The 60,948-nt window shown below is 35.6% G+C and overlaps 2 protein-coding genes across 4 annotated transcripts; both read right to left on the minus strand.

Moving 5' to 3' along the window:
* Nucleotides 1-11,448: 11,448 nt before the first annotated feature.
* On the minus strand, nucleotides 11,449-22,677 carry LOC149796818 (uncharacterized). The gene is made up of 2 exons (XM_089961458.1): nucleotides 22,568-22,677; nucleotides 11,449-14,796 (listed from the first exon to the last, which is right to left on the minus strand). The coding sequence occupies exon 2, from the start codon at nucleotides 14,733-14,735 to the stop codon at nucleotides 12,762-12,764; it is 1,974 nt and encodes a 657-aa protein (XP_089817584.1). The 5' UTR covers nucleotides 14,736-14,796; nucleotides 22,568-22,677; the 3' UTR covers nucleotides 11,449-12,761.
* Nucleotides 22,678-27,573: 4,896 nt separating this feature from the next.
* LOC149796819 (tubulin polymerization-promoting protein family member 3-like) lies at nucleotides 27,574-53,788 on the minus strand. Of its 3 annotated transcripts, none has more exons than XM_089961460.1 (4): nucleotides 53,579-53,788; nucleotides 45,928-46,181; nucleotides 44,040-44,220; nucleotides 27,574-35,240 (listed from the first exon to the last, which is right to left on the minus strand). In XM_089961460.1, exons 2-4 carry the CDS (start codon nucleotides 46,170-46,172, stop codon nucleotides 35,055-35,057), a joined length of 612 nt encoding a protein of 203 aa, XP_089817586.1. In that variant the 5' UTR covers nucleotides 46,173-46,181; nucleotides 53,579-53,788; the 3' UTR covers nucleotides 27,574-35,054. The 3 variants fall into 3 exon arrangements, with proteins under 3 accessions (XP_089817586.1, XP_089817585.1, XP_089817587.1); XM_089961459.1 differs by lacking the exon at nucleotides 53,579-53,788 and adding an exon at nucleotides 52,412-52,549; XM_089961461.1 differs by lacking the exon at nucleotides 53,579-53,788 and adding an exon at nucleotides 46,885-46,995.
* Between the last annotated feature and the right edge of the window lie 7,160 nt (nucleotides 53,789-60,948).

Here is a 60,948-nt window from a genome sequence, read left to right on the forward strand (position 1 = left end):
GAGCCATTTGTTTCTCCCCTGGAGACAATTTCTTCAGATTGGTTTATTATACCCAATTGCCCGATATGGCCTAATGCTCTGGTCAACTAAGACAATGAATGACAGCATTCACTTTTTAGAAAATTCTATTTTTAACTAACTTGTCACTGACCCACGCAAAACAATATATTTCTGTACAACACCTGTCCAGCACTGTTGACCTTTATGGTCATTTCCTAACGAAAGAGCCACTTGTTATGCGTGTGTGTGATCCGATGTGGTAGAAAATGAAGGAAATGTATAAAGAACTAAAGAAGAGTAGCGATACCTCAAAAGGTTTTCTAGTATCTGGTTGATGAAAATTGATAGAATATTTCAATTATTATCGACAGAGAGATATTAGGATGAAACAAGGCTTGAAATAATAAGAGAAGTACACTTAGGAGATTTAATACTGGAAAAGGAATTGTGAAATTCCTAGCCTTTGAATAAACGTTCGAAATTTCCTCAGAGATTAAACAATATTTTTCATAATCATCATCATCATCATCATCATTTTGCGAGGATAACACATTTGTTCATTAAACCATCCCCATTATGGTCCTCAGTTTTTGTAACAGGTTATGTTATATCGGATATTTAATAAATGTAACTGACACACACTCAGGTATGCTTACAAACGTATTCGCACATATTTCAAATGAGTTAATGTGTGCAACTATATATATATATATATATATATATATATATATATATATATATATATATATATATATACATATATATATACATATATATGTACATATATATATATATATATATATATATATATATATATATATATATATATATATATATATATATATATGAACAGCAATACACATTTCAGCATGTCCGAAGTCATATTAACATCTTCGGAAGAACATGCACATATTATTTTTGTATACAATGATATAATTTTCTATTTGGAGACTTTAATATACATTCATGCTGGTCAAATAAAAAAATTCTCTAGTGAGGTTTTAAACAAAGCAAGGACATTTGAATAACGTATCCGCTGGGTTAAGGAGTTCCAAGAGGTAGGTGCTGACAAAATAAACGAACGTTTGAAAAAGTTTGGTTTTCGACCACAGAATCTGGAGTTCGTTGTTAGTTGTTGATCAGGGATTGCGCTCAGTTTTTTATGGGATTAGTTCAGTTAGGTTAGAGATATAATCTGGGAAAGATTGTCTAAAGACCTTTTTTACATGATTCCTTTAAAATAAAGAATACCTTTTGTATAGGTGGCCACTGTAGACATGAAAATAAAACATTCGTGGGAGTCCTAATAGGTAATTTCAGAGTTATTCCGGTGGCCTCTTTTTTCTGGAGTTTGTCAATTCTGGATAGATTATAATTGGATGTGTTTCCCCACCTGGTACATCAGTAGTCTATTAACGGCAGTATATATCTCGAAAACAAAAGTTCACGTGACCACGGAGTTACAAATTTCGACAGTAATTTTAAGAGTTATTCTTTTGACGACCGTTGCACATATATGATCGATATGTATATTCCAGCTGAGATGCTGATCAATGCAGATACCAAGGAGGTTTTTTTTTACATTCGACACCTGTAAGTTTATTTGAGTTAGAAGCAAATCCATGTAAGTGGATATGCGCTGCCTTGCTCCGATTTGGTATACATTGTTTTGTTGACACCAAACTGATATATTGTTGAGGTCAATTTGAAGTTTATTTTCAATGGAGTCAAATGAATGTACTGTAAAATTATAAGAAAGAAAGGTCTGTGTTAGACTACACTGGATACCAGGCAAAGTCATTGATAAACAGTAGAAAAAAGAAGAGGTCCTAATACAGCCCCTTGAGGAACACCAGATTTTATTTACCCGTACAACCAGCCATGAACGAAGTAATTAAGTTTGCAGAAAACTTGTAGGCCGATAGTTTTTAATGAGTACGGAATGGTCAACCAAATCGAATACTATTTTAAATCAATGAAGATTGCGCCGGCAACTGGTCTATAGGTTTCGTAAATGCAGTTTGAAATGTCGGAAACCTGATTATGATTCATGGAGGAGTTGGTACTTATTAAGATACCCATCAAAATGTTTTCTAACATGTTTCAATATTTGTTTAAAAAGTACATAGAGAACAGATACTGATGGGTCATTCTTTTCATATCCCTTATGAATTATGAATACTTTTGCTAATTTCAATGATTTACAGGATTCGATATTACAATTATTTACTTCCCTCCGTAATTCAGATATAGATATTGTTAGAGTTTTTGGGGTGAACTGCACTAAGAATAGTTGATTTGTTTGTGTCTATTTTACTGAAAATATCGATAGCATCAGTTATTGTAATTAGGGGGATATTGAAACTAATATGATTGGACATCCTTTCATTTACGAAGACGGAAGTTTCTCTATGTCAGTTTCCGTAAAATTAGACCTGTCAAGCGTTTGGAATATATTAGTAAAAAGGTGGTTCATTTGCTTTGCATTATCGTGATCATCTTTAGTGTAACTATTGTCATTACCTATAATTTCACATGGACTTAGACGTATTGGTTTCGTAGCAGTTAGTTCTCGCAAATGATTGATCTATTTATCTGAGTCTGAGGCGACGATTACATATCCATCTGAGAGAACTAACTCAAGAATTCAAGATAATATTACTTATTTTTAGTTCCTTCCTTTATATACAAAAATCTCAATCGGAAGAAGTTTTAGATATTAGGTGAATATTGGGTCTAGTAACGCGTCCCAATGGAAATAATTACATGCATTTTATAAATGTAATAATAACGATATTATTATTATTATTATTATTCGATGCAACCCAGCGATATTTTCCGGGGTCATGAATCTTTTTGGATGGCTTCATCGGTCAAAAGGTCTGGAGGAAATGACCTTGAATGAGATTTTTAGCCTGCGTCAATGGCATTATTTGAAAAGGAAATAAAGTTACAGCTGTTGTTGACGTTATCATAGTTGTATATATCCGGTACAATAGAATTTTCAGATTCTCTCTCTCTCTCTCTCACACACACACACACACACACACACATATATCATTGAACAACTTTTCAGAACTCATCCACATTTGCACAGTAATATTTCTGCTTTCTATGCTTTAATTTTTTTTAATTAGTGATATTTTATCGTGTTGCACGTAACTGACATTGCATCCATTATCATTACTTTTTGTCGAATATGGTTGCTAATTTTGGCCTGAGACTAAATTCACGTGTTATGTACAGTCGCTCTTTATATTCACGAAATTTTAATACATCAGACAGTGATTTGCCAAGGAAAAGATACTTAAAAGCATCTTCTTCCAACCAGTCATATATTTATTTACCAGAAAATTCCATAAATATTTCTTGATAGCACTCAAAATTCTAATAAATATACATCTGCTTAGTATTTGTTCTACTGAAATGTTATTACATGCTATTTTTAGTTGGTGCCAATAAACTGAATATTTCATTCATAGTACACTTTGTTTAATTGGCTGCATTTTGTATCATCATCATCATCTTTATTTCCTTCCATGGAAGATTAAATGATATAAGAATAAATCATCTGAATACAATCAATAAATATTATTTTTAAAAAATTCAATATTAGAATATAAATTCTTACACAATATCAATCAACAAAGTGTTCGTCAACTCATAAGTTGCAAGTTTCAGTACCTTATTTACAGAAGATAGCTGCACACTGCATGACAAAGTATGCTGCATACAGGACGAATAGCTTGGAGTTTTCTTTGTCGATTACTCCTGATGGTAACCTTTTACCTAAAAGATATTGTAGTTGCAGCTCATCTTCTGCATTAAATAACGTAATGTGCAGGCTCAGGGGAAATTTATCAGTAAGGAAATCCCAGAAAGAATTTCGAAAGTTCGACATATAAGGACAACTAACACAACAATGAAGTATCAAGTCTGTATAAACATTCCCACATCTAATACACATATCAAGCTGTGTTTGTGGAACTGCAGCCCATAGTTTAGCTACATATGTAAATACCTTAGTGTGTTGTCTGGTTTTAGCCGACTGCCACACTGAGGCAGGTCGTAAGTATTCGTGTATCGAAGAGAATCTATCAAAATCTGCTTGATTAGACATACGAACTCTCCAGAGGCTATTTTCAAGACCAACAATTTTTAACCTTACAATTTCTTTCCAATTATGTTTATCTGGAATGTCAGAATGATGTAAATAATCAGTTAGATACCCGAGCAAGTCAAACTTCTTTGAGGTATAATATAAATTTGAAATTAACCCGCAGCTTGACATGCATCCGCTCAAAATGAAGTGAAATAACGCAACGTTAAACACACGTTTAGTATGTACATTGTTAGGCATCAAACACAATCTGTGTAAAAACATCAATTTTCTTCTATCAATTTCGGACTGCGCTGATGTCCATCCTAGCATTCCCAGGGCAATGTCTGATCTTGTATGTATTGGAAAACCTTGTAAATGTTTGGCAAAATACCTCAGAGTTTTATCCAATAAAGCGAGGTCACTTTTTGAAATGTTACACCATAATTCACTTCCATAAAACATTGAAGGGAAAATTACATTTTTAATCACATTTGCAGCAACCAAAGGATTTAAACCATTCGGTTTAATGCCAATACCAAACAGACCGTGAAAAGATTTTTTCCCTTTCTTGCATGCATCGAGTATTGCGTCATGCGACGTCAGCTTTGAGTTAATCCGGTGACCCAGGTGTGTTGCCGAATCGGTAACCGGCAAACATGACGGGCCAAGATACCATTTCATATTGACATAATTCTTGTATTGGGGTCCGAAAATGATAATGTATGACTTTGTGACACTAAGCTCGAATCGCCACTTATTACTGTAGTCGTATGCTATATCTAACAGCTTTTGTAGATTGCTAGGATATATAGCCAAAAGTGAAATATCATCAGCTAGGGTTGGATTTCCCACAGCTAAGGATCCAATCTTTGCTCCAAATCCACTATTTTCTAACTGTAGCAGCAAGTCATTTATAAATATTGTGTACATCAAGGTTGACAAAACACCCCCTTGTCTCACTCCTTGGCCAGTTGAGAACCAATCTGAAAATTGCCCATTTACAAGAACTTTACTCTGTAAATTTGTATACACGTTAAAAAATATCAAAAGGGATTTACCCGTAATTCCCAACGTGAATAATTTAAAAAGCAGTCCTTCGTGCCACACGGTATCAAATGCCTTTTTTGTATCAAGAAAAGCAGCAAAAACACGTGAACCCATGTTTACATTATATTGTACTGATTGCAACAGCACAAAACTCGCTGTTGTGCAGCCTAAACCTTTTTGGTAACCATGTTGTTGTGAACTGGGTATACTAGAATTAGTATCTTTGAGCCAAGTTACCAAACCGTAAACGTTCATGAATAATTTTCTCAAAGGTTTTGTAGATAACAGGCAGTAAAGTAACAGGCCTGTAACTTTCGAGGGAGTTCTTTGATTTTCTGTTACCTTTGTACAGTGGTATTACTAACCCTTTTTTGCAATCTACAGGTATGTAAGATTGATCAATCATCCGAGTATATAAAATTGTCATACACTCGATGAGGTAGTCGCTGCCATAGATCATTGCAAATTTGATCATGGCCCGATGCTTTTGATTTCTTTAGACCTTTAATGATTTCTCTTACTTCGTTTAAACTGATACTGGTCTGTAAGGCCTCGATATGGCTTACTTCGTCCTGTAGACCCCGATTTAATTCTCTCTCTATAAATTCATAAAAGTTTCCGTCAAAACTATGGTTTAAATTCGGCGTGTGAATGTCCTCATAGTATCTGGCAAAGCCATTTGCGATGGAATCATCATCACGGACACAAACTCCATCAGTTGATAGTTCCTGACAAAAATTTGTATTGTTCCCTCTCTTAATGTTGATCATTTTCCAAACGTGTCTTACATCGCATTCATGTGCTTTTTCAATTTCTTCATACACCTCCCCCATATATTTTTCCACAGCCAGTTTTTGAACGTTTCTAAAGTCTCTCTTCTTATCTTTATATTCTCTGTAAGAATTAAATTGACTACCCCTCGGTCTTCCCTCATTTATCCAAGTATACCTAGCTTGTCTTTGAAGTTTATGTGCTTCTTTGAGTTCATTTGACCAGTATGGTTTGGCATGATAATTGAATTTAGACTTTGGAAGCGCGATGTCGCTTGACTGCTGTATTGCATTAACAATGTGCCGGTAAAAGCTATCAACATTGTCCGAAATAGTATCTATATCTAAAGTTTTCAGGCGAAGGTCCAGCTCAGATTGATAGTTTTTCAAGATATCAGCGTTTAATTTATTCCAGGCTATGTTGTTTCTCTTCATAGACTGTCTGAAGTCTCTCCCACAGGTCACTGTACGAAGGGAAGTAATGATAGGAAGGTGGTCAGATATCACGTGCTCTTCGTGATCTGAAACAATGTGCACACTTCGTAATCTACCTATGCATTGATCCGACAGTACAAAATGATCAATCATCGTTCTTGCTGGGGTGAACGTATAACGGGAACCAGTGCATATTATTAAATGTCCAGCACTCACTAGATTATTATATCGCAAGAACTCATGAAATACTCTATCTTTGTAATCTCTGAAAGTGGCTGGTTCAGCTACTGCATTGAAATCACCAGTAAAATACACGTCCCCCAGCTGTGAGTACTGATCATAGAGATTTTGAATCAACTCAATTTGCGCTTTGTAACAATCTATGCCATATAATAGGGTCGGCATATATACACAAAAAATATATACATTTTGCATATCGGGAAATTTGAATTCTATGCCAACAACTCTGTCACTATTAACTTCATCTATAAAGTTAGCATATCTCATGAGAGAAGTTTTGCAGAAGATTGCAACTCTTCCTTTACCACATTTTATTAACGTGCTATTAGAGGAAATATCCTCTGCCTTAGCAGTGCATTTACAATCAGAACGAATAGTATCGCAAAATGGAAGTATGTGCTGTAATAGTTTATGTTCAGTTACGCAAGCTACGTCAACATTATATTTATCCAGCATTGCACTAAAGCTAAGAGCAGAGGACATAATTCCTCTAACATTCCAGGTCAGTATATTAAGATTATATTAACTTGCAATATAGGCATATTAATACTTATACATCGTGAAAGCAGGACTAAAATGACAAAGATGACAAAACACATTAACTTACGACAGAACATAATGGCAAATTTATGAACAATTAAGTCACGGAATATCGCATCCTGCACCTTCATTTGCCTCCTGATCGCGATTGCTAAACCTGTCTCGCCAAGATTGATTCCCATACCACCTTCTTACATAAACACCTTTTGGCCATGTTACATCATTTTCAACAGTGCTGCAGTCTGAATTATATACAGTCAGCTTGGCCGATAGACAATTACGTCTACTGTGGATAAACTTTATGGATAACGGATCTATATCGTATTCTTTCAAGATTTATGGAGACAGGCGCGTATCATATCGCCATACTACCGTGTACGGTAATGTCCTTTAGAGGGAGAATTCTGTTCCTAATTAAACATTTGCGTATACAGCAGCCAGGCGGACAATTTAGGACAAGGAAAACTTCATTTTCATGGTAAAGTTGTCACAATTGAGAGAACGCAGAAACTCTGTTACTCAAACTACCAGGGTCAAGTTGACCCTGACTTTGGCGCCTCTGGAAAAAGGCGGCAGAGATATTTGATTCTGATTGGTACGTTAAATGAGAGGGCGTGTTCCAACACAAAATTTCATAGGTTTTAATATCGCCCGCATCGAATTTTAATCAGTCTAAGCTTTTCCTACAAGTGGAAACCCCAAAAAGGTTACGACTCCGGGAATTTGCAAGAAATTATCGTTAAAAAGGAACTGTTGTCCAAAAGAGGACGATTGTCGAAAGGAACCGACGAACTAATTTACCGATTAGAGGGAGGAACGTTGAAATCAAAGGTAGTGTGACAATTCCATGTAATTTGTTGATGCCATATATAATGCTTTGCTGAAGTTATTTATTTGTATCTGCATGAATCTTTTTTCTACATTCGTGTAATAATTTGCTTTATGAAGTATAATTATGTTGAGTTTATGCATAGAAGTTGTACATTAATCTGCTTTAGATAAGTTTGACGAATTGTTTGAATTTGTCGTCTTGTTTGCGTAAGAATTATGTACTAAGAATTTAATACATTATATTAGTTAATATGATTACAAGAATCCGTGTGAATTCGCCGAATTTAGAAGATTTCACGTATGATTAAGAATAAGTGTGTATTGACGGAAATGATCTAGTAATTGATTGATGTGATGTATCCTATTTATTCGCTGTGTAAATTGAGGCTCGTTCAGAACCCCAGGCCTCGCGTATGTGTTAATGTGTAAGGTCAAGGCGTAACGAATTAGCCATTTGACTAACTAGGGTCATTATAGGACATGTGGAGTCGATTGATAGCCTTAACGTCTGTTTAGCACTGATAGTGAAATCTGATAACGAGGGAGAATAATGAAGAATTAACTGTTTCATAAATAACGCGAAATTTAGGTTGTCTCTATTTATATTTATTTAAAAGGGAGAAAATAGCTCCTGAGACGTATTATTCTGGGACGTATGAGGTGATGTTATTCTGAGACCTATACGGAGAAGTATAGAGAAGAGTGCAGTTAGACGTATAATCCTGTGATGCAATCCTGCGACGTATTAAGTTCTGAAGACGTATTCTGAGAATATCCTGAGACGGATGTTAGAAAGTATCATCCTGAGATCCAAGGGTCTGAACAGCGACAGAGGAAGCAAAAACAAACTGAGGATGAGCAGGTTATGAAATCGTACAAGACGTTGACTTCGATTGTCCACTCGATCCTATGATGAACTAAATCTATCAGTAAACAGATCGGCTATTTTATTTCAGTCTATTTGCGTTTTCTTTGTATTTCGGTGAAAGTTGAATTTCTAAAAGCAGAGTACATTCCTGATGTAATGAATGTTCACAGTGTTTGTATGTAATTGATTAAATTGTTTGTTTACATGTACGGGGGCTCGTGTTGGTTTGTTCTATATACCTGCTCAGATCTCTATCTATTCCACCTATAAGTTTCACCACTTATATTTATATTTACTCGAACCGGGCAATAACATCGAGGGCGGTCAACCCCTAGATAACGAAAACCAAATACGGAGGGACAATCACTCCCCCCGTGTAACAATTACCATAGGCCATTTAGAAAGGTTAAGCAAAATATATAATGACATTTAATGTATATGTATATTGCATGTTTAACTTTTGTCCATGATTTTAGATGTTACGGGTCATTTGAAAACAACATAATGCATAGCTAACTTTTGTCCACGATTGTAGATTATACTTTAATATAATGATCGTTTGCAAACATGTTTACATGGATTTGAGTTCAGCATCTTGGTTTTTCCTTGGAAATGCTATTGTCCAGCCTCATTTACAAAATTCAGAATCTTCCAGAAAGTGAACTTGCTTATGAATTTGATGGTAAAATGACCCCCATCCTGGTCATCTTATTGTGTCTTGGTTTTCAAAATAAGTTTGTTTACATCAACATTACTCATTCCTTTCTGAACATCAGTCTTTGTGGAATCAATTTTAGTTGTGTTCATATATCATTTGAAAAGAAGTATGTTTTTATAGTAATCACCGCCATTACAAACTGCTCATTGACAATTTTGGCTAATTATTGTGAATTCATTCAAAGACATTCTGGATTATACCATCATGTTACATCAAGACTGTTGGTACATCAAATATTGAAGGCTACTGATACATCAGCACATTCAAGATTGCAATTAATTCAGAAAACTATACTTTTGTACTTGTGTTAGAACATTTATGATTATCTGGGGGTGAATTCAAAATACTAAGTTCTTCTTAAATTTTCATTTTATAACTTATAGAATTAAATTCTTTGTTGAATTTTACAAAACTTTTTGTTTTTTCTTTTTCTGTTACTTAATTTAAGACCATAGAGCTACAACAATGCTTTTAATAATACAAACAGGTAAAAATGTTCAAAACATCCTTATAGTCCTCTCACTACAAGTGAAATCTTGAATCTCACAATATACGTCAAGAATAAACATTCTAAACAAATGTAAACAAGTTTAATTCACTGAGAGCTGACAATCCTTTTACTGTATCTACACAAACAGAAGAAACAACTTAGACAAAAATCAATAATTAGAGTTGAAAATGCAGTTGATTAAAGTCTAGCCAATGTGGATTAAAAAAAAAAACTTTGAAGAAGTATACATTTTGTTATCTTCCATGATAAATACTTTGAACACAAAAATAGCTTGTACCAAAAAAAAAAGTTATACAATATTGAAGAAAGTTTGAATTGATTAGTTACACTGTACAAAAATCCTGATCTCAAGTTAGCAAAAGATAATGACGAGTTGGGAGATGACTTAATTTGATATGAAATAAGCATCATGAGACATATTTATTTACATTTCTTTCCATCATTGTCATTAATCCTGTAAAACTGTAATATCAGCCAATTAAAAAAGAACTGAAATATTGATGAAGCTGAACTGAAGTAGTTTTATCACCAGCATCTTAACCAAAATAATTACACTCGAGGAATTATACAATGGCATACCGCTAATTTGACATCCTACTAATTTTGCATACAACATGTATATTGCAATATTAGTAGCATTACTGAAATGTTTCTTTGCAGGTTGGAAGGAACTTAATCCATCATTTTGGGAAAAGAAATTTAGTTCCATACATCTTTTATAAGCTCCATCTACTTATTAGCCTCTCAGACACACTTTGACAATATAGTTCGTTAGGATGTGAGATCAACACCATTTTCACTTGCCACCAAAAATACATTGTCAAAAGTCTTGTTGTGAAAACCACACATAGATGACTCTCTGTTCTGAAAGAATCACAATAAAAAGATTTTCATGGTCACTTTGGTGGCCATATTGGATGGCAGCACAGCACCATTTGCATTCAGGACCAACTAGACTTTGGGATGAATATGTGTATACAGTATCATGGCAATTTTCCGTGTAGTTTAGGCAAAGAGATAATAAATTTGTGCTGATGGATTGACAGATGAACATCAGGTCATCCTATAAACTGTTCTGTCTATGTAGAGAAGAGATGGAAATAGGCAAGAATTTATTTCAATCCCTAAGCCAAGAATTGATATTTCTGGGCTGGATTTCCTTAGTTTAAGGTCTCATTTCTTCAAAATAACCTCTCATGTGAACTGATAAACCACTGATTCTCAATTGTAAGACACTCAAATTAATTATTGTCATTACTTATTACTCATTTACATACAATTATATATGGGTCTTCTGACAAAAGTACAGATAATATGTCACATTTGGCCATCAGTGACATCTAACGTCTTTGGTATGTGAACATTTTAACTATTTTTCATATATAGGAACTACACAATTTTTCTGCTGATTAAAATCTTTATTCTCCACTTAAACATTTGTACAAACAGGCACACAACTTATTATATATTAACACTGATTAAAAATGTACAAAAATGTCTAATTTATTTACATCATAAAATTTGGGGTAACATTTTCTTCACAAGAAACATTTAACAGATAAATCCTGAAATAGGATAAAACTCTGTTGTACTACACTGTCACTCTTAAAAAAGGTAACTGTGACTTTCATTTGATACTTTGCAGACTGGTATTACAGTACTAATAATTCATTCCCTAATTATATCATGATTAAATTTTACACCCATTCTTCACATATCACTGTGATCTATATTATATGCATCAAAAAACTTGGTTAACTTTTTGATTTAATGGTTTCTTTAGTTCTGCTAAGTCAAGTTACAAAACTTATTGAAGGATGACTAATGAACACAAAGAATATTTCACTGTGACCTGTATTTCATGCTCTTGGCTGTTTTAAATTTGTAACTCTGGCATTCATATTAATGAATGGAAACTTGTTCATAGAGAATAAAAAAGTACACCTTTATTTCAAACTTTACTGTGTAAATGAAGCTACAGAAAACAAAACCATTACACAAATGTACAGTACTGTACATTTTATCTTTCACTCATCTGACACATGTAAATGACATGGACCTCATGATCTGTATGAGAACACACAATATAACCTACAATATAAATATTTTTACTTCACAAATTTATAATATAGAGCCTTATGATGTTGTTATTGTTTGGGTTTAACACCATTTTTCAGCATTATATAAACTGGTGAGGGAAGAACCCTGGAAACTACTGTAGGAACCACTGACCCATGGGAAGCTACTGACAAGCTTTCTCACATATCCACATTGACTGAGCACAAGAATTGAACCCACGAGGACAGGGGTGAGATGGCAGTGATCTGTAAAGTTTAGTGCTTGAGAGCACTCGGCCACCCAGTGCCCCCGAACAGCCTCAACTCTTAGAATTGTTTATAACCATTATATTTTACAAAATGATGACCTGGATAATCAACTGAATGTTTCCAAAAATTGGGGCTAAACAGTCAATCTATGTATAGCAAGCAATAAATTCCTCTGCATTTCTTTCAAAATAAACTGTTCTGAAATTTGAATTATATTATCAAGAAAATTGTAATTTCAGTAAAGATTCTAGTGCTTTACTGTATGTAATCTATTCAATATGAGACTGAACATAAATACTGACAACAATAAAAACTGTCACAAACACAAATTTACATAGTAAATTCCTCAAGTAAAATTACAGTTGAGATTTCTCAGAATGATGATGAAATCTTCATACCTGATATGTCATTATCTGTTCTTTTAGATACTGGATGAAATTTCTCACGATGTGTTTTCAGATAATCTTTCCTTTTAAATAGTTTGCCACATATTTCACATGGGTAAGGACTGATGAGAGGTACGCCACAAGATGACTTTTCATGTCGATCTCTACTCTGTCTAAAAGTGAAGCGTGCCCCACATTTGGAGCAGAAAAATACTCCTTTACCCCTTGACTGAGAAGTACCAGGTGAAACAAATTTACCAACTTTCTGATATGCTTTAGGACTAGTAAAGCTTTGCTGCTCCTGAGCAGAACTCCTATAGCTTCCTTTGGACACTTTATTTGACAACCTTTGGCTCTCATCACTTTTGGGGCTTAGTTTTGACAGTAGCTGCCTCTCAAAAGAACCATGGACTTGATTCCCGTCATCAAGTTCTCTGTCAGAAACCAATACAACTGGCTGAGAAAGTTTGTCTGCTGTAGTACCGTGTGAATGTTCTGAAACATCTGTCTCTGGCCTAGAATATCTTCTTAAAGGATCTGACCGATACCGGATTTCACTAGCAAGCCAACCTGGTTTAATCATAAACAACCCATGGCTATCTTCTGTAAGATCATCACTGGATGATATCAAAGTGGAATTTTGTTTCTTAGGATCTGTTTCTTTGAAGAGAAGTTCACCTGAAAACTCTTGCTGACTAAGAACTGTTGATGAGTGGTCAGAAAATTTCCCTTTCAGGTGAGATATACTGTTATTTAAGAAAGAGCGCCCATTATGGACAAAACTAAGATTTCCAGTCACAGGTGAAACCGTGGCAGAGTTCACACTATTTACAAAGTCAGGGGAGGCATCAGGTTTGGATTTAGATGTGTCATAGTTTCTGTTATCATCTGACTCATAGTGCCTTGAATATTCATCAAGTATATTATTGTCTGATTCACAGTTTTCAAATGGGAGACGAGAGATATCTTGTTCATGGAACAAGTCTGATTGAAAAGCATCCTGTTTTTCAAGAGTCTGAAGATGTTCATCCTGACCGAAGGGCAACTTGTCTTCCTGCAGACTTAATGTCTCTGGTTCATCTGGTGGTTCTACTTTGATTGAAACACCCTTGAAGAATTCATTGCAAGTGCCTTGAATGCTGGATTGATGTGAATTTCCTGCCAGAGCTTTTTTCATCTCATTCATGCATTTTATCATGTCAGTTTGACTAAAAGTGGATGCATGACTGGTTGACTCACCATGTGATGGTGAGAAACTATTTTTATCTTCAAATATATTTTCTGAATTGGTGCTTCCATCAGTAATATCTTCATCACCTGTGTTGCTTTTTGGCTCTGCCTTGACAACTACTGTTTCAAAACTGCCTGAAAATTTATTTCCTCTGTTTTTACTCATAGGATCATTCAAACTATCCATACGGGCCTTCTTTATCCTACGTTCATTCAAACCTTTCTCACTGCCATTCTGACTTTCAATCGAGTCTTTACTTAGGCTGGTGTCTACTCGTGACAGTATATAATTCTTTTCTGCATCATAAATGTTATATCCTGCAGTTGTGTAACCATAACTACCACCATCATCAGTACTTTTCCTATTGGACTGTGACAAATCAACATATGACACACCACTGTGTACAGAATTTTGTGATGAAAGATGCACAAGACTGGATGGACTGTAGCGTTCTTCCACTCCCTCTTGCGTGTGTATCTGCTGATGCATAGTGTTGCCACTGCCAAGATCTAAAGGTTCATGCATACCATATTCCGCCTCATGACTTTTCTCACCAGATTTGAAAATCTCATGCAGTTTGACTATGTTATATTCCTGTTTCTTACAATCGTGGAGGCAAATCAATCCATCGATTTCAACTTCTGCTTCCAGATCATATGTCTCTCTGCACATTGATAAGATGGCATGCTGTATGAGTGCAGAGATGTCTGTTTTGTGGATCATGGCCATTACTGATTTTTAAATTTGTTACACTGATATTAATACTGGGCCACACAATCACACTTTATACCTGTAAAAACAAAGAAAATGTGTTAAGTGAATTGACAAATTTCAAATCAAGTAACATGTCAGCCATCTCTCTCTCTCTCTCTCTCTCTCTCTCTCTCTCTCTCACACACACACACAAACACACACACACACACACTTTGGCACAAATGATCAAAAGTAAGCAAAGTCTTCTTCAAAAAGACATTTGTTTACTTTGGTTCTGCGCAAGGAATGAAACTCAACATACCTGCATGAGCATCTGTTGGAGAACAATCCTCTCCTTTCCTTCATTGAACTACAAATCATATAAGAACAAGCAAGGGCAGGGAAGGTGGGGGTGTATGTTCATTATCTAAATGGTTGTATAGATGTTCCAACAAAACAAACTAGGAGGTACAAGATATGCCAAAAAATGCTCATATTTACAATAAAAATTCTAGATATGACTTTCTTCTTTGCCTATGGTACAAACAAAAATACAATTCTGAATATGGATTTCTTAGTCTTCTGTGGCAAGGTAAAAATGAACTGCAAGACTCTTTCATGAGACAATAGAAAATCTAAACACTTAGTAAAGCCAAAAATCAAAAGAGATAACATAATGCCATTTATCTTATTTCTTGTGATTTTTAAATGGAGATAAGACACTGACATGTGAAAGACAAAGCTTGCTATAACAATGCTTATTTTCATTAACGGAGGCCCCGAGTGGCCGAGTGGTCTAAAGCGCTCTCCGTTACAGATCACTGCTATCTCACCTCTGTCTGTGTGGGTTCGAGTCTCGGATTCGGCCAATGTGGGTATGTGAGAAAGCTTGCCAGTAGCTTCTCGTGGGTCAGTGGTTCTTTCCAGGGTTTTCCAGGGTTCTTCCTAGTCCATTAATACTGGCCGCCATGTATAGCCTATCGTGTGCTGAAAAATGGTGTTAAACCCTACAACAACAACAACAATCTTCATTATATTCTATTCTACTCCAATGATTTTCAAAGTTATCACCAGTCACAAAATCTATACAGAGGATGAAATTGTATGTTATTGCAGGGCAACACTGACTCTAATCTGATGTTACAAGCTGAACTGAATTAGGTCCAGTGATGTTGCACCAACACATCTAGCTAGTGATAAAGAGTGAGATACACACATCTGAAGAAACACTTTAATTCAAGTTTATATTTGTCATAACTGTTCATCACTCCAGTGATCTAAGTGGTCAGAGCATCCATCTCAGATGCAGGAGGTCATGAGTTCAAACCCCAGCTGAGTCATACCAAAGACATAAAAATGGTACTACCAGCTGCCTTACTTGGTGTTCTGCATTAAGCAGTTAATGTTAGGTCAGGTCGACCTGGTGTTAAGATAATTTGGCTGGATGGGACATGATTTTATATGTCTGCAGCATGATACCCCAATGCTAGACACCACTATAAACTGTCACACTGCAGACATCATAGTGATATGACTGGAAAATTGTTAACATCTACTTTAAAAATTCAAATCACATATAAACACACTCTCACAATTGTTCAGTATTTCTTTTGTATTTAAAATTGGTTTTTGCACATTACTATTTCTAACATCAATTTTGTTTAAAATGTATACAGCTTTATTAAGAACATCAGATTTTCTTAAAACATCATGTAGACATATTCCATACACTTTTCTCAGCTGAAATCTTTTAAATGTCAGCAACTGATTAAAAGAAACCTATGACTGATATCTTCATTGATGCATGAAATATATACAAATGCCTTTAAGGGACTGAAAATTAAATTGGCAGTGGGGTTAATGCCTGGGATTTTGTCCTTTGAGATTTGCAGATAAAAAAGAACTAAATTCTATTATACTAGTTACAAAAAATTAATTGCCTGAAGAGACAAAAATATATCCTGGATCAAACCCTGACCCTAAACCCTCAAAATGGTCAGACCCTAGACCTAATCATCATGCATCTTGAGTTGTTCTGTTAGTTAATGTCAGTTAGATAGTAGGGCATAACCGACTTTTGATCCGGAAATCGGATTCCACCGGATAGTATGAACTTCCGATTAATCGGAGTCGGACAAGGCAGGAACGACCGATTCGGATAATAAAAATAATAAAGTTGAATTTCTATAGCACCGTGTCTAACACTGCGTGTCATTCGATAGTGCGTTAATAAAGTTAAATAAGAAGTCAGAAAAGTCCAATATGGTCAACACAACGGGGTGAAACGATAATACTTGAGTTAGACTGAAAGATTTAAATTTATTAAAATATATAATACAGTCCTACCCGTTTATGTCAACATCCTCAATAATGAAGGCATAATATTGAATACATTGACACATGCTAATGAGGTATTAAAAGAAAATGATTCCGCAAGAGGCCAACTTTATAGGACCAAACAAAAGCCTGTTTTATTTTTATTTGACCGCGACATTAAAGCATGGCGGCAAGATCAACTAATTGTTGAATAAAGTACAGGATGGAACTGGCCGCTTGCCGACATAAATGATTAAGGCGGGAAAATAAAAGCCTGGCGGCAAGATCAACTAATTGTTGAACAAAGAATGGGTCGGAACTGGCAAAAGAATAAAAAATTTCATGGATTCTTTGTGGCTTTGAACTTCGTTGCATTTTGCTATAGTCCTGCCATATCCTTCCCCTTGTGACATCGGTGTGATATGCAAAACGTGTGTAACACGGTTTAAAAAGTTAATTTGAAAAACCTTTTAATTTAGCATTTCCGATTAATTGAATCGTATCCGGAATCGGAAAAATTTCATGCCCAAAATCCGGAATCGGAAATCAGTAGAAAAATGCTAATCGGTTATGCCCTATTAGATAGCTTCCAAATAAACTGCATTTCATAAAACTGTTAGAACATATCAATTTACATTGTTAACTTGACCCTTATAGTATGTAATAGACACACTTTTATAATGATTGAAGCATTTATGTTTAACAAGAAATTTGTAATTAACAGCTGTTGACATCATGTTTGCAATGTTATAATACCACATATCTGACTTAAAATTCAGCAAGCTCTATTTGTTTGCATTTGCAATAATTGTATACAGGTGCACACATGTAGGCTGTCAAACATGCAATAATTAACAAATGTTAATTTTAACACTGCCGTGTACATTGTCTGAATCTTTTTATAATATATAATGCAGCAATTTGCAAACTGCACTGTGCAATCTTTCAATACCAACCTTGTACAATCTGCCAATACTACAAAGCTACACAGCAAGATCTTCACATGTTAACCCTGTAATATATGCAAGATCTTCACATGTTAACCCTGTAATATATCAAAGATCTTCATATGTTAACCCTGTAATATATGCAAAATCTTCACATCTTAACCCTGTAATATATCAAAGATCTTCATATGTTAACCCTGTAATATATGCAAGATCTTCACATGTTAACCCTGTAATATATCAAAGATCTTCATATGTCAACCCTTTAATATATCCAAGATCTTCACATGTTAACCCTGTAATATATGCAAGATCTTCACACGTTAACCCTGTGACTTGAAGATCATGCAGAGCAAAATTCCAATATAAACCCTAAACTAGATAACTATTATATCAATCTTATTCTCTACTATCCTTGTCAATAAACACAAATTTTCCTGAACACTGCCTTTCAAATTTGTTAATTAATTTTGAAACTGTACCCATATTTTAATGAGGTGTTTAATAAATATTAAATCTGAATATAGTTTTCTTAATTACCAGTAAGCGATTTTTCTCATACAGCAAGCAACCACATGGCAATTCATAATGAAATTTTTTTTTTAAATTCAATTTTTTTTCTTGTAGATATAAACAATATTTATTGAATTAACTAGCAGCATTTTTGGCCCTTAAAAATGAATTCAATAAAACAAACCTTTATTTTTGAAAACTGCAGTGAATGATCTTCCAGATCACTCCATTCCTCAACAGAAATTAACAGAAATCAAAATTAACTTAATTTATATTTATTTTACATGGCTATAATATTGTTTATAATTCTGTATTTTCCTCCATATAAAGAAATTTTGGAAGACCAATTTAATGTGTTGGAAAATTACACTGAATGATGTTCCTTTTTCTCTTTGTTCAAAATGAAATTTAATATAATAAATAATATGTAAATTAAACATCAAATAAATTTGAACTACTGTTCTCTTCAAAATTAATTAATGGGGCAACCTTGTAAGATGAACACTGTAGTACACCGGTATCATGCACTACACGATTGGACATAGCACTGCAACAGCATACAATTCTGCATACTGTTGCTATTTGAAATGCATTTAAGATGTGATAACATAAATAAATTAAAATAAGATTACTTATTATTTCCATGCAATACACTGCACCAATTGTGTCTAACTAAAATAATAAAACTGCAAGATCATTCATTTGCAATTTACAACTCAGACACAGTGCCATCTTCCAGTAATAACAAAGACTAAGACCATGAGAAGTAAAATGGTATTATCTTACATGAAAAATAGTAACTACCATGATGCATTACAGACAAATTAAACAATCTACAAATCATCCAATTTGATGAATTGTCCCATACAAAAAGAAAAGTCAGCAGTTGTCTTGCTCTAACTAGCCATTTATACATTGTTTTAGTAAATGTGTGTGTGTGTGTGTGTGTGTGTGTGTGTGTGTGTGTGTGTATGCTTTGGATTTTTAACATAGCTTTTCAAAAAAATCAGTCATATCTCTACAATGTTTGTAGTGTGACAGTTTATAGTGATGTCTAGCACTGGGGCATCATGCCGCAGACATGTAGCATCATGTCCCACCCAGTCACATTATCCTGACACCAGGCTGACCAGTCCTAACACTAACCTCTTAATGCTGAGCACCAAGTGAGGCAGCTGCAAGTACCAAGCTTTTGGTATGACTCTGATGGGTTTCAAACCCATGACCTCCTGCATCTGAGGCAGATACTCTAACCACTAGACCACTGGAGCGGTCTTTTAGCAAGAGTGAGATTTTCACTAAATGGTCAAATTTCTTTATCAATTTCTCTCCTAGTTGCTAGATGAAAATAAATACTTAAAATTTTTTTTATAGTGAACAGAAAGTTTAAAAAATTCATGCAAGCATCCTTTTATAGCTAGTAAAAAGGAAAGTTGATAGTAAAGATTTATCACTGGATATTGTTCCATCTTTTGACTTGTTCAAACTTTTGGGCCAATTTTACTACAGCTTTTATAATAATAATAATAATAATAATAATAAACAACTACTTCACTTTGAGTAGTTAACTAGTTTAAGTACAGGAACTAATCTGACATGAGGCCTTCTATAATGCATAACATATGTATGCAGCACAATGTGATAAATTTAGCTTAACACTAAGTTATTCTGAAAATCAAAGTCTCGCAGCCAGAACATATGCACAAGCATCAGTGAGCATAGAGTGTGCGTGTGTGTGTTATTTGGATTTTTAATATAGTTTTAACAATTTTTCAGTCATATCACTATGATGTCTACAGTGTGGCAGTTTATAGTGAAATCTAGCACTGGGGCATCCTGCCGCAGACATGCAGCATGATTTCCCACCCAGTAAAATTATCCTCACATCAGACCGACCAGTCCTAACACTAACTTCTTTATGCTAAGCATGTTAGTACCTCTTTTATAAGTCTTATGTATGACTCGGCAAGGGTACAAACCTGCAACCTCCCACATCTGAGGTGGACACACTAACCCTGAGGCCATCTAAGCGGTCAGTGACCATATTGTACTGAAAAATTCATTTGTGAATATATACCTACATAAAAGCAGGAGGCATTTATATTGCATAGAACCATCTGACTGTCTTAAGATTTCATCCATTTGAAGGACTGGTTATGAAACAAATAAATGCCAGGAGCCTGTCTTATGTCACTAGGGATGTTGTTCCATAACTGTGCACCTGTACATTGAAAGCTCTTTTTAAACAATTCCTTTTTTGGCTTTGATAAAATATATAAGAACCTCCTGGATGAAAGGGATTTTCCTCCCAAGATGAGAGGTGTCTCCCATCATTCATTGGAATCTCCTGTGTACACAAACTTATTACTTAAATGTTCTTTTCTCAAATGTTTTTCACATATTGCTTACAATGTAAAATATTTACAGTAATACTGCCAGTGACCATATAATTGTAAATGGCTTATGTAGGGCAAGACAATTTAGTTGTTAATTTCTTGCAGCACAAAGCAATTAAAATCCCTCTGATTTTGTTGTCATGGTTGGTTGGCTTTCGCATTTGAGTGTGTGCATGTATGATTTGGATTTTCAACATAGCTTTTTTAAAAATCAGTTATTGGCTACAATGTCTGTAATGTGGCAGATTATAGTGATGTCTTGCACTGGGGCATCATGCCGCAAAAATGCAGCATCATATCCCATCCAGTCACATTATCCTAACACCAGGCCAACTAATCCTAACACTGACCTCCTAATGTTGAGTGCTAAGCGTGGGAGTTGCAAATACCATTTTATAAGTCTTTTGTATGACTCAGCTGTGGTTTGAATCTGCAAACTCCTGCACACTCTAACCACTTATGCCACCAGAGTAGTTTTCTGCATTTGAAGCTTATTAACATGGATTAGACTGTGTGATATGAAGTAATTCTGAAATGTTTACAAAGTGACAACAAATTTGACAGTACTGAAAGCCATGTCTGCAGAATGTGCATCAAATATGGATAAAGATATACTTGCTGAGACAGTTTGACATCTTTATGGCTGAACATCATAGATGAACATAATCTCGTTGAATATAGTTGACCACTTTTCAGAACTAGTCAAAATGCTGTTCCCCGAAATGACATAAAAGTTCTCAATAAAATGGATTAAGCTAGTCACATAGCGACTGAGGTCGAAGAAATGCATCATAACGGTCACATGCATTAGCCAGTTCCCAGTGATATAGACTTTGCTATACCATTACAACATGTTGCTCTTTCCTCTGAGGAATGCTTTTCCATGCATGCATCAACTATTAAAATGTAAGGTCAACAGTCACTGGATATACAGGTTTTGTTCTGACAGGGATTAATACCAAAAAAAAGTTAAAGTTCTAAAGGATTTAGCACAATGGATCAATGAAAGTGGGATTATACTTACCAAATATATAAACAAAGGATAGTAAAAATAAATTTATTAATTTTTATCAGGTGGCCCAAAAAATACGACTCAGTTACAAAGTAGATGCTCCAGGATGAACTAAGTTGTTAAACCCCAATAGTCATGTCAGACTAAAACGGAAAGGTGGAGACTTGTTGGTTTACCCTTAAATAATTATTGACATATCAGTGAAAGACTGAGTCAAAAATCCCCATGGTGTCAGAATTGGGGGTCAGGCTGAGTAAATAAATAAAAATACGGACGTCATCAATTTGATGACATCGTGTACATGACTTTTAATGTCGTTAATCCAATAAAGAACTATACTGGTCTTGATCTGCTTTCATGCTCACAAATTTCATTTTGGTTTACCTTGAATATATAAATTTACCTGCATTGTTTTTATTATTAAATTTAATTTTCCAGCGTTAACGTTCATCCGGCCGTCTACAGCCCTCAAATTTGGGGTGCCTCACTTTTTACTTCACTTCGATTGTTTTTCTTCCCCCAAGGCCCAGATTTTGCTTTGGAATACATGATGAAAACCGAGGTGGGCCTATTTATACAAGCTATAAAACACTCATGTCACTGTGAGCTCACAAAGCTAACAACATGAACTAATATTTCTGTGATTTTAAAATAAATAACATATTATTTATTTCTTAACTATACCTTATAGTTAGAAAGTGTCAAACAACCGCATATGAAACGTGTATCATTAAACACAGCAGTACATTTTCTGTTTCCGAAGCCCCTGATATTTAGCCAATTTGGGTCAGTAAGGTGCTTACATTCCTTTCATCCAAAATAAAAGCATCTAAATAATCAGTACCGCTATTCGAACACTCAGCAAATTACATCCTGGATGTTTCGGTGCATACTTTCTCTAACTTGAGTTAATATAGTGCAGTTAGAGGACAGTGAAGGGACAACATAAGTACATTTGTCTAAGCTCATTTCGGAAACTCGTTAATTCAAAGTCGTCAGGTAGTGTCACTAATGTTATTACTGACTGACTCGATCAACTCTGAAAAGGACTTGGTTCTCTTGATTGCTGACTGATTCTCACAGTGGTGTCATTCGGCCGAAATTTCGGACTGGTTGGGACAAAATGGCAGGCAGATATGGACCATGTGCAATATTGTAAGAATTAGGAGCATTTAATCGGGGCCTGCTACTCACATCTATTGATTAAATCATACTTGCGAGAATAATTTTAATTGGTTCGTGTGAGAAGATTAGTTATAAAAGTTTTGTCTTCGGCCATTGTATTCGTTTTTAAAATCTACAAACAAACGGGAGAGCGTAACCGAGTACTTTATTGTACTCACGAAAGTGTGAGATATACTTGTAAGTAAACTATTTTCTTTCTTGTTTAAAAAAAAAAATCAAAATGATGTTAATTTGTTCAGTCGGCAACTTGTTAGAAATATAGTGCAAAACTCGCGTAGAGAATTTAAAGAGGGTGAAAGAGATGTTGTTCTACTGTATAGACTTACTGTAAAGAGAAATCTATCGAAAAGAATGAATTATATATATACTAAACTGAAGCGCACTGACTACACGATTATTAAATACAGTGGAGTAAAACTTATAGCAAAGGACTCGTGACGCCGGGTGGCCAAGTGGTCTAAGGCGATTGACTTTACTGACACCTCACCTCTGTCGGCGTGGGTTTGAGTTTCGGACATGATGCCCCAGTGCAAGACATCACTATAATCTGCCACATTACAGACATCGAACCCACGCAGACAGAGGTGAGATGGCAGTGATCGGTAACGGAGAGCGCTTTAGACCACTCGGCCACTCGGGGCCCCCGTTAACTATATGATCTAGTCAAAACTCAGTTCACTCGTCTGTATGTTGTTTTATGTGGGGGTTGGAAGGCTGTTAGTTTACCTCAATGACTGTCATTTTATCTGCGTATTGGGGTTACCATATTTGAACTTTAAAAAAATACGACACTCAGGAGAGTGGGTCAATATCTGTATAGAGATTTAAAAATCGAAAAGGAGGATATGTCTTTAAAAAATGGACATGTCATTTTATCTGTTCACCCCTCTCTGTACGTCCTTCCATCCTTTTAATCGTTTGTAGATTGTCTTTCCAACAGTTCCTTTATCCATCCGTTCGCCAGTTACCCATCTGTCCTTTAGCTCATTGCCTATTTGTCCGTTTGTGTTAATCTCTGTCTCTTCGTCCGTTTTTCTTGCCACCTTTTCGATATATTTCAATGTTCGCCTGCCCGTTCATCCAATATTGATCCATCTGTTGTTATTTTTTCTGCCAGTATATATAACTGCGTGTGACTCGCCAAAAAGTTGCCTGTTCATGTCGTCTTCAAACTATTGTTGTTTCAGACATATGATATATTAAAAATGTAAAATGTAATGCACCACGAATGTTTCCTCTCTGTCGATATTTGCCCCTCCCCAGTCCCCACCTCGCTCCTGTTTTTGCACTTTAAAGAAGAATTGTTAAACTTTTCTTCAGGAAATTTAAAGAGGAAGCTATATATTTTAACAGAAGAAATGTTAATTTTCATCTTGTGTGTTTACATACATAACTACGTACATGTAAACACTTTAAATAAATATAATAATTGCATATTTTTCTAATAAATATTGGATGCTTTTTGAATGCATGTCATTAAAAAATCAAACTACAACCATACTTGCTTAATGAGAAGAAACAAAATATTTTTGGGGACATTAATATTATCTTCATAAAACAGCACAAGGGTGCACTTGTGTATGTGTTTTGTAGGTGTTGCACAGCGTATGTGTGTGTGTTCAGGATAATGTTTTATTGCTCTGACGAAAACGAATGTTATTGGATTGACGTTGCCTTTCTACAATTTACTTCTTCGAAATACGTACCCAATGTAATCATCAAAGCCGCAGTAAGGGGCGGTAACCCCCAATTCCTAGGGGAATTAATTAAAGACGGATGCATAGGGAAGTTTATATAAACAATGTAATGCAGCATACACCTGCCTAAATTGAAAATATATATATTTTTTTTAAAAATAAACGTGTGGTCAAAAAGGTCCATACTTTGATAGCCGTAGTAAAACAAAGCATGAGAACTGTATTCCCTGGACCTGACCTGCCAATGGTAGTTAATAGTAAAAGAAGTTGATACACCCCAAACCCCAAATGTATACCTGCATTTTTCACGTCCGATGGCCATTTTTGACACCGAGTGGCGCGCACAGTGCAAATGCAAGTCATTTCCCTTCGTGATAATTCTGAAAAGATTGTGTACCAAACAATTTAAAATAGTTGTCATTGATCCAGTATTTTAGATATTCTGCTTGCCTTGAACCCACGTGTACGTTGCTATGGGTGGTTAACTCTTCTTCCTAGCCTACTGCTTATATATCACAGGCTGCAAACTTCGAAGTAACTGTGGGAGGTGCACATGCCTCACATAGATTTGAAGAACAACACGAGTCCGAAACATCTAATTCAAAAATATACCCATGTATCTAAATACTAAACAATAATCTCTGAAAAGGTCATAGCATTGCCTTAAGATAAGAAATTTGACTGGGGCCAATTTACAAAACCATCTCCTGCCATCAAAAAAAAACACATTCTAACCATACCTCTACACACACGCACACAGAGAGTGTGAGAGAGAGAGAGAGAGAGAGAGAGAGGGAGAGCTACATTTAGTTGCAGATACATATTAGCATTCACCCTTATTTTCCAGCATTGTCTGATAATGAGGTTTGTAGACAGGGACTGTCGATCTGGGTCCACGCCTTCTCTTCCCCTTGAGTTTTTGTTTTTGGTGGGGAGGGGCTGAGGGATAATCTTTGCATTGGCACTTTCGCGGGAATCTAGTAGTTACTGATCGTTGTTCTGTCTGCAGTGCGGATAATATTGTATGGCTCATTGAGGTCAGCTGCTGGGAAATAATAGTCTAATATGAAGTATTTGGTTTTGTGTGCTTTAATTCTCAAGGACAAATCAAAGATGCTAACGATTGAAATCCCTATTGACAGAACTAAATCAACGCTGATGTAAAAATTAATCGAATTGTTGTTAGTTGACGTGCTAATTAATAGTTTTGAGAGAATTGAATTGTCATGCCGAGCCATGATTGCGAGATGACTGGTATGCACGCGCTATCTTCATAATTATTAAGATGAGTTGTTGTGTAAAAAAAATAATTACACTTTGTATTTGACACACAAAAAAAAAAATTTTGAACTAGAAAAATGGGGTAGGGGTGCATTACATGTTAGCTTGCCAGCGCTTTTAGATTTAAATACGAATTCGTTTCACTTGCATGCTAATAGTTCTCTGTGGCCTCATCGGTTTTTGTGTTTTGCTCTTCATCGAGACTTTTCTGTTCAAATCTTGTTGTTTTTTTTGTTTTGTTTTTTTTGTTTTTTTTTTTATAATTGAGGAAACATCAAGTTCAGGTTGCGTTGCACACGAAAGTAAACGTTTAAACTGACGATGGTGTTGATTACCTACCACTGCTACCAGACGCGCATTATTCTGGGAGCTATAATCAGTGCTGATCAGAAGACATCTATTGGTGTCGAGCAACTTAAGACAAAAGTTTGCCTATAACTTTCAAAGAAATACTGACCGTAAGACCCAAATAAAGCGGCGACAAATTTTTGCGTCAGAATTTTATAATAAATAATCCCAGCGAGTGTCAAAATCATCATCTTTTGACACGGACAGTATAATCAATGAAATTAAATTGTCTGACAAATGGTGTGCTTGTGCCATCACGGAAAAATACAAAATCGCTGTCAGCCTGAATGCGTCATATCAGCTCATCAAATGGGCCCCAGAAATGATGTATGATTTTTTTAACATATATTCGAAGCACATTGAAAAATGAACCGCGTTAGGGATCGCGTTGGAGCAATCACGGCGAAAACCTGGTAATTAATACAAATAGAGAAAGTGAAATTTCATTGTATGATATCGTGCAAGAACGAAACCTTTAAGTCGCTGGCATTGCCTGAATTGCCGATGCTCGCCTTTAACGGCATTGAAGACATTGACACGCCCAGAGAATCCAGTGAAATAATTTATGAAGACGACGTAGACAGTTGAATTTTAGTCCCCTCTTTTGGGGTCTCTAGGAGGAGGTCAGAAGTCAAATGTACAAAAATGAAACTTACACTGACACTTGTATTACCTTTTTTAACCAAATCTTTGTACCAATATTCATAGTAAGAAGACACATTACATATTAATTTTGATTTACATCCCTCTGTGTCATCGTCATACGAAGGTTGTGGTAATGGTAGGGGAAAGAACGTGCATAGAAATGTGTTCTTGGCTTGTATATACAAATTTAACATTAGCTTTTATTCATATACTTCGAAGAAAGGTTCATTAAATAATAGTAGCTGCTAGTCTTGACAAATGAGCGTGGTCTTTTTGTCACAACATGTCGTTACACAGACAAAAAAGAACTCAACTTTGGCCTCACTTACTCAACTTTGTTACTGATGACTAATGTAATGCAATTTTAATTTATATTAAATGATTCATTAACTGACTACAATAGAGAAGTGTCTGAAACTCGATATGGAATGATGGAGAAGAATCTAATGCAACACGTAATCTTTCTAATGCTTTTCTTCCACCAAGTGATAAATAAAGGTGTTCTCTGCATGCAAGGAAATAGATGGAGAAGAATTATAATGGGCACAAAACTTTAATTTCATAAAGGTTAAGAATAACTATATGGACAACAATGTCGTATGATACTTGAGGTCTTTTACATGAATAACTTGGGAAAAGTAAGTGTACAGTTCTCTCTCATTTTAAATAAGAGCTCTGTCCACAATGACAAAGAATACAATTCTGTTTTTTACTATATAAAAAAAAATTATTTACTTTATTCAGTGAATGCACTGTGGCTAATGCAATGATTCTGTATAAGTACGAAAATTTACTTTTCAACTGGATTGAAGGAAAATCTTTTTTTTTCTTCATCTGATTTTGCATGCACATAAATTAAAATTAGAAATAAATAGGAAAGATGTGTGCCTCAAAACAGTAAATCTAAACTTATCTTCAATGCATGATAAGACTAAAATGTCGGAATTATAACCTTTCTTGCACGCACGTACCAACACCCAAAACTCTCTCTCTCTCTCTCTCTCTCTCTCTCTCTCTCTCTCTCTCTCTCTCACACACACACACACACACACACACACACACACAAAGGTTTTCGTCATTTACATATTAAAAGCTACGATTCTGTGAATTCAAAATCCGTAAATATATAGTCCCTTCCACGACGTTGTTGCTGCAGCCCTAGTAACTCATGACTAAACGACACATGCGGCCTTGACCTCTGACCTTTAGACCACTCCATTCCTTTGCTAAGGTGTGACACACCTAATAACATTACATGCATGGACAAATATGATATAGTCCCTTCTCACAGCCCTTAACAATTTACTCTAAAACACTAAACAACAATTCGACTTGTGACCTTAACATTTGAAGCACAGTTCCATCAATCCCTAGCCTGGCAGCCGGTTGGGGAGGGATTGCCGACTTGTTTGGTTGTGCTTTGTGTCAGAGATGTTTGATTTAATTGAAGGGTTTATCGTCAGTGTTTTCCTGTTATTTTACATTAAGTTTCAACATTTTTGAAAATGACGACTTTCCTATCTTGAAGCATGCTTGTATTTTAAGATGCCTTATGGAACAGATAATGGGATCGAGATGGATGGGATTAGGTTGATAATGTATTCGATAGATATTTATGCAATTTTTGTAGCTTTACATTTTTCCATTTCTTTCTATCTTGTTTAGAAAAAAAATAAAATGTTTCTAGTTACAACGTGAAAATCATGGCTGGAAATTGGCTATGTTACGAACTAATTACCGTATTAAATACACGCTTATAGAATATATCTATATCCCCGATTACTGATTCGTTTTAACACAGAAATTATTAGATTTATGTAACTGATTAAACTTAACATAAAAAGGAGCTTTCTGTAAAGTGGATGCTAGGTTTACCTGACCGCTGTGAACACTTACGATCATAAGAGATTTTTTTAAACATAATTCATCTTGGAACTTAATAATTAATAATATTTTCCTTTAATTTAGTCAGGATTGATGGTATTTTGAATTTCAATATAGATATTATTTGATTCAAAGCATATTTAACAGTTTATGCAATTTTGTAAGCAAAAGATTTCAATTGTTGCAGACAGGCCATTATATATATATATATATATATATATATATATATATATATATATATATATATATATATATATATATATATATATGCACCTCCTAGTGTTATAAGCTGCTACCAAAATACGTTACAACATAAATATGTCATGCGCAGACTTGAGGTGCAGTTTTTAAATAAATGTCCAGGTTTTAACATTCTGTTTACGTAAAACTTGAAATAAATAACTTGTCTGATATGCGAGAATCTTGTCTACGAACTACTATTGCTTAAAGTGCGAAAATATTATGTCATATCATAATACTTCTCATGCAGCTCTGAGAATTTTGAAAGAAATGCAACTAGTGTCTAACTCTCATTTGACTGGCTTGGATAGTGCTTGCTGTTACAATATTTAGTTTGTCTTCAATGAACTACTGCTGAGTATAGGTATAAAATGGCTGATGCCTATGAAGGAAACGTTTGTGCCAAATGGAGTATTTTGTCACCGAGTGGCCGAGTAGTCTAAAGCGCTTTGCGTCACGGATCACTGCCATCTCACCATTGTCTGCGTGGGTTCGAGTCTCGGGCTCGGCCAATGTGGATATGTGAGAAAGCTTGCCCGTAGCTTCTCGTGGGTCGGTGGTTCTTTCCGGGGTTTTCTCGGGTTCTTCCTCCACCATTAATACTGGCCGCCATGTATCGCCTATCTTATGCTGAAAAATGGCGTTAAACTCTATAACAACAACAACAACAGTCACCATAGTGGTACGGAATTTTCTAGTTAAAAGTTATAAAAACCTGATTACATGAATCAGTTGCACAGTTTTGCAGGTGTGAATCTTTACCTATATAAATAAAGATGTCATGCAATACGTATAAACAAATATACTAATATATTATCAAAATATAACTCAAACATTCTTACGACCAAGCGTATCTGTAAGGTTTCTGAATTCTTTTGATGATATTTAGTCTTTGGGGAATGTTATATACGAAATAAGAATTTTTAAACTAAACAAGTATTGGATGTTTTAAAGCGTTATTATATTCCTTTTTTCATTGCATATATAAATGTTAATTAGCATCAGCACAGATTATGATTAAGCGCTCTTCTCCGAAAACTGCATAGCATAAATGGGTAAATATTGTATTAGCAGCATAACTCCACCCACCAGCCCCATGTAGCTGTTCCATTATTGCATTTCAAAATGAAAGTATGCCCAGTTAAATTAAAATTATTATGAAATGTTGAAACTTAAAGTAAACTAACTATAAAAATACAATCGATCAAATTTGCGTTCAAATGAAGTACCTCTGACATACACACGCAAAGAGCACAACCATTCGATTTCGCAATCTCTCAATGTATACCTTCCCCTCACCCCAACTCATGGATAATGCCTGAAAATGACAATACTGCGTAGTGATATTTTTAACAAACCCTAAGTATTTCTTTAGTTGATACTGTTGTGACTAATACAACGAAAAAGCCGGTGGCGAAACAGCTGGAAATAACTGATTTATTGCAATTTCTTTATTGCCAACGCATTTTCGTATCACTTCAGCCACCTTGAATTTCTCCACAGGTGTTGATCATTCAGGACTCACGATACTAATTCAGTCCCCATAGTAAATCTATGTAAACATGATGGTATTAAAAATTCCATAACTTTAAAATTTTGAATGCTCATAATTAAATCTATATTTATCACTAAAGAAGTATCCTTGATGCAAGCTTCCCTCTAGAGAAAATCGAAAGAGCCACTGTATTTTCTAGATCTACATGTGCTACAGGTGGTTTCAAGCCTGCACCAAAGGTTCAGGTGCTAATGTCAGTAATCAGTTTTCCAAACTTGGGTTTGTAAAACGAATAAAATTTCGTTCATAAAACTTTGTCTCTATGTTCTTCATTTACAACTAGAATAAACTCTCAGAAAAGTTTATTCACAAAAATTTACTTTCATTATCAACCCAGTGCTAGCCAGCCAAACCCATATATAATCAATTTGAACTTCATCGATTTCTAGACTGGTTCCTTTTCTCCGCGTATGCAAAACGTCATAGGAGGCCATGGAATCAGGCAGTATCATCCTCAAGGCACCAAAGCACTGGTCCCACCAACGAGAAAATAAAAATGATATTTTAGGATCCGCCCCTGCATTCTGCACCTTTCAAGGTTTTCATCCTTGAAAACTTTTGCCATCGTTTTGCTGGCAGAAGTCCAACATCAATTATGTTGATTAGGGAGCTTTCTCCTGGGATAGGACAGTAATAACTAAGTAGCTACAAATATTATCCAAGGGAACAAACTCAGTCTACGAGAAGAATTGTAGGATAAAGGGAAATAACTGCTAATAGGTAACTTTCAAGTCGCATATGTTGTAATATTGAAAAGATAACAAATATACAGTTAATCTGTTTCAATAAAATATAGGACATTAAATACTAAATATTACGATACAATTACATGACAAGGTTAATATATAACAATTGAAATACGCAATTTATAAAGATACAAGAATCATCATCCATTACAAATACAGCTTAATATAGAACAATTACATAACGTAAGTTACAACTGTCATTGCTAGCCGTTCAATTTTAAAACTGCTTTGCAAAACTTAATACAGTACGTGTCATCTGAGATACCTTTAATAACCCATAAAAGTTATATACATTATCCATATGGCCAGGTGTCGTGCCGTGTAAGGAAGGAAGGGTGTCCCAATTGTGATGAACCAGTATAACTACATGAAACAAACCAAACGTTCTTCATCGAGCAAATACGCTCAGCATAGATTTGGTGTACAAAAAGCCTTTAAGACAAAATAGCAATAGAGGAATCTGCCCAAATAAACTAGGTATCGATTTTTTTTAAGGTACATACCATTATCCTCTTGTTATAAATATGTATCACTCAAAATGCCATGAGTATAAACGTGTTGGTCAAAAAGCTTTTAAGGCAAATACGTTAAAGCTGGATCGATCTGTATTAAATATAGGTATTGATCGTTTGTTTACAATACACAACATTAGACTATTGTAATGAATATGTATCAACAGAAACAACAATAGCACACATTACATGTGCATACAGTCTTTAAGGCAAATAGTAATAACTTGCTTATTTTGGCTTTTCCTGGTGTCTATGTTTTTGCTTTCAATTACATTTCTATTTGATGAACTTGTTTGTAAACCGGAAAAAAACATTAGTACATGGAAAGTGCGATATGATCATCATTGCATTTAAGCCAAAATTCATGTTCGGCGCTAATGACGTATAGAGTAACAAGCGTTTTTAATAATGTTTTATTTTTTTCGTTCAGTTTCGTACTTATTTTGGCTATTTTAACGTACTTTTTAAAGGTCTAGCGTGGAATGAGATGTATTCTAACTTAAATACCAAGTTAAATTACTTTCCTCATTGTTGTTGACAGTGCCGGATTTAAACCCTGTGGAGGCCCTTTGGCAGTCGAAATCTCGCCCCCTCCCCCCCCCCCCCCCCCGCCAATTATTTTCTGATACTTTTTATCAATATTATTTTCATCCGTTGTCGCGGGGCTCCTATGCCGATGCCTACTCTGTCTATTTGGTAACTGAATGGAAAACTCCACGTTAGATTCTTGCGCAGAATGATATACTTTATGTGGCCTTACTTTCCGGTACATGAGCAGACTCGTATTGTTTTCCAAAACTGAAGAGTAGCTATCTACAAAGACGTGAATTACTGATCAGTCGCGGAACCAAATGGTCAAATCACTCGATAAAGCAAGTGGTTAAACGATTAGAAGAAGCAAATGGTAAAGACACTAGTGGAAGCGAATGGGTATTACTAATTTCTTGTCATTTATCTTCTAAAAAAATTTGCTACCTATTTCACCGTTCTAGTTGTTTCAATTTTTGTGAAGTTATATAGTAAAGATATTTGAAATCTGAAAGTATTGCCAATGCTGAAAAATTATGTAAATTTCTGCTTTAAATAAAATTCCTCAACAAAACATTACTCCAAATATGCATTATTTCTTAGTGTTCCATGAAAGTTGTTAAAAGTTGTACATTAGGTAGACCATATCGCTCGACTTAACATAAATACAAGCAAATTTGTCAGACAATTAATATTGCTATTTTAACCTGACACTGTGTATCTACATTACAAGCAAACCCAGACCTACAATGTTGTTTGTGTTCTGGTGCTATATCTTACTACCCAAATAACGGCCTTGTATAGCATGTTCCGATGTCAGTTGACATCGGAATGAGTAGTCAAAGTTTCAGTAATATCTCACACACTTTACCTCTTATATCGGCAACTCTTCTACTAATTTATGTGTAATTAATATGCTTACTGTGCTGTCTTCGTCCTGGCGGAATAAAAATATGACACTAGCAAATGTACGCATTTTCATGTTCTGTTGACATACATTTGAATTTGTTGCAATGCAACGGTAGTCGAGGTATGCCGAAGTATGTTTAAGTAGGTTCATGTGGGGGATTTGTATCTTGAAAGAAACGAAACGTTGCTTACAGTTCCAATAGGCATAATATATATTTTATTCGTTTCGTTAAAGAATAATAGACCGCTCCGGTGGCCTAGTGGTTAGAGCGTCCGCCTCGGTTGCGGGAGGTCGTGGGTTCGATCCCCGGCCGAGTCATACCAAAGACTTCTAAAAATGGTACTAACAGCTGCCTAGCGATAAGACTGAATTTTTTTAAACCTACGTAAAAAAATAATATAAAAATCCAAATCCAAATCCTAAAGAATAATATTTCACCTTATCCCGATTTCGGCATTCCCGGCTTTCATCCCATTCCAGCCAATTGAAATGTAGGCCAACGAAACATGAAAACGGGTCCATTTCTTCTGTGATAATTTGAATTTATTAGAGAAAAGACATCAGGGTAAGTAAAGTCTGGCAAAAACATTATAACTTTACTTTGTAGAAAAGCGTCGGTATTGGTTGCCAGTTGTGTGTGATATCACCCCACCTCCACCCCCACCCCCGAACAAAAATATCGGGTGATGTGTCTTACGTTGTAGGACTAAAGCAAACCCAGTCAAAAAGGAAGTGACTTACATGATAGAAGTATAAGGAAAATGAGTGACGAGCTAAGTCGGCGGGAAACGTAATGTTGATAACACAGATGACGTTTGATATGTTTCCACTTTGAAGTGGACATCAGGAGAAATCAACAGCACACATTCAATGTATTTAATTTGACACCCAGAATAAAACTACCAATTTCGTGTTTAATCCACGAGGCAAAACTCAGTAAAGTAATTCGATACATCAATCAAAACAAAAATTCGAGTTTGAATTAAAATCTATCCGAAATGTTCGATTTCGATCTATCATCTGATATTTCTTCAAATAAGCACCAGGTTCAGCCTCGATATCTTCTTTTACCAATCTAGCGACGGCATAAATCAAGGCTTCAAAAATCACAATAAATAGTCCAATTGTAATTAAAACCTACACATTTTAAACTAAAATCCAGGGCTGAATAATTTATCGAATGAAGTAGAGGAACTCCTGTCCAAAGTGGTCTTACAAGTTGACGATAATTGCTATATAAGAATACGAGGGAAACCTCGCAAACTGAATGTTTTGTCCGTTTGCATCAATGTAATTGTAAAATGTAACGTCTGAAATCAGACCACTGAGCTCGGCTGTTCCTAATGCTGATATTTATAAGAACTAATATTGTCAAAGTCACGTGTTCTACACTATACTCACAGTTCCCAAAAAAATTAAACGTGGTAGGGTTTATATAGGTATGCAAAGCATGTAAATGCAAACTTTGCAATTGTCACCAGTCAAAATGATAATAGTTACTGGATACACGCAAGATGAACTTTTGCTTCGGAACACCTCTGCATCCATCATGTAAGAAAACTAGGAAGATTATACCATTTTTGGTGAAAATTTAGATGCTTTATATATAACTGCGTCCTTGGAGCTATGATCCGTTTTGATCATTGTTGCTTGCTATCATACGTTTCTTTTCCCTTGTAAGCTAAAACATAGCCACTATCATCCTTTTTATCGACTCGTCCCTCCTTTCCCTTTCCCTTGCCAGAGGCATCGAATCTCTCTTTGGACGTCCCTGTGTACTTGGAAGAGTCCGTCAAGCCTTTTACGTTTCCTGTCTTGGACTCTTTCTGAAATAGTGGGGAAAGCAGAAATAGTTTGTTTACACTAATACAGTGTGTTTGAATGTTTATAACAACGCATGAATATGACGTATTCTACTTTACTTGTTACGGTGGACACGATTCTCTCACATGCATCCAACAAAGACACAGTCCGTTCCGAAGTAAGAATGAATACCACTGTTTTTGTTTCGCTCGAGAGGAAGAGAAAACACTGGTGTTTGAACGTTTAATTAGCTATAAATCCTTTCTGGTGAATTTCACATGTTTGTAACACGACATACAAAATTTATAGGCACTACCAATGGATAACATTAAAAATATGTACTATATCTTAAGCTTAAATTTAAAACAAAAATATGTATTAATCCTGCATAAATGTTTTCTTTGCCCATTTTGTGCATGTCTGCATTTATTGCCGCACCAAACAGGTATAATTTCTACCAAAACGAAGAAGAAAACTAGATGATGTAGGCAAGGATACCCGCTGTATCCATATTTATTCATTCACTGTGCAGACATACTGAAATTACTAGCTATAATGATCAGTAAAATACATGGACAAGAGACATTCAAGTTGCAGATACTGTATATTTTTCGTCGCAATATGCAGATGCCATTTCCTTATTAGAGGATCGTCTAACGAATCGCGTAAACATATATTTATTAAACTTAGAAATTTACAAAATAATCCAGCCTTAATGTAAATAGAGATACAACAAACGTAGCTTGGACTGGAAGCATGGGAAGTAGGAATCGCATGTTACGTGATAAACAGATTCTTAATTGGGAAACATTAATTTTGATTGTTTTAGGTCTGAAATCTTTAGGAAACATACCTGAAATTGTGAAAGTAATATTTATTTCTACAAATAAAAGAAATAAGAAGAATGTTGACACAGTGGTCTAAAATAATGATTAACCCATATGGAAATGTATTTATGTTTGACAGTGTAATAAATTTTCACTTATTCATATCACCAAATCCACCCGCTAATATTATAAATGAACTTTATAAATTGGATTAAGATACTTTTGGAATGGTCACCTGATCAAATGAAAAGACTTGTGTTTGTAAACAGTAGCAGACGGTTTGGTAAACCTTATACATTGAACAACTTTTATACACACTCTAAAATAACTTGGATAAAAATATTGTTTAGAAAGACAGTCATGAAAAAAGTTTCTATTTTGCATACAATCAGGCTTCAAGGATTCGAACAGATGGTTCCAGAATTCACAGAACTCTGACAACTAATAGGTTTCTAGTATTATTCTGGACTCGTACTGGTCACTTTCTAGACATTCTCCAGAAACATTTTCTTTTCGAGATGTTGTCTGGAATTAGGAATAATTATACACATAATCCAAGTCTTCATTTCGGTGTCTGAAGCTCATTTCCGTTAAGTGTAAATAATTAATTACTGAATGAATTAATAACGACTAATTACGGTTTGACATTATTCTTCAGGTTCTACGCTGAATGGATTACATATGCTCGCTAATACAGCTGATCAATACGCACAGAAATGGAAACTGAAATATAATAGCTCGAGGACTTGGATGGTAGTAAGAGGAAACAAGGGCGTGTATTCATCAAATTGTATTGCTTTGGGGTTACATGATATTAATAGAAAAAAATAAGGTGGAATATGCAGCACTAGTCTTATCGTGTAGACTATTTCTGCAATAAAGCTGAGCGTGTGCTAAAGTCATTATATTCAACTGGATTAAATAGTGTGAACCTATAATTTCTTTAAAATTGAGGAAAAGAGTTATGCCATCTGGTTTGTATAGCTGAGAACTCTTGTTCAGTATGACATATCAGAGCGTTGAACAGTGGAGAAAAAACAACGATATTTCGCCCGAAGAGGACAAGGTTTCCCATAAAACCGCCAGTAGGATGTACCACGACTTGTTAATGACGTCAGTAGAAGCTAGCATAGATAAAAAGCAAAACCTTGTAGTGTTAGGTCTTATGAATAAAACACCGGTAAACTTAACTACTGAAAAGAGCTTTCTCTGAATTGTTGCCAATTTGATTTGACCACAAAAATAGTTAGAGCTTTTATGTATAATGATGCGGAAGACTATTTCAAGGACTTTACTTTTACTGCAAGGTTTCCAGACAAATTAACGTGTAAAAACCTAATTGGAACAAGAATACGGCTATTCGAGATGAGAAAACATGAAATGAGTATCAGAAATCTCTCATAAGGAGTCAATCGATTTTTTTTAAATCCAAAATTAATCCAGGATTACAAGTGTGCGTGTGTGCGTGCGTGTGTGTGTGTGTGTGTGTGAGAGAGAGAGAGAGAGAGAGAGAGAGATTTGGAATTGTAGCATAGCTTTAACAATCTTTCAGTCATATCGTACGATGTCTGCAGTGAGGCAGTTTATAGTGATCTAGCACTGCATGTCTGCGGCATGATGCCCCACCCAGGCACATTATTCTCACACGAGGCAGACCACTCCTGAAACTAACCTCTGAATGTTGGGCGCTATCGAGGTAGCTGTTAGTACCATTTTTAAAAGTCTTTGATATGACTCGGCCGGAGTTCGAGCCCGCGACCTCCCGCATCCCATGCGGACGCTCTAACCATTTGGCCACCTGAGAGGTCCAAGGATTACAAATGCACCATAAACGAAAACTCTTACATAGACCCAAGCAGAAAAACGTAATTCGTATTGAATTTGGACTATGTCCCCTGTGTGCGAAAACAAGTGATGACCGTATGTTACACATCTCAATCAATAGTCCCCAACCTTGGACGACAGAATACGTATAAAAGAGAATCTATATAATGGAGGATCCGTTTTATAGAAAGCTTCCAGAGATTAATATCCTGATTATTCTCCTTGATATTTCAGAATAACTGGAATTCCAGTCAGGGATAAATGTGGCACGACTATCTGCCAAGTAAATCATTAAGATAAAGGATATTATTTATTCTATTGATCAGAGAAACCTATATAGAATGCATGTATTGTTGTTGTTATGGAATTAACGCCATTTTTTCATCTCCTGCTGGCTATACTTGGCGGCCAGTATATTTGGCGGAGGAAGAACCCGTGAAAACCCTAAGAAGAGCCACTGACCCACAGTAAGCTAATGGCAGGCTTTCTTGCATACCCACGTTGGTTGATTCCGAGACTCTAACCCACGCTGGCAAACATTGAGATGTCGGTGATCTGCATAGGCGAACACCTTATACCACTCCCGGGGCCCCTACATAGACTAAATGCACTACAGAACTGTACTGAACTTCAAAGGACGTGAAATTGCATGTTGTGTAGTATCGTAAAAGTTATAGTTTCAGAAATCAAATAATTTAGTAAGTTAGCCACATAAGAACTAAATACAGATAAAAGAACCATGTTTGACCGATATTATATGATTTAAGAGAAAACATCTCAGGTAACAGACACTGAGAGGAAGTATCTTTAAATAACTCCTCACATATACTTCATTTATTTGTGTAATTGCTTATGCTGGTATTCATTTATTTATGATTTTGTAACTCCTGCTTTATAATTAATTTATAAGGCGTCACAAGTTTTTAATTGCCTATTTTCTGGCTTTTGTCTATTGCACCTCAGTCCTTTGGTTTATCTTAAACTATTCAGAAAATGGAGTGGTAAAAGAATCTCTCTCTCTCTCTCTCTCTCTCTCTCTCTCTCTCTCTCTCTCTATATATATATATATATATATATATATATATATATATATATATATATATATATATATATATATATATATATATATATATATATATATATATAACGCCATCGAATAATAATACTAATAATTCATTTACTTTTATCGTGAGCAACATGGCAAGCAAACAAAACAAATAACAATAATTACCATTATTAGTAGTAGTAGTGTTAAAGATAGGAAGATTCATTAAGTGATTCTGTGACAAAATGTATGAGAGAGAGAGAGAGAGAGAGAGAGAGAGAGAGAGAGAGATTGATAAAAATTTAGATCCTTTTTTCTTTTTGGCTACCGAGATCCATTTATCACGAATTTTCATATTTAAAAACAGAAATTGTCTTTGCTTAGAAACGTTAAGGCAGGACGAAGATTTCGACGATAGTGTTGGAGAAGATGATACTAGTAAATGTACTTTGATAAATCTAGAACCAAGTAGCAATTTCACCTTAACCACCACCACCACCTCTACCACCGCCACACTGCCAAGTTTCCAGATACTTATGGATACAGCATGCTAGAGTTTAGACCTTGTATCTAGCAAGGTGTCAGCGAGTTTCCACTACAAAAGAGAAGCTGTGTAATTTAAAGTCAAGAAATAATCTGTAAATCGAATCAAGACTTCGTCTACACCCCCTCTCTCTCTCTCTCCCCCCCCCCCCCCACACATATGGTATTACTTATCACGATCAAAACGGCACAACTTTGATGCTCCTTGACAGCAATTCAGTACTTTTAAGTAAAACACTGTCTGGTTGACATATTTTACTGCCCCAGGTAACAGACAACTCACGTGTAAAATGGATAGTCTCATTTATATACATCTGCAGGTCATACACCTATATACAAAGGTTATTCAATCCATTTGGACCACGTATGTTTTTTAACTTACATTGTTTTAATGCATAATAATGACATATATATACATATATATATATATATATATATATATATATATATATATATATATATATATATATATATATATATATATATATATATATATATCCCTGTATGTTTGTTTTATAATAATATTGCATATATGCAGGCATGGATGTATGCATAATAAAATAAACTTAATCTGGGTGTTTTCGTAACAAGAGATGTAAATACCTTATAAGTCTCTGATGTACTATACCTCTGATATATATTTCTCACATATCTCACATATCTTAAAAGTATAAAAAGTACACAAAAGTCATTTCAAATATCATAAACAATCAAGTATAGGATAACACACGATTATTGCCGAAAGGAGGTAGAACATGTATGTAATGTATGCCTGAATAAGTTTAAATATATGAGTACCGGGCAATAACATATATGAGTACCGGGCAATAACCTATATGAGTACCGGGCAATAACCTATATGAGTACCGGGCAATAACCTATAGCTACTTCTGATAAAGACTAATTTTAGAGGATAGTTTAGAAAGTAAAGTAGATGAGGGTGGCTCCACAAGCCCACTTACTTGACAAAATGTTGTCCTTTGTTTCTAATTATTTAGCTGATTACTTTTGTCGTTAACCACATTTTCTTACCCAAAGGCAATAACATGTATTCTAATCGTTTTTGTATGTACTCAACCTATAGCTAACTTTAAGCTGTATAAATCTGATACATTCGGTGTTCTTTTGCTTATCGATTATTTACGCGCAAATTAGTCACACTTTACAGCGCGCGCGCGTGCACACACACACACACACACGCACACATACACACATCCACACACACGTGTGATAGTTAATTATTGATTTGAGAAGAAGAAAAAATTCTACAAAAGAGTGTATGAAAACACTAAACAGTTTTGAAAGAAATGAGTCCCACTCAAGGCGCCCATTTATTTATTAGGTTTAAAAAATGTTCAGTTATATTGCTACGATGTCTGAAGTGTTGCAGTTTATAGTGATGTCTAGCACTGGGGCATCGTGCCGTAGCATCACGTTCCACTCAGTCACATTATCCTGCCACCAGGACGACCAGTCCGAACACTAACTCCTAATGCTGAGCGCCAAGCGAGGCAGCTGCTAGTACAATTTTTATAAGTCTTTGGTATGACTCGACCGTGGTTTGAACCCGCTAACTCCCGCATCCAAGGCGGACGCTCTTGCCACTTAGACCACCTGAGCGGTCGATACAGGATATAGTTGTCATCAAAGCAGTTTAATCATTGTAAGGTTTCACATTTCTGTCGATCTATAAAGAACACATTAACTTGGGCAAGAGAACAATTAATTAGATTTATGGGGACATGGGCGTTTTAAATCGCTATACTGCAATGATTTTTAATGTCTGTATCGAAAATGTCAGAGTTGAAATTGTCCAGATCAATTATTTGGAAATCTAGAGGTCAAGCTGATCGCAATTTTGGCGGTTAAGTTATAAAAGGCAATGGATATATTTAATTCTGATAGATTACGCTAAATAAAGGGCGTGTTTCCCACACGAAATTTCTTGGTTTTCAATATGCTCCATCGCAAAATTTAGTCAGTCTACGTTTTCATGCAAGAGGAAAAAATATAGAAGACTCCGAGATTGAATTTAGAAGAAATTCTCTCGTAAAAAAATTATCCGAGGGACCGAATGTCTGGAATGTCGACGGACACAGTTCTGGAGGTAAAAGCGAGCAAAGCTTGAAAGCACAAGGTATTTGCATTAATCTCATGTAATTTGTTGATACCAATATAATGATTTGCTTGAATTGTTTTGCTCATATTTGCATGAATTTATATGTTTGAATCCGTAGATCAATTTTCTTGACATGACTATAACTGTGTTTGAGTTCATCTATCTGAATTCGTACATTGATCTTCTTTATATAAGTTTCACGAATTGTTTGAATTTGTCGTCTTGAATGTTATAAGGAATCAGGTATTTTAAGAATTTCATGCATTACTTTAGTTGATATACGGGAATCCATGTGAATTCTCCGATCTTTGATGATTTCGTGTGTGACAAAGACTTGAGTGAGTATTGATTGAAATTAACGTTGTTTAGCCACGAAGTGCGATTTCATGTATGCTACAAACTTGAATATGTATATTCGCTGAAAATAACGTAGTTAAGGCATATAATCAATTTCATTCATTCATTTGTGTAACTGAGAAGAGAACGGAACTGTTATGTCTTGTGTGATGTTAATGTGAGTCATTGATAAAATAGGCGAGACAATAGAGAGTTTGGAGAAGAAAAAGCGAAAGGACCAAGAAGAACAGCCACAGTGAAGTTGGAGTGAACCGGAAATAAACAGGCTATTAAGTTGTACAAGGCAATGACTTCGATTGTTCACTCGATTATATGATGAACCAATTCTATCATTTAAAATGGATCGGCTATTTATATAAGTATATTTTTGTTTGAAATTCGGCTAATGATTTATTTCAAAAGAGAATTGTATCTTCCTAATGTAACGTATTATCATAATTGTTTATGTAATTGATTAAATTGTTTTATTTTTTGTATGCGGGCTCGTGTCATTCTGTTCTATATATCTGATCAGATCTCTGTTTATTCCGTCTATACGTTTCACACTTTATATTAATATTTACTCGATCCAGGCAACAATACCGAGGGCGATCACCCTATAGATAACGATAACCAACACATCTCTAGCCTCCACAATCATTAACAAAACGCCATAACGCGACTACATAGCAAAGAACGGAAACAATACCTCTTATAAGACGAAAGATGATGATACTGGGAGAACTGTTGCGAATCAACTTGATAGCACCAGAACTACTACAATCAAGAATACACAGGCCTTCGCCCCACCACCAACAATAAATAGAAAGAATATTCAGACCGTCACCCGACTATCCACAGTAAATATTTTTTTAAAAAAACAGACCTTCACCCCACCATCAACAATAAATATAAAGAATAACAAGGCCTTCACCACACCACCAAACCATAAATATCAACAATATTATTATTATTATTATTATTATTATTATTATTAATGAAATATTATATGACAACGTTTTCTCTTTTCTATAATATTATAAAAATAGGCAGACATGACGTAGAAAATAAAAGCACAAGATGTGTCAAAAATTATATCGGCTTACTGAACATAATAACAACTAAATTTCTAAACGAACAATTAGCATTGTTTCTTTTAAGAGGGTGACAAACGAACCAAGCTCGTGTGACCAATTCGCACAGTATAACTCGCATTCCTACTTTCCTCTGAGGTATGAATATGATTTTTATGTTGCGTCCATGTGTCAATTTCGTTTTGTCAATACAATTAGTGACACATAATTTTTGATGCCGTATATAAAATAAAAAAAGTATTTTGGTAACACACACACACATATTGGAAGGATCTGAATCGGTCACTACATTCGTGTTTTGTATGTATTGTTTACACAGCATACATTTATTATGTCAGTATTTTGTAGACTATACAGAACACATTCATAATGTCAGTAATTATTTGTTCGAGGGATATTTTGCATGATCCAATAATAAAATAGCTGCCAGTATGTAGAAGCGCAGATGCTCACACTGTCTGGCTGAATGCTGGTCTCAACGTATGAGAGTCACCCAAACGTGGTGAATGCAATAGTTTCATTCTACGACGAAAATAATATATATTTTATGATAATTGCTTCATAGACGAATGTATAAATTCTCGTGAACGAAATATCTTGCTTGCATTTAAATTGCTTGTGAAAGATAGTCTTTCTTCAGTCAGAAAACATTTATGTACTGTCTGGGACACACTCGTACATACTTCTGGGACACTCTCATACGTACTTCTGGGACACACTCTTACATACTTATGGGACACTCTCGTACGTACTTCTGGGACACACTCGTACATACTTCCGGGACACACTCCTATTTTTACTTCCGGGACACAATTGTACGTACTCACGGGTACAGTATAAAAATACCAATTATCATGGAACAACTTTAATTTGTTTCAAGATGGCGTAAATGCTCATTAAAAGTTTGGCTACTTCACTGTTTTACAAGTATTTGTTCGTGCGCAGAACATCATATATACAAACAAACCATGATATCAAAGATAAACATAAACCATCTTAAGAGTACGGTTGAGTTCCACGAACCAGATACTCACAACTTTGATGATACCAAGATCAGCAGACAAAATGAATGAGGCCATCTCCGTCTTGCATTCCACAACTCGAGGGTCATCTCTTGCAAGCTCTTTTTCCTTCAGTTTCAACTTGGGACAGAGATGTTTTACTGCCAAGTCCGTCAGGTATGTATCAATTTTTTCTCTAGTCAGTGTCATGTACCTATTCATTAAGAAAAATTAAAATAGTCTAAAAATAATAAGTTTATTGCTAAATAACGTACTGTACAGCTATAATGTACCATCACACGATTTAACTTTATTTTGTTTTTATTCTTCTTTCATTTAATCTGTGTAAGATTTGGTATATTTCATGCAAGAAACAACAACCCAGCTGGGTGATTGGCTTTCATTACAAATAGCCGTAAGTTTGAATTTCATAGAACTTGGATTTTGAAAAAACAAAGGTTTATACAGAGACTGCACGACATTGTTCCAACGTATATATGAAGAAAACAAGAGGCACAGGTGGGCATGAGATCGCTCACGTGACTGACATCTACCTAATAGCCAGCGGCAAGAGCAGTTGACAAAGACTCTTTAGTCAGAGGGATGCTCTTTGACAAAGACTCTTAAGTCAGAGGGATGCTCTTTGACGAAATTTCTTTCAATACTGTTGATTGCATACGTGATAAAAACATAACGTTTAAATCTTTCCATTTTGATTGTATCTTCGTCCGTATTTGATGGTAGATCAGCATCGTTTTCCTTATAGGACGGAAGACCTTTATGGTTTCTGTCAAAGTTAGTCAGATTCTGCAAAGCAATTTTTCCAATATTCCTTTAAACATCAAATGCACAAAAAAATTAAAACTCTTATGCCATAATGCTTTCTCTCAAATTTGATCAATTACTATATTTTACTGGTTTTTAAAAAGTCGTTTGAAAGTTTTTCTTCTTCTTCTTAATAATAGCGGCGATATTTGATAGATGATGATGCAATTTGTATAAATTGGAAAGTAATTTTATGCCAGGATGTTTCCAGTCCTATTTGGTTAAATTCTGCTCAGCGATTTCTGTGAAGAAACCATTTTTAGAAAAAAAAACTTTCCGTATTTTTAGTAATGTTCCCCGTATTAAAAGGCGATTGAAACCGTTCGTAATAATTGAAAGTCCTTCATGACAAAATAATATTTATCAAATTCAGTTAAATTATGCTGAGCAATAAGTCGTTTAAATATTTTTTCTATTTTTATAAATGGTTGTCATATCTAATAGGAAATCAACATCATTCACACAATTTTTCTGAACTTGACCTGATGGTTTTCAGAAGCTGACAATAGAAACTATAGACGAATACAAAAAGCAAGACGGACGCAGGACCATACTGTAAACTAACTTAATCTTATGTCCAGATGAGCACCAAAACAAATCCTGTAATAGCTTCCCAACCACTTATTTATAAACTTTTTGATTCAGTGATCTACTATGCATCTTGTAAAACTTCTTTTTTCCTTCATACATTAAGTTTCCTCTTTATGCCTCAGCATGCATACGATATGGAAACATTGGTAATGTTTGTACTTCATTAATACATTGTACGTCGGTCCGTTCGTCCAATTAAGTTTTGCATTAGGTCAGTTTTCATGCACATTTGTAAGGGTATTCGTGTGCTATGAAGACATTTTTAGTTTTATAAATGTCTCAGCATGAATTTCTTTGCTAAACAGTTGGTTGATTATTAGAGAAAAATTTTAAGCTATCAAATATATTTAGTTTTATCTATTCAACAAATAAACAAATCTCTAAGTAATACAGTTAAAAGATATATTTTTGCATTCTGTTCCGTCTTAAATGTTTTGTTTTGGGTTTTGTTTCTTTTTTTCCTGGAATAATCCAGTAGCTTTACATTGCAATACAAGTAACTCACGGTAGTTTCTTGTCGTCCTTGTTTTGGGAAAGAACGATATCAGCATGGGCGGATATGCCCACATATTGTTTCTTTCCTTCGAAAGCTTGTTTGATCATCTTGCCATTGGCCTTGGCGTTAAAATGCGTCTTTTCTGCCTCCGTCAGCTGCTCTCCCCGCTTGCCTGACGAGCTGATAGCAAATGTTTTGAATTTGTTTAACAACCCCTCCATGTCGATTTCCGATTTACCTCCTTCCGCTGCCATTTTCAAGGGCTGTAAAACAAACCAATTAGTTACATTTGTCTACGCCAGCTTCCTTAAATTGAAAAGGAAAAACAGACCTGAATAGGCAGATGGCTTGACTTCAATGATTTTGCGGTTTAAAAAAGGAGGGAGGGATGAGAACAGACTAAATTTGGTTGTAATTATGTGGTAGTCCTTTTGTAGGAGGTATTCAGGCGGTGGTTTACAGCAATAATCTATAAAATACGTATATGGCTGCATGTATTACACATAGATGATGACTGGGTAGTTTAATGAAAGTTTAATCATGGTAGCGAGTTGGACGAAATGTATAATCCAAATATTTAAATTTAAATTTATTAAAGAAAGTTTCATAATTTAAAAAAAAAAAATTCTACTATATCCTTCAATTATAAATTGATAATGCAAAAATTTTCCTCACACAAAATGTAAATTTTAATTAAAGCTACATACTAAATATTAATGTATTTACATGTAATTAAAGCTATATACTAAATGTTAATTTATATACATGTAATTGAAGCTACATACTAAAGGTTAATGTATATACATGCAACTAAAGCTACATTCTAAAGGATAATGTATTTACATGTAATTAAGGATACATACTAAAGATTATTTTATATACATGTAGTTAAAGCTACATACAATAGTTTAATGTATTTACATGTAATTAACGATACATACTAAAGATCAATGTAATCACGATCACCTGTTGATACTGTGGTAATTTCCTTAGATGACTCAACAAGTGTAAATTCCTGGTTTGGTTTGCTCATCTGCAAATAAATTTACCCGTACGAGTACATGAATGACTGGAAAGAGTTTTTCTGAAACTCCGCTACCACCCAGCAAGCCTGTATATTAATCTATGTTCCGCAATGGCATTTCCACCAATGACGACGAAAACAACGTTTGGTCTGTATTCGGTTGTCGAAATCTCGGCAAATACCAATACCTCGCCAATGTCTTTGGGGCTTTCCAAGATACTGGCATGCGCGTGCACAAGCGCGAACCCTCGCAATACTTCATATCACCGGAAATGGCCTGGGATGGGCTGCTGTCTAAAACCGCGTCGAGCCGGAACTGTTGGTGAACATCGATCAACATTTGTTTGTCGAACGTGGTATCCATGGTAGGGTTTTCTATACTAACCACCGTTACTCTCGTGCGAATAACCCGAGTTGAAGGTTATGATCATGCCCTCTCGAAAAGTTACATAATATATGTTTAAAAAAATAACAAGCTTGTACGAATGGGCAACGATACAGCAGACTGGTCCCAGAAGTGTTGTCGGTGCTCCGCAACTGGTTGTTACCATGTTTGGCGGTTTCAGTGATAAGTTCACCAAATGTACCAAGCCTGTCCTGAACTTGCGTTGGAAATTCAAATATGTTGACCACGTACGAATGTGCAGTTGTAATTGCAGTTGGGAATGCGTGTATGCACGTCCATCGGGTGTTGAGGTTTCATAAGCGAGCGTTGATGGCTACTTACAGCCAGATCATCATCGACCTTAAAATTTTGTGTCTAATGAGTTTGAGAAAGACGTCTTTAATTTCACTAATAATACCATGTTTGACTAAAAATGGAGAATTTGCGGAGGACAAACAGAGTTAACCTTGTCTGGGAAGGTAATAACAAAAACGTTTTTGTCTCGTAAAGTATTTGGCGGCGGACTTGTTGTAGTTCACAAAAATGACGTCATTGTGGAGATGGGATAGACATCGTATGTTGACACCAAAGAGTACCGAAGGATCATTAGCTGTTCAGCAACGTCAACAAGAATATTGTTGGGAAATTCAAAGAAAAATTAGTGGGCAAGCCCATCTGGGAATTATTTGGTCTGCGAACCAAAATGTATTCAATAAAATCTGCCAACAGAAATATCTGGAAATAAAAGGAGTTCAAAACGTGGTTGTGCAATAGGATCTAAGGTACGACACGTATGTGGAATGTCTTCGGGAGTAGCGCCATTCATGCACGCAGAAAACCTTATCAGTTCGAAGAAACATCGTATTGGCGTGTTTCTTTGTACCGAGGTGAGTGTTTCCGAACACCAGGGGCTGCACATTCCCTAATGTAATCACTACTTGCGCTTAAAGGCACCACGAGATCATGTAACAGAGTTGCCTAACATAGATTTTGTCGGTAGTTCTATATTCACGGGAATGGCTTGTAATTCCTCTATTCACGGGAATGACTTGTAATTCCTCTCGCACAAATGATATTCTTGTTGGTGACAGGGATATTGTCCCGGATGGCGCTAGAGTGTGTTGGTTGTCCTGGGATATCAATCCGGTCCGAGATCATGAGTAAATTAACGGAAACTGTTGGGTTATTAGCATGACGTTGTCCGCCTTCCTGTTCCCCATATACATACCGGTACCAAACCAGATTGGCATTGGCCCAATTTAAAGCGGGTGGTTCCTGCCGCAAAGTGTTTTGTGTGAATGCAAAGTGCATTAGTGTATCTTAACCCAGCCACACGTGTTAGTTATTCAAGCAGGCACTCGAGGGACGCATATCATCTGGTCGACCCTCTCAGAAAGCTCTGAAAAAAATGGGAAAAGGTCTTCGGCCATTCGGTTGGTCTTGTGTACAAGGTTTTAGACTATTGCCACGCCGCTGACAACCACGAAACCGAAGCTTATCTGCGTCCGTTGACGATTCAGTATTTGAGGCTTTTATTTACCCGCGTTGATAAAATCAATCAAATGCTTTCGATACGTTTTGATGCGACACAATCATGGGTCGATGATTCTCAGCACGCGAGAAACAGGCATTGTTCACTGGTATTTGTCACTAGGAATTGGAACTCATTGGATCTCATACGCGAAGACACCTGAACATGTTTTATATTTTCAATAGTACTAGCTTGCACCACCATGTGAGGTCTTTAATTAATAAATATTCCCTATGCAAATATTTTCTATTATTGCATGGCAGTTGTATCTGTGAAGAAAGACGCTTGGCTGCAATAGCGTGTGCATCTTACCCTAGGCCGTGGTTCGTCTGGACAAGATCTGCCTGTCGAGCAATTATTCTCCACGATGACTTTATTAATAGAGTTACTGTGATGGGCCCTCAACGCGAAAAATAATTGAATCGGAACAACAGCTGCTAGAAGAAATAACCAAGATATCTGCGGTACTCACAAAAGACAAAGTTGTGTGCGTTGTCGCGGATGCAATTTGTCGACTTGCTGCCATGACAACTTTTGACCAGGGTATGACGGGAATCGAGAATGTGACGACTATCATAGGTACGCCAATCGAGTTTGCTTTAGGGGCTATATCGATAGTGACCGGTATCGAGGACGATACTGATAAATAATTTTGTTGTCCGGCTGCACAAACGAATAATGTCTATTCAGAAACTATCACGGCCGCCCAAAACTGTCTCAGCACAATTGCCAAGCTGTACTATATTTTCATACGATAGGTATTTGAAATGTTCTATATATAGTTTTCCAGCTTATTTGTTTCTTTGAACCTGTCAATAAATTTAGTGCTGATCGAGAAACAAAATGACATTCAATAAAATGAGCTGCAGCTGCACGTACAGCACGCCGAACACCTGCAGACACAAACGTTTCACGTAACATACGTTAAATGACATTGATATAAACAAGTCGGACACTGTTAATCAATTTCGCTACTGAGCAAAGAGTATACTGTAAAATCGGGGCGCTCCAAGACTGGTCTCTGACGGATATCCAGGTCCGACATGGATACAATTTACGGATTTATATCTCTGTCATATCCTACAGTTCTGAGGTGGTTTCATCCTTTCAAAGATAATTGCAAATCCGTGGAAGATGATCCACGTTCTGTAAGATCGTTGTCTGCGATTAGTGTCAAGTGTGAAGAAGTCAATTGATGAAGATGTTCTGTACACAGATAAAGATATTTATATTATCACATGCATTGATTCGTCAGCTATTTGTACGAAAAAAGCATTTGAAGCTCAGAAATATTTGAACAAGATAGGTTCCGCATGTGTTTATGGCTGATCAAAGATAGGCTCTGGTTGAAAAAAATCGCCAAAAGTGACAAGATACGTGTAAATGATGTTGTCACAAGAGATGAAAGGTGGATTTGCTTTTCTGAACTCGACTCAAGCGACATTAATAGAGTCTGAATCATAGAAAACAAGCAGAAACCACAAATCGCTCTGCACAGTCGGACTGTCAAGCGAGTTTATATGCATTATTCTTTCAATGCAAACGACCGTTCGTCCATGTGCCTGTGTCTGACTTTGCAAGTGTCACTGGATACTTCCATGTCTCCAAAGTTTTGCCAAAAGTTATGAACACTACCGAACACCGATACACAAAGTAACCATTTATTCTACAACAGCACAGAGGACTATAAATCCGCCATCTTGACAGAACTTCTGAAGGAGACATCTTCCAAACTTTGCAACATCTGCCATACAGCCCTGATTTTGGGTTGAATTCCGTAATCAAAGATCCGCTGAGGAGCCTGCCATTCGAGCCATCACGCGGTTGGAAGTGCAGTTTTCTGGTGTATGAACGACATACCAAAATGTGAACACAAAATTACATTTAATAATTGAGTAATCAGATTGAGAAAGTGTGTAGAGATGCGCGCAAGTACTCTGAGAGGATGCACTTCCGTACTGTTCGCTCATATAAAAAAAAAACTGTGTTGTACAGCGATGTAATATTTAGAACCTTTAAAATGCCACTCGTATGTCGATGTCAGCAAGTAAACAGGACGAGTGTTAAAGTCCCGCAATATTTATTGAACATATCCCGCTGTGGCTCAATGGTTAACGTGCCGGACCAACGACCGAATGGGTGCGGGTTCGAATTTACCACCAGATCAGCCTGGGTTAGCTACCATCTTGTTTGTTCTTGGGCTAGACTCTTTCCAGTGTAATATAATCGGTATATAAACACAGAAGGGATTTGACATTTGAGGTGGAAGTGAAAACCGAAGGTACCAAAAAGGGATCAAAAGTCACAAATATGACTATCATTTGCCTTCCGCTCAAATGTCATGTTACATTGTATTAATTCGTCGGGGTTAGGAAAGAAAGACAAATTTTCAAAACTAAATGGCTTGGGAAGGAGAAAGCAACCAGGTAATAAATTTACGACAGACATTAATGCAATTGTAAAGCAGTTTTTTGAGTTTGCTTTAATACGACTTTCTGCTGCTTAGAAGAGGAGAATGTGATATAGTATGTATAACACAGTATCACGTGTACATTTTTGGAGTCATTTGCATACCCAGGTAAGACTTGTTAGTACAGCCTCAACTTCCATCCCGCTAGGTTTGCCAAACATAACATGTATATTCGATTGAATACATCTTGCATGCCCGATGCATCGCGATTGCAGTTATTGTCAAAAACACCTAGGCACATGCCCTGCAAATTTAATTCCGCTAAGAATCTTGTTATATACGACTTTTTAAAGTTTTTCAGTGCAAATTAGTCTGAAATCAACATGGACTAGTAACTGAATTAGTATGCATCCATGCATAAAAGTACACATACAACAATTTAGCTTAGGTCTATAGTTGACATCTTCTTAATCACTTTAAACTGCTGTAAAAAAAAAGAGACTATAATTTAGCATTGCACCAGTGTGTACGTTTGCCCATTCTGCCAACCAAATATACAATAACGTATCGATTTTGGATACATTTACTTTCCCGAAATGTATGAACTCCACGACTTCACGCAACGCAATAACAGAAGATGAATTCGAAGGGGGAAAATGTAAGTCAACCAAGATGAATGTTTTTTCAGAGAAATGTGTGGAGTAATGAAGATTCTGTTTTTCTTTTTTACGCTAAACATTTACAAGACCGTCCTGACATAAAATCATTTCAATTCCTTTCAATAGTATGTGCATTTTGGCCTAAATATTTTAGTAAGAAAGAAATGTGTATGCCCATGCACCAGATTTCAAGTAACTCATAAATATCGCTGAAAAGCAAATGATTTCCAAAACAGCTGTTTATAAATATCTGAATTAGTGAGGAGGCTTGGAGCGGCGTTGTTCCCGGCCCGTCTGCATGAAATTTGCACAAACGTGGAACCAAGATAACTTGTAATCCGAAACGAAAAGAGGAAGGGATACATTTCTAAAAGCGTTGTCACGGTAGTGTTGAGACTAAGTGATATGTGAACCCAGTCTTATAAAAATCAGCATTGATAATAGTCAATCAAGACAACAAAAAAAAAACAGACGATGTACGAACTTGAGAGGTCATTTGATAGTAATCTTCCGAGCCTTCATGAGAGTCAGCAACACTGGTTATCATAACCACTCAAGCTGAGGAAGTAACGATATGCCGCGGATGATTCATAATTTAGCAGACGATACGGTTATACTTGCATATATTCTGCAGACGGGGAAATTACATACAGTACAGATTTTGTCTTTATGTTTCGTAATGTACATGTCTCAACTTTTCAACACCTTTTCATCCCGCTTGTTATACGTGTATTGTCTTACACTGACACTTGGGGCCTCTGTGCATGTCGTATCTGTGACGTAATAGGGCGTGGTTTTTAGCAAACCAAGTATAGTCACTCATAATTGAATTAGTTACACTATCTGTTCTAATTGCTTCAGACAGCGCACGCACCTTCCATCTTGCTAAACATAGTCCATATTTACATGCGATTTTAGAAAGATTTGTTTCACTATACATTGTGTTAGGTATTCACGAAGAAAGATATATACTGAGCTGTAGTTACTGTGTGTAGGTGTGCGTACGTTTGTTTAAGTTTATGAGTGTGTGCCAAAAATAAAAATCTGGATTCAGAGCTTGGTATACCAATTAAAACATTAATGAAGGAATACATTGTATAATCATAACAAATATAGTAGATACAAGGTATACATGCAAGGAATAACTAAGAAATACTAAGAAATATTCTTGAGTAAATGTAAAAGATAAATTGTTCGTTCGACTGAACATAGCCTGTCCTAACTGAAATTAAACACGGACATTATTACTCTTTCAATGAAATATATTCAACTGCTTCGCGATTCTTAAGAACACGTTATTTTAAATATATATATATATATATATATATATATATATATATATATATATATATATATATATATATACTCTCTAACAATTATCTGCTAAGAATTAAAAAAAATTGTATAAAAAATCCGCTTAACAGCATTATTTGACCCCATTAATAACTGCCTTATTTTCCCTTTATCGACTTCAAAATACATGATGCTAGAAATTGTAACCTATTTTTAGCAGTCATAATCCGTGTAGAATTCGAATCGAATTTACAGCATCACTCAGTATAATAAACATGACTGCGAACAAGCAATTATATCAGATACAAATCGCTTCATAGTCCATTCAACATATCGCACAACATCCGCTCGTACTTACCAGTTACGATGAACGGTAGAAATGTCCTTGCTGTGCCTTCGGAAAACTGAAATAAAAGCCTCCTGACCCGGATGTGTACGTATCGATTGAATGGTCCACTAGAGAGAGGTTACTTGATGGCTATGTACAACTCTATAATGTCTTGCCGTCCCTGAGCTTCATCTCTACTGGTGTTGGCCTATATTGCAACAGCTAAGTAGTATTAACAGCGAGCAGTAAATATCGTTGTTATTAGATATTACAAAGTGGTACAGTTTATGGTGTGGCGGGATTGATCGCATTTATTAGAAACAGCATCTGTCCGAAACTTATGATAATTGCTTTAACACAAACGCTGAACGAATTCTTACAGGAAATAAGTGCAATAATGTAGATAGAAGTCCGTAAAGAAACATCAAAGGGGCTTTGTCTAAGGAAATTGCTACTAAATCTGATACAAAAACTTACATTTCATTTATTTTTTTATTTTTTTTTGACAAACAACAGAATGGATTCAGATCGAACTGAATCATATTCCAATAAGCACAGCAGAACAATACATTGTAATTAATTCTCTATGACAGGAGTACTCAGTTTACATTGTTGTAATTATTAATAAGTGTAATAGTTAATCAATCGCCTCTAAAACTAGCAATGTGTTTGATTTTTTCTTTAGTTTTCAACAGTTCACCAGAAACTGATATGTCCAAAAGATGAAGAATTTTTTTAAATTATCGCCCTAAACATGTAGTTGTAAAGTTTTTTACTTATCTATGTTATTAAATTATCGCCCTAAACATGTAGTTGAAAAGTTGAGTTTACTTATCTATGTTTTTAAATTATCGCCCTAAACATGTAGTTGTAAAGTTGAGTTTACTTATCTATGTTTTTAAATTATCGCCCTAAACATGTAGTTGTAAAGTTGACTTCACTTATCTATGTTTTTAAATTATCGCCCTAAACATGTAGTTGTAAAGTTGAGTTTACTTATCTATGTTTTTAAATTATCGCCCTAAACATGTAGTTGCAAAGTTGAGTTTACTTATCTATGTTTTTAAATTTTCGCCCTAAACATGTAGTTGTAAAGTTGAGTTTACTTATCATTGTTTTTAAATTTTTGCCCTAAACATGTAGTTGTAAAGTTGAGATTACTTATCTCTAAGAGCAAAAACATTTGTATGTGCGCTTGTGTGCACATATTGGGGTTGTGTTAAAATTGTTTTCAGATGCTTTCAAATGTCATTTTATGGTGAAATTTGAGAAACTAACAAAAATAAATTATTTCCTTATGTAGAAGCTGATTAAGTATGTTTACCTATTTGTAATTGTACTACTGTAATCTGAGCACGTCATCAGTTAATATTAAATAGAGTGTAGAGATTCTGCTTTGCCCATCAGAATTCTATTAGCCATAATACCGGGCGTAAAAATGCTCCATTTGAAAATACATATTGCAATAATATCCCCACCATACTGTATGAAAGAGCCATCTAGCGTCCAGGCTTGTGTAGCGAATTTTCTTTCAACTCAATAATAATTTACGAACACCGGGAATTGTAAATGAGAATTTGGTAAGGAGCTTCATAAATAAAGACCCGTGTAAAGTTCTAATTTGATCTTTTTACCATCAATGTTGGACTACGATTTGTTCCCTGTTCAGAAGGATTTTCCGTTGCATCATGAATTTTTTTCCAGGTCAGTCAATGTGTAATAATGACATTGCTTGCAACAAGATTGGAATGAAGTTTAATATCAAGAAGATCAAGGGCAAGTTAGGTTTTCACTATATCTCGTCATAGTTTAGCTAAATAAGGATCTTTTGAGGGTCTTTTAAGTATCGCATATTCGCAGAAGGGGGGGTGGGTGGCGAGTGGTCTAAAGTGTTCGCTTTTTCCGATCACTGCCATCTCACCTCTGTCTGCGTGGGTTTAAGTCTCGGCTCGTCCAGTGTGGGTATGTGAAAAAGCTTGCCAGTAGCTTCTAGTGGGTTGGTGGTTTTTACTAGGACTTTCCTGGGTACTTCCACCATCAAATACACTGATCGCCAAGTATAGCCTAGCCTGTGCTGAACAATGCGTTAAACCCGAAACAACAACAACCACCATATTCGCAGAGACACCAGAACCCTCAAGAAATATTCGCAGTTTTCATGTTTATAACTTATAAAGTACATTCGCGATGAACTGACATTATGCTGCGTGTTGATCTAACACGTAATCGTTCAAGGCCCCTTCAAATAAAAAGGAAAATCTTTCTAGATGCATTGTGGTAATCGTATTTACTATACAATATCTCAGATTCTTCCATAATGGAAAACAATCACTTTTATATTTCCGAGGATATCAAATCCAAATGACAGATACTAGTACCAACGAACCAAAAAGACATCATATCCAAATGGCAGATATTAGTACCAACGAACCAAAAGGATATCATATCTAAATGACAGATACTAATACCAACGAACCAAAATGATATCATATCCAAATGACAGATACTAGTACCAACGAACCAAAATGATATCATATCCAAATGACAGATGCTAGTACCAACGAACCAAAAAGATATCATAACCAAATGACAGATACTAGTACCAACGAACTAAAAGGATATCATATCCAAATGGCAGATACTAGTACCAACGAACCAAAAAGATATCATATTCAAATGGCAGATACTAGTACCAACGAACCAAAATGATATCGTATCCAAATGACAGATACTATTACCAACGAACTAAAAGGATATCATATCCAAATGGCAGATACTAGTACCAACGAATCAAAAGGATATAATATCCAAATGACAGATACTAGTACCAACGAACCAAAAGGATATAAAATTCAAATGACAGATACTCGTACCAACGAACCAAAAGGATATAATATCCAAATGATAGATACCAGTACCAACGAACCAAAAGACGGACTTGGCGAAAGTATTTAGACGAGACAACACTAATCATATTCAACTTTATCTTTGGAAATAATTTTCGTTTTGGAAAATAAACTGTCTAAAGTAAACATCGCCACTATTCAATAAATTGGCATTATTTGTTTCACAGGAAAAGAAGCAAGAACACATTTTCTTCATAAATCGTGGCTATTACGAATCGAACACGAAATTTATACAATATATCAATAACAGAGTATGTGTTATATCAATAATAAATGTTGTGTCAAATGTAACCGTGAACTAATTCTCTTACTAAAGTGCATATCTGAAACTTACTATTGTTTCAAATATTTTAATTTCTTGCTCTTCTCAGTGCGACAAAGTTTTCTACATTGAAACCTGTGTTAACAAAACACCCATCCGTGACCCACAAAAAGTTGCCGCCGAAGACAGGTTAGTGGAGATAAAAACAAATACAATCGAACCATGGCCAAAGACCGCCTGTCTTGAAGTGACGACATTTTTTGTTCAATATTTTATACTTTACGTCACCATATTTTCTTTGCCAGTATTACATTACCTATTTTGTACCTAATAAGTTGAAAGGTGGTTTTCCGCTCATATCAAATATCAGAAAAGACAACTAGGGTTGATGGTTTCTATCTTCAGATCATCTTTACACGTCAAAAATACAAAACGAACCCAAATGGTCCTTTTTGGATATAATAATGTTTGTATTCTATTTAGAAGACTGTGGTTCTGTTCCAGTTTGGGGGTTAGCGTGACTGGGGTATTTGTTTGTGAAACATTCCCTCTATTGAATAATAAAACATCACACGACTACTGTCTTATTTACGGGAACGTATTCGTAATTTTAATGTATCACATAACTGGTACACTTCATATATAATAAGTGTAGTTTATTATTTTTTTATGTCAACATTCTAACTATCACTATATGTCGATCTGATTAGATTAATAAAAAGCCAATGAAATTCTTGTGCATTATTCTCTTTACTGATTGGCTCCGACCGTGGAAATTTTCATTTACTATTACTATTAACATTTTAGCGACAATCTTTCGAAATAAATTGCCTAAGGAACATGGGGGGTGGGGGTGGGAATGGTTACAGTTGTCTGAATATAGCCAATTTACCCCACAGGGGTTTGTTTCAAATAAAATTAAGAATATCGGTCAGTGTAACCAAAACCTGTTACTAGCAACCCACCATTAATATCGGTGTGGTTTAAGTGTTAACATACGGAAGTAAATAAAATAATTGGAATGATCCTTTTGCTGCCTTTAACAGTTAGGCATCCATGGCAGTGGAACTGATACACTTTAGGCAAAAACGTTTAAACATTCGCATTGAGATCGATGTATATATGGCGCATCGAACCTAATCCAAATGATCTAACTGACATCACAGGAATTTCCATTGGAAATACAGTGTTGAATGAAGATGTTGTATGTTCAAAAATGTTCTAATGACTTGGACGAACAGTTACTGTTTGAATTACAATGTCAGTAACATCTAATGGTATTAGTGATAGAACTGAGCACTGCTAATTCAACTAGCGTCTGGAACAGATTTTGGGTGCGCACCAATTCGTAGGTGCAGCGTATGGGCTAAAAATAAACGAAATTATTTCTTTTTCTCTCTAAACTATTTCCACTTATATATATATTAAAAAAAGTATAAGAATAAGATAAAAATAATCTCAAATTCATAATGATTTAATATTGAATTTATGAAACTCGTTAAATAGAATCCAGCTTTTGCTGTCCAAGGCTCGCAAAAAACAAAAATGTATACATGCATTAAAAACATACATATATATTAAATCATTACCCATTTGAGAGCCTCTTTATCTCTACGATGTGAAATAACACATAATGACGTCATCATAGCCTTATGAAACGGCAAGGCGTAATGATCGAAACATCCGAATGTATTTCAAAGTTATATTTCATAGTTTTTTTTTTCACGAAGACTGGATTTCTCAATTCAGACTCTCAAAGGTTGTATTTTTCAGTGACCGACCCAGAGATATCCTTCCCTTGCAGGGGTGGGGGTGAACGAATGATGTAGGGGAGGCGAGGTCCGTGAGACGGAACCTCAAGTAGGAGCGTAGAGGGCAAAGCCCCTTGAAACTCCTGTATTTTAATTTTCGCGCGTTTGCAGGGGCATAAATTTAACCATGTCACTGTAAAGAAAATGTACTCTAGGAAACATTCCGGTTGTTTTGTGCTCATCTTTATGTCTTGGTGTGTGTGTGTGTGTGTGTGTGTGTGTGTGTGTGTGTGTGTGTGTAGCAGACTGCACTCCGATCCGTACGTGGAATACATGTTTGGTGGAGAAGCAGTCTTTCATAAACAGCTCCACCTAAACTTAAGGGATGACTCAATGTGCTTTTAGATTCGTTGACGCAATATTCCGTAGTTACAGTGCAAACTGAGTTATATCGGCGACAACTCAGCAGATCCAGTGATCGTAAACTTTGCAACAGTGTATTCATCTGTATACAGATTTGTATACCGTTGCAGAGTTAACGATCATTGGCTTTCCAAAAACATACTACAGATCGCCTAATTCCAGTACACCATAAGAAACATACCACACTTGTCCCAATTCCAACAAAGTATGGTAAACATGGCACAATAGTCCAATTCCAAAACACTATGGGCAACATGCTAAAGTTGTCCCACTTCCAACACGGGTTCGAACCCCGGTCAAGTCATACCAAAGACATAAAAATGGTACTAGCAGCTGCCTCGCTTGGCGCTCAGCATTGATAGGCCAAGTGTTAGGACAGGTCGGCCAGGTGTCAGGATAATGTGACTGAGTGGGACATGACGCTATACGTCTGTGACATGATGTCCAAGTGATAGACATCACTATAAACTCACAATGCAGACATACATGCGATATGACTCAAACTGTTAAAGCTACTGTACCTTAAACACGCACACACACACACACACACTATTTTCTTTGGGGTTGTGTGCTGATACAGTCTGATATAAATATTATAAACCAACAATTGCAACTTCAGTGAGAACTGACCTTGAGGTAAGAAACAAACATCTTTAATGAGATTTGATTGTTATCCCATGTTTTTGTCTGCACTTGAGACTCGTATGTATCATGTTTCGATGTTATCAAATACTAAAGTTATTTTGAGACACCTCCTCGTTGAAGCTATGCTGAAAAGACAGCATGCATGCCAGTTACTTTAGACAGCACTGAGATCTATTATTTAAAACGAGAAAACTAGAACAAACAATGCTTGATAGAATGGAAATCAAACCACTATTCGTAAGCATGGTGTATCTAGCTTCGTACGCTAGTCAGAAAAGCAAGAAAACTTTGTTAATGTGACTATGTTGGGGGGATACGAACATTAGTAATTAACTGATTGCACTTATTATATTTTCCGACTGAATGAAACAATGTCAAAGAAATGGGTCCAATGCAAATAAAATGTAACATACGAAGCAACCTAATTTACAAATCTTATCTACTGTTCTACACCAACATATCCACAAGGATTCATAAGACGATAAGTTCAAGAGATAGTTAAAAGAACGTCAAAAATATAACATGACGTCTGCGTCAACGAAAAGTTGTCACCAGAAATGTGATACCATTGTCTTGTCCGAATTTCAGCGGTCAGACAAAAATAGATTGCGTATCTTAGGTTCCCTTGGGCAGTTTTGAAGTTTGAACCCACACACCCCTTCCCTAACTGCTAAAGTAGAGAACATGGGCTTAAAAAAACAAAAACATGGAGCTTGTGTTTATAAATTCACACAGGAACCAAATCGGCAGTTTGGTTAGCATCAGGCTCGGCCATATGGCAAGGCGAACAAGGCAACCGCCTTGGGCCCTGCGCTTTCAGGAAATCACCTCAGCAATGTATTTTTTGTTTTTTTTTTTTGCTTGGGGCCCCGCTCATCGCTTTTGCTGCCTTGGGCCCCTAGTACTGGAGATCAAATGCGTAAATAATGCTGCAAATGAACTGCCATTTTAGTTTATGCATTTGTGTGTATCTGCTACAGCAGTAAATATCACAAAATCGAGATGGTTAAGGTGGTGATTAGGAGTATGCCAATTTATAATAATACATGTGAACTTGAATCATCCACAAGGCCATTACTGATTGTTTCAGCCCCATTGTCACAGAAATTTGTTCAAAACAATGAACGCAAGAAAAGCAGGCTGGGGATAATGTTGGTTCAGTGAAATATCATCAGTCGTACAAAGAATTAACATGCACACCTTAATTTCTGCAAAAAGATTCGTTTTTATAAATATGTATCTTTAATGTATAATTATTCTCATTTTTTCTGTAACCTATTCCTAACCCAATGAAAATTAACAACAAAAACAAAACTGTCTAGTAAAACCATAAAAGCCAAATGCCGCCATTTTTCATAAATTCACCATTCTTCTAGTCTAATTAAAGTATTGAAGGAAGGAAGTTGGGTTTTT

Source organism: Sinohyriopsis cumingii, chromosome 6, assembly GCF_028554795.1.
Source record: "Sinohyriopsis cumingii isolate HCF-2022 chromosome 6, ASM2855479v2, whole genome shotgun sequence".
Lineage (NCBI taxonomy): Eukaryota > Metazoa > Mollusca > Bivalvia > Unionida > Unionidae > Sinohyriopsis > Sinohyriopsis cumingii.

What these genes read in the sequence shown, in the direction of transcription:
- LOC149796818 (XM_089961458.1), bottom strand. Translation starts at nt 14,735, where the DNA reads ATGGCCATGATCCACAAAACAGACATCTCTGCACTCATACAGCATGCC.
- LOC149796819 (XM_089961459.1), bottom strand. Translation starts at nt 52,474, where the DNA reads ATGATAACCAGTGTTGCTGACTCTCATGAAGGCTCGGAAGATTACTAT. An exon ending in AAGGACGACAAGAAACTACC is followed by an intron (nt 44,221 to 45,927) that starts GTGAGTTACTTG and finishes CTTAATGAATAG; the next exon opens with GTACATGACACTGACTAGAG. An exon ending in ATCTTGGTATCATCAAAGTT is followed by an intron (nt 35,241 to 44,039) that starts GTGAGTATCTGG and finishes CCACTATTTCAG; the next exon opens with AAAGAGTCCAAGACAGGAAA.